This window comes from Eucalyptus grandis, unplaced genomic scaffold (genome assembly GCF_016545825.1).
Source record: "Eucalyptus grandis isolate ANBG69807.140 unplaced genomic scaffold, ASM1654582v1 tig00094415, whole genome shotgun sequence".
Classification (NCBI taxonomy): domain Eukaryota; kingdom Viridiplantae; phylum Streptophyta; class Magnoliopsida; order Myrtales; family Myrtaceae; genus Eucalyptus; species Eucalyptus grandis.
In genome coordinates this window covers 232,317-295,243 of record NW_024096454.1, presented here as the reverse complement: position 1 = coordinate 295,243, position 62,927 = coordinate 232,317, and the positions used below count along the sequence as shown (strand labels likewise).

At 39.1% G+C, this 62,927-nt stretch overlaps 1 protein-coding gene across 1 annotated transcript; it reads right to left on the bottom strand.

The window, feature by feature from the left end:
* Positions 1-7,855: 7,855 nt before the first annotated feature.
* Positions 7,856-11,527, bottom strand: LOC104416768 (methylesterase 2). The gene is made up of 3 exons (XM_039305812.1): positions 11,291-11,527; positions 11,155-11,200; positions 7,856-8,145 (listed from the first exon to the last, which is right to left on the bottom strand). Exons 1-3 carry the CDS (start codon positions 11,525-11,527, stop codon positions 7,856-7,858), a joined length of 573 nt encoding a protein of 190 aa, XP_039161746.1.
* Positions 11,528-62,927: the final 51,400 nt, after the last annotated feature.

The following is a 62,927-nucleotide window of genomic DNA, read 5'->3' as shown; positions in this document are numbered from 1 at the left end:
GGTTATTTGCTGTAGCAATCTTTTTAACAATAACATTATCCTTAACTAAGACATCTCAAATGAAGTGGTACCTGATATTGATATACTTCGTTCGCTCGTGATAAACTGGATTATACGTCAAATATATCGTACATCGGTTATTATAGTGTATATCCACACTTTTCTATTCTAACCCAAAGTCCTAGAACAAACTTGTAACCATATCGTCTCCTTCCCTACAAAGGTTAGTGTCATGTATTCTAGCTCAGTCAAAGACAATGAAATGTGATCTTGTAAGGACGCTTTTCAACAACTGCACCACCTGCTAGTGTAAATACGTACCCTACTAAAGACCTGCAATCATTCAAGTCACCGACGTGATCCAAATCCACAAAATTAGTGGTCTCACTGCCATTGTTATCCCTTCGATATACTATACCCACATATGTTATCCCCTTCAAATATATGAGGATCCACTTCACAGCTTCCCAATAGGTTTTACCAAAACGCTTCATATAACGACTAACCACGTTCACAGCTTGTGAAATATCAGGCTTAGTGCACACTATAGCATACATAATACTACCCACGACACTAGAGTAAGGAACACGGGATATATGCACCTCTTCCTCCTCAGTCTGCGGTGATAATTTATCTAAAAGTTTAAAGTGCTTCGCTAAAGGTGTACTTACAGATTTTGTCGACTGCATATTAAAACGTGACACAATATTCTCAATATATTTCTTTTAAGATAGACGTAAAACTCTTGCAGTCCTATCATGCAAAATCTCCATACCCAAAATTTTATTTGTAGCACCTAAATCTTTCATCTCAAATTCAGCATTTACCTGCATCTTCTATACATCAATATTAGACATATTCTTAACTGCTATCAGCATATCATCAACATATAAGAGTAGATAAATCAAAGAACCATTCTCCAATCTCCTATAGTAAACGTAGCTATCCGTCTGACTTTTAGAATAGTTTTGACTAGTCATGAAAGCATCAAAACGTTTATACCACTGCCTAGAAGACTGTTTCAGCTCATATTAAGATTTCTTTAACAAGCAAACATGATCTTCCTTACCCAGAATAGCAAATCCCTCTGGTTGCATCATGTAAATCTGCTCCTCCAACTCACCGTGAAGAAACGCAGTTTTTACATCTAGTTGCTCTAACTCGAGATCCTGCGAAGCAATTAAGACAAGTAAAACACGAATAGAAGTATGTCTTACCACATGAGAGAACACCTCATTATTGTCAATGCCCTCACGCTGTGTATACCCCTTCGCCACAAGTCTTGTCTTATACCTCGCTGCCTTAACACCGGGAATGCCCTCTTTCCGTTTGAAGACCCATTTACTTCCGACAATCTTTTGACTCTTTGGTACTTTGACTAGCTCCCATGTCTGATTTTGATGGAGTGATTCCATCTCTTCACTCATAACCCCTAGCCACTGCAACAACTCCGAACTAGCCATCGTCTCAAAATAAGACGAAGGCTCACCTGTCTCCACCTCATCACCTACAGTCAATGCATAAGCAATATCTATATAACCATAATGTACCGGTGATTTATTGTGCCTTTTCTATCTATCTACGGCTATAGTGTGCTGCGGCTTTGCTGGTTGTTCACTATCACTGGCCTCATGAATTGCGGTTTCATTTGCAGTCTCAACCTCTGTTACCTTCGAGGTCTCTAGAGTCTCCACCTAAAGCTCCACCTCACTAATGACACATTGATTTGTCTTCTCTGCTGATTGTGTCTCAGAATTCCTCCGTTGAAGCATTGTAGTCTCGTTGAAGATCACATCTCTGCTGATTAGGAAATCGGGTGATCTAGGATCGGTGCACCATAGCCGATAGCCTTTCACCCCATGTACATAACCCAGAAATATGCACTTCTTTGCCTTTGGCTCAAGCTTACCATCACTTGCATGAGCATACGCAGGACATTCGAATATACGTAATCCGAAGTAATCAACAGATTTCTCCGACCATACTTCCTCAGGAGTTTTCCACTCGATAGCAAATGATGGAGATCGATTAACCAGGTAACATGCCATGTTCATTGCTTCGGCCCAAAATTCTTTGTCAAGTTCTACATGTGAAAATATGCATCGAGCTCGTTCAAGCAAAGTTCTGTTCTTCCGTTCTACCACGTCATTCTGCTGTGGTGTCCCAGGTACTGTGTGGTGTCTTACAATACCTTCTTTCTCGCAGATTTCGATAAAAGCTTTACCACAGAATTCCATGATATTATCGGTTCTTAGGCAACTTGATCTGTTTATCTGACTACTTCTCAATCAATGTCTTAAATTTCTTGAATCGATCAAACATTTCATATTTGTGCTTCAGAAAGTAAACCCATACATTTTTCGAATAATCGTCGATAAATGTCAGCATATATCGGGCACCTCCTTTCGAAGGAACCGAAGATGAGCCCCGGACGTCTGAATGAATATATTCAACTGGTCGTTTGGTCGAATGAATAGCTGTAGTAAACTTAACTTGGTGCTGCTTCCCATAGATGCAGTGCTCACATAAGTCCCGCTTCCCCGTCTTCTGACCATTCAACAACCCTTTTTCACTCAGCATTATCATGCATGCCTCACTCATGTGTCCTAAACGCATATGTCATAATAGAGTCAAGTTAGAGTCTGACTCACCTGATGAAACTGTAGCGGTTTCGGTCACGGTCTCTCCCAGTAGATGATAGAGAGTATTCACTTTCTTCCCCTTCACCACTGTCATGACACCTTGAAAGATCTTCAGTACTCCACCTTCGGCGGTGTACCTACACCTGATGTCATTGAGTGTCCCCAAAGAAATAAAGTTCTTCTTGAACTCAGGTACATGCCTCACGTTTGTCAGTGTACGCACCACCCCATCGTGCATCCGAATCCGAATTGTCCCTATCCCCACAGCCTTATAGACTGCATTATTCCCCAAAAGAACTCTACCACCATCTATAGCCTGGTAAGTGGTAAACCAGTTCTTATGATGCGTCATATGATAAGAACACCCTGAATCTAGCACCCATTCGTCTCCTGACGAAGTAGCAGTTACACATAAAATAGCTTCTACATCATCATTGCTCCCCTTGGCAACATTTGCCACACTGCTTGTGGCATTCTGCTTATCAACTTTATTTCTCCACTTTGGACAATCTCTCCTTATGTGTCCCTCCTCATGACACTCAAAGCACTTCACGCGTCCCTTGGACTTTATATGGTGTGATTTTGATCAGCTTTTACCTCTGCCGCTACTAGGCCCTTGTTTTTGTTCTCTACCCCGAATCGTTAGTGCTTGTGCTGCTCTTTGTGCCTGACTGTCATCACGCAACTTTCTCTACCACTCCTTAGAAAATAAGGCGGACTTTACCTCTTCTGAAGTAATTGTTGTATGCCCTTGCAACAGTGTATCGGTAAAGTGCTCCCATGACTTTGGTAAAGAGGCTAACAATATCATGCCCTGCTCTTCATCATCAAGTATCTTATCGACGTTCTTCAGATCCAACATGAGTTTATTAAATTCATCTAGGTGGATTCTGATAGACGTACCTTCAGTATATCTAAATTGAAATATCTTCTTCAACATGTACAAGCGATTGTTCAAACATTTCTTCACATAGAATGCTTGAAGTTTTGCCCATAATGCAGCGGCATCCTTCTCCTTAGCAACCTCTATTAAGACCTCATCCGATAAATTTAACAGGATTATACTCTTTGTTTTTTCCATTAGCTCTACCATCTTAGAGGCTTTCATTATATTCAACAACTTATCTTCACCTTCCAATGCCTTGGCCAAACCTTGTATTGTCAATAAAGCCTACATCTTTATGCTCCATAATATAAAGTTGTTGCTTTAGTTAAACTTCTCAATTTCAGATTTCCTCTTAGATATAATTGCAATAACATAATTTTCAAATAATAATCAGACAAGCAAAAGCTCCAAATCACAATCAATAAATCTAACCCCAAGCTCTGATACCTATTGTTGGGATATAATACGCGAAAACGACATGATCTTGCAATTTACGTCAATGCAAAATCGCTAGAGAAATAAACGAGAAATAATAAGGACACTAGAAATTTACATGGTTCGGTCTGAGTATCGGTACCTACATCCACGGGGAGAGCTAGTAGTAAATAATCCACTATAATTGGAGAATCGGAGTTTACAATTGCTCAAACACTCAAGTGTTTCCTACACCTATATTTAATCCAAACCCAAAGTATTTATAAATAAACAACTCACTTGGTATAAATTCACGACACAAAATTATCGCGTGTTCAAGCTCGAAATACAACGCTCTACATATGCCTGGTTCGCATACGTACGAATTTGTGTTCTTCTTTCTTGATCGCACTTCAGCTCGACGACGTGCGGCTCCTTCTTTTTTCTCGTAGGGTTTCAGCCGCAACTTCTCTTACGAAAAGAAGGAAAGAAAGACCTGCAAAAAAAAAAAAACTTTCTGTTTTATACCTTGCCTGTGTCAAAGTTTGAACTGGGCCCACCATCACTTTAGCCTTCGTGGGAGGCTTAGGGTCGCATGGATTTGTTTCTGTTTCTTTTTTGTTCCTGGGAACATAAACAAAAAAAAGTATTTCTGTTCCGGGAACAGTTTTTGAACAAAGAACACGTTTGGTAACGTTTGGTCCGGGAATAAAAATGAACGAAACACGTTTGGTAAATTTTATTATTTTTTTCTTTTAATTTTTTAAACATTTTTTTTATTTTTTTATTTTTCCTTTCTTTTTATTTTTCTTTTCTTCGGCCGGTCACCGGCCTCCGGCGACCGGCCGACGGGACGGCGGCCTCGCCCGCCCACGCGAGGCTCTCGCCCACGGCGAGGCCGAGCCTAGCCGTGGTTGGGCGAGGCTCGGCCTCGCCTTGGGCTGGGCGAGCTCGGGCTCACCCAGATCCGGCGAGGCCGAGCGTTGCCGGCCCCCGCGAGGCTCGGGCTCGCCGGATCTGGCGAGCTCGAGCTCGCCCAGCCATGGCGAGGCTCGCCTCGCCGGATCTGGGCGAGCCCGAGCTCGCCCGGCCAAGCGAGGCTCGGCGTCGCCGCGCGGCGGCCGAGCCTCGGCCTGGGGCGGCGACGCTCGGCCTCGCCGGGATCGGGCGAGGCCGAGCCTCGACGGCCGGTCGCCGGCCATGGCCGAGGCCGCGACCGAGCCAAAATGAAAAAGAAGAAAAAAAAAGAAGAAAAGAAGAAGAGAAGAAGAAGAGAGAGAATAGTGATTTTTGTTCTTTTGTTCCTTCCAAGAAGTGTTTCTTTCGGGAGAAACAACTTTTTTGTTTTTTTTTTGTTTCTATTTCGTTCCAAAACAAAAAAACAAAAAAGAACAAACGCAACCAAACGCGTTTACGTTCCTTTTTTGTTCCCGAACACTTTCCGTACAGAGTGTGCCGGAAACACTTTTTTGGAGTGTTTCCATGCACGCCCTTACTTTCCGTTTCTTTAGCGGGTAAGAAAAGAAACTCACGCATGAAGTACGTGTCTGTGTGTGCGTGTTCTCAGAGTCAAAGTGTTGACTCTGGCCCCCATGAACATATTCTCTTATTTGGCCTCCTCGTGCAGACGCGTGAAGAAAACTTTGCTGCCCCTTTTTATTTTATTTATCCAAGCGAATCACGTTTGTCTTGAATTGACTATATTCCGTGGAACTTTCTCCATCGTACTTAAACCGGAGGTCCAGAGCTTATTGTAGCCGAACGCCTTCCTTGACCACTTCATTATTGTTCGATTTTGTCGTTGCTGAGCGTCACCTATTGAGATTGCAAGGCTGGAGATATAAAATTAGGAAAAATTATCAAGAAAGTTCTAAACCTATTGCAATTGTGCCAATTTAGTCTTTTTTTGGCAAATTCAATCCTAATCTTTTTGCAATTGTGCCAATTTAGTCTATCCGATCAATTTTGGCCGACTGGCTCTGACATGGATGACGGCTAGTGCCCGCCATCCGAATAATATTTAATAAAATTATTATTATTATTATTATTATTTGATTTTGATTTTGATTTTGATTTTGATTTTGATTTTTTTCTCTTCTCCCTGATTTTGCTTCTTTGCCTATAATGGTTAGCAAGGTGGCTTTGCCTAGATCTTGGCAAGGCCAACCTTGCCATGGCCTCACTAGCCATAGGCGAGGTCGCCTTCACCTAAAGTTGGCAAGGCTATGGCGAGGCTGGCCTTGCCCAAATCTTAGCAAAGCCATCTCGTATGTGGCCCTCGGGCCTCGCCTTGATCTGGGCAAGGCCGAGTGAGGGTGGCAACCCTTGCCAATCATTGCGGGCAAAGAAGAAAAAAAAAAAGAAAAAAGAAGAGGAAATAAAAAAATTCGAAACAAAGTAAAATATTATTAAAACTAGTCCACATCAGTGTCAATCGGTCAAAATTGACCGAATAGACTTAATTGATAAAAATAAAAGTTTAGGATTGAATTGAATATACTTAATTGATAAAAAAAGTTTATGATTAAATTGGTACAATTGTAATAAATTTATTACTTTTTTGATAATTTTCCATGTGAAATTGGAGTCCACACGGTGGACGATGGACTGAAGCTTTCAAGGATTAATGAGGATCGGGCGAAAGTGATTTGCTTGAGCAGCAACAAAGGAAGAAGAAATCTGAGGAAGAACCAGAAAACGTGCAGAAATTGAAAAGGAAGGATCTAATCAATTTAATTTGGTGGTTTTCTTTGTTTTTCATTCAATTATAAATTTTGGATAAAATTGCGCATCTTCTAGTTCCTGGAAAATGTCCGCCGATGAAAATTTGGTTGCCTGACGAACTTAGACCATATTTCAAACAAAGTCTATCTCGAACCCCTTTTTTGAGATAATGATCCATTCTCGAGTCTGTATTTGGAATTTTCCACATATTTTACTTCAAGAAAAGGTAACTTATGTATCTGTGCATGTAAATGTCAATAATTTCCACAATAAAATCAAATGAAGGGAAATTTGATGAGTCGGTTTGCTAAACGGTATGTTTTTGTGTTCAATTTAATTTATTTCGTGACCATGTACCGTTAAGAAAAGGTTTATTATGGCACTAATTGATTATCTACTTAAAGAATTATGTATCTCATAAAAGTCTTTTTCTTTAATCAGTATTAGATTAGACAACTCAAGTGTCCACGTGACGTTATCCTAGATTTAGGTCCCTTTTTTTTTTTTTTTTAGTTCTACTATATTCTACTCTACACTCACTCGCAGACTTGTGCCCCCGCCGCACAGGCGTGGGAGTCGCAACCCACTCTCAAACTTACGCGTCCCTACTCCCATCCCCCGAGAAGGTGGGGATTTGAACCCCACCTCCCCCTTCCATGTTGGAAGGGTGGCCACCGGGCGAACCCCAGTGGTTAGGTCCCCTCTTGGACCTGCCCTTAGCAGTATAGGTGTCACGTGATGAAGCTAATTCGAGTTGAATCTTCAATAAAAAATACTACAAATGCGATGGTGATCGATGTTGGCTCAACACCCCTATTTCGCGCAGCGCAAGGGCCATGCACTTCATATAGAAACGAAATCCGGTGCATGAAGAGATAACAGATTCTCGATTATGTCATGACTGAAGCTTTTTTCCACGCCTTGCTCAAATGACAAGTGATTTCATGCTCACTCGCAATAACATTGAGTAATTTCCAACAAATTATTACCGTATCTTTGAACTTACTTTGATCATCGATTCTTGCAATTTTGAAAACTTATGTGATCACCAATTCAAAAGCATATGTATAAGTTCAAACTCAAATAATCTTATAATATGTTGCATGGAAATACGATGATTCAAACCATGCCTTAAACCAATCCAACTTTATTTTCATGGTGATAGAGAGAACTCGCATGGCCGCAGATCTCAAGGGCAATAACGTTCAGCAATCTCTTTAAGAGCATCATGAAGCTCCAGTGGCTTAGAGAACATGACCATGTGATCGGCCCCAGAGATCACTTTCACTTCATCTGGCGGGTTCATCTCCGCCATCCATCTCTGCAAGCCTTCCGTTATGATGAGGTCCTGGTCGCACACGATGTACACCCGGCGGACGATGCCGTATTTGCCCTTCGTCACAGCTACTTCCTCCATCATCTTCGCTTGATTAGGAACAGACGAGATGGCCTCACCAAGTAGGATGCCAAAGTCAAATCCTGTGACATTTGCACATTATTCATCAGGAGCGAATCAAAGTACATGCGTTAAATTTCAAACTAAATGATGTCGTATATTACTTTTACCTTAACCACTGATAACTCCTATGAGAATCACAATCCGATTTTATCATTCCGATCACATAATAATTAAATTGAGACAAACATACACCTAGATAAATCTAGGATTTGTAGCGTAGTTCTCTAGTCTAATATATAATTATTGTACTCATAAAAATCATGTAGAGTGTGATTCGTGACTCCTCTATTTGATTACTTTGTAGTTGACACATTGCCCTGAAGTTGTAATCTCGAAGGAAATAAAACTACAAAACGTACTATTATCTTCCTATGATAAAGGGGGTTATTCTGATCGATTCCTCGAAACAAACCGCAACCTTAGTTTATGAACCAACCGCATACGACTTGGCCCAACAAATTCGTGCCTTTTTTTTTTGGGTCTAACCCAACAAATTCGAGTTAAAAAGTGCATTATTGGCCCATTTTGTCACTACTATGCCCAGTTCCTTACCTCGACCCATAGCAAACCACAATCTAGGCAACATTGTCTTATCATGCTATATAGACTCGCAGGGGTAATACAGTTAAAAGAGTCGTTCAATAATGTCGTGCAAAAGCACTTTCGATACAATCGGCGTTGCATAGGTCTTTTTCCACTAGAAAGGAAAATGAAAAAAGGAAAAAAAAATAGAATAATGAAAGGAGAATGCGTATCAGCCACTGAAGACTCAATAAGTTTATTGTCATCTTCTAAGGAGATAATCAACGACAACGTTCTAAATTTAATTAGTCTAATTTGTGCAATTATATAACTTGACATCAAATGGACATTAAGCCGAAATCAGAAACACATTGAACTGACTACTTGTTTCATACATAGATAATCTATTAATTAGTCTTTGTCCTAGGTCTCTCCTAAGAAACTATATACCTACCATTTGATGATAGTGCTCATTCTATTCGTCTTTCTAAGTATCTAAAACCCATTCCTCTTGTATTTAAGTTTATAATCCCTTGATCTTGATCTTGAGACATTTCAGTAGATATATGCGAAGACTCCTTTACAAATCGATAAGTGGATAATGATGAATTCGTGAATAATTAGATTTAAATAGGTGGTCCTATTCAAGCAGTCAATATGAACCTATCTACATCATTTTAATAATATTGCATTCAACCTATCATTTTTTTTTAATCTAACGTTGTTCTTGGCATGACAATAGTCACCTCTTAATGAAAGGCATAAGTATTGAACAGCTAGCAACACTAAGTGCAATTTTCTATGGCTGCGTTTACCAGTCAAGATAAAAAATTTAAAATTTTGATTTATGTATATTGATACGTTGTTTATACTAAATAATGTAGATGATATGATGTGAATATATTTAACTTTATTACTACAATCACTAGACAGTGAATATGATATGGTAAAAAATTTGGATTTCATATCCTATCTTATCCAATCATATTCTACTTAGAAATCTAAACAACCAAATGTAGTCAATGGGTATAAAGAGCTTGTGCTCACAACAGATCATCTACAATGCAAATATCCCAAAGGCTAATGTGGACAATATCCCTAGAGATTGTATTCAGGATCACCATATTTACATTTATTAGTAGCTATTCTTTTTCTCTATTTTGATGAAAATACAAGTAGAGATTCTGTTGGGGAGTGGTTCCTACTCCAAGAAAAGTGTTAGAAAAGTCTTAAACCAATTACATTGTATCAATTTAATTCTAAATCTTTTATTGATTCCAATTTTGTGCTAAACATTGACCTAGTGCCAATTCAATCATTTTGACTAATTTTGGTTAGATATTGCTGACATGAATACTAGCCGACCTATGTAGTACAGTCGGTGCTAATATGGACAACTTTTAATAATATTTTAATATTTTTTGATTTATTTATATATCTCTTTTTCCCATTTCCTTCCTTCTTCCAATTGATTACTAGACCTTGGTGACTGGTCAAAGGCAAGAGTCGGCAAGGTTGACCTCACTGGGCTTTGGCGAGTCTCGGTAGCCATTGGTGAGGTTCCCCAACCTTGGCAGCCTTCACCTCTGGTCCGTTGATGAGGTCTAGTGATTGGTTGGAGGAAGAAGAAAAGGAACAAAAAACAACTGGAAAAAAAGAAGAAATATTAAATAAATATTAAAATATTATTAAATGTTGTTCATGTTAGCGTCAACCATACTACATAGGCCGATCGATGTCCAAATAAACGTTGTCCGGCCAAAATTAGCCAATGGTTGAATTGGCACCAAGCAACAGGTTTAGGATCAAGTTGACGCCATAAAAAGGTTTGGGACTAATTTGGCACAAAAGTAATATTCTTAAAACTTTTTTGACACTTTTCCCTTCATACTCTTCATTGATAGAATGTCAAGAGGGTCTCGCAATGGTGATTCTATTGGGTTATATATAATATTTTTCTCTTGTAATCGAAGGATGTGACAAAGAGGTGTGAGGTGCTTATTATAGAGAAATTCTCTTTTGGATGTAGTCCTAATTTAATGGTGAATCAGGATAAAATCTTGTATATTGAATTATCTTTTTTGCTTCTCTCTATTTTCTTGTGATTGTATGTCGAATCCTAACATATTTATCCTCATGCATCCATGATGACATCGGTGATGTCTCTTTAAAAAATTATTTCATGCCCCCAAAAAGAATTTGGACCATTTATCCGTTAGTCCACATCAAAGTTTCGCATGAATCTAGTAGACTCAATGTTTCACATTATTTTTTGGTACATACATCCGGTCCATTTAATAATCTTGCCCTCGTGTTCATTTTCCACGGCCTCTTGTCTATTGTTGGACATTTTCAAGAACCTTTCCCTAACCGCCAGCTAACTCTAGAGCGAGTCTGTATTGCCGTATGTCTCATTGTATAGCACACGAGAAATAGACTTGCTGAGAGAGAGAGAGAGAGAGAGAGAGAGAGAGAGAGAGAGAGAGAGAGAGAGGACAACAACATACCTCTTGAATGGAGTGAAAACGAGCTCGGGACCAGGCATGAAAGCAGCTGCAAAAACAGCAACATCTACTTTCTCGGGAATCTCTCCATGGCCATTGAAAGGACGAGCCCTCCCATGATATGCCCTACCAAAATCACCTTCTCTTCTTCAGGAAGGCCCTCCAAGAATTCGAAGAGAGGCTCAACATATTCCACCATCGAATTCAAGTCTTGAGCTTGCTTTGGATGGATCCTCGAAGCGTCCATATCCAAGGCAGTGACCTTGTGGCCTGAGGACTTGAGGTGAGTGGCCACTCTGTACCAGCACCAAGCTCCATGACAAGCCCCATGGACCAGCACAAAGTGTTTCTCTCTCTGAGTTTCCTTGTTATCCATGTCTAGAAATGAGTCTTTTGCTTTCACTGCTGGAGTTTCCAAATATAGGGTCATGTTTTGTCCAGGTAATGCTGATCTTGTCTCAATTTTTTTTTTTTTTAAATGAGGGATTTTGGATCTATCTCATAGATGTTTCCCTTGTGTTGCGACCTTCCCGGAGGCGAATCACCAAGAGGAAGACTAATAGATTACTAAACCAAAAAACTTAGCACAGACTCAATCAAGCCCCATACCTACTGCAACTTTCAGGTTTTAATTTAATCAACTTAAAACACGCAACTAATTTATTTAAGGGTTGCCACTAATCTATTATAAGTCGATTAGAAACCTTTTGGGTACCTTTTATCTTATTTTAACAATGTTAATTTTAATCCTAAACCACTAACAAGTGATGGGCATTCATGTGGGTGTGTACTAAAAACTATAACCCTCAATAATCACAAATGTTGGAGAAATCTTCTTGAAGTATTTTGAAGCTGACAAAACGTTTCCATCAGTCTAGTCTGAAGGCTTGCAGACTCTGCTATTTAAAGTCTGAAGACCTCCGAACAGCCAGACTCAAGACTCAAACTCTATCCTCATTGACGAGTCTCTAATCCGTTGAAGAAAGGTTATCCAGAATGGATGTTTCGTTAAGGATTTAACCTTATCAACTGGAGAAGATCTCGTGGCTGGAAAAGACATAACGGAGTCCTTTGATTGATCGAAGATTGACTCGATAATTGAAGATCCGGTGATTGCCTAAATATTATTGGAAGGTTCTACTTATGGAAACCGAGATCCTGATTGTATGGGCGAACAAGATTGATGGGCTATCGACACATTCCTTTAATAGCTCGGATAATCTTCCTAATTGATTCCGTCCAACGGGTAGATTGGAGGAATTCTTTTGGTAAGTGCCAACGGGTATGATGGCATAAAAGAGTATATAAGGAAGACGTTCTAAGTTGTTGAGGTGTGCGCGATAGAAGAATTCCAAAGTCTGAAGCTCCTTTTTGTTTAGACAATTCCTTTGAGCGAATACTTGTATACAAAAGAGAGTCTATATTTGTGAGAAATCTTGAGGAGGTGTGGTAGAACATCCACATTGTGGAATCAAGGCAAAGGTGTGCTGTAACTTCTCTTTTGTTCATAAGTGAAATCCAGCCGGTGGGCTGTCAATGCGGAAGAGTGGACGTAGGCTTGGAATAAGCCGAACCACTATAAACCCCTGTGTTCAATTTTCTCTTCCTTGCTCTCTTTACCTTGATCGTATTTCATTTTGTTAATCAAGAAAGAATTTCCTTTCTATCGTTTGCCAAGAATCGCTTCCATATCTCGATAAATTGTTTGTGCACTTATTCACCCCCCTCTAGGTGCTTATACTAGCTATCTCAATTGGTATCAGAGCCTGTGTACTCACTTTGTTTGAAGTATTTTACTTCAGAGTTAAAGATCCATGACTAGTATGTTGGCTCTAGGGCTGGTAGAAGGGCAAAGCAACACCAGACCACCTTATTTTGATGGAAATGACTACAACATATGGAAAAACAAGATGAAGGCATTCTTAAGATCAAAGGATCCTCTGGAATGGGACATTGTAGAAAAAGGAATCGTTCCCAAAGCTGCTCTTGTCTCAGAAAGAGGAAAAGACACTGTTGAGTCTAGTGAAATGACTCAGGAAGAGATAATCAAGAGACAAGCTCTTGATGCAAAAGCAATTTATTCTTTATATTATGCTTTATCACCTACTGAATATAACAGAATATCTTCTTGTGATACAGCCAAAGAAGTCTGGGATAGATTACACATTACCTATGAAGGAACCGATCGAGTGAAAGAGACAAGAATCAACATTCTTCTCGGTCAATACGAAGCCTTCAGAATGAAACCAGGAGAATCTATAACTGACATGTTTAGTCGCTTTACAGATATCGTGAATGGTCTTGAAAATCAAGTCAACCAATTTCTGATCCCATGAAAGTAAACAAGTTACTGCGTGGACTCTCCAAGGATTGGAATCACATAAAGACCTCAATCAGAGAGACCCAAAGAATCATGCCACTGTTTGTCGATGAGTTGGTTGGGACTCTTTAATCTTATGAAGTGGAACGAATCAATGAAGACGAAGATCCTAAAGGTAAGAAATCTATTGCATTAAAATCTAATGATGATTCTGATGTAACAGATTCTGAAGACGACATCGATGATGAAGAACTTGCTCTTATGATAAGAAGATTCAGAAAGCTGAACAGAAAAGGAAGAAGATTCAATGCAAAGAAACAAAGTTTTCAAAAGCAACGAGACCAAGTCTCTTTGAAGATGAAGAATCAAACAAAGATGTAGTCTGCTTTGAATGTAAGAAAAAGGGACACATCAGACCCAACTGTCCTCTTCTAAGGAAGAAGAAAGGAAAAACTGAAAGATATCGAAAAGCTCTCAAAGCTGAAACCTGGAGTGATACAGAGTGTGAAGAAAGTGATAATGAATATGCCAATCTATGTCTGATGACACAATCAGACTCAAACTCTGGATCAGACTCAGACAGTGAATTTGAGGCAAGTAATTTTAAAATTCCTGTCAAAGTTTCTAAATACATTGATAAGACTTCTCTCAAAAGAATTTCCGAACTAAAAAAAGAAAACTCAGCTCTAAAACAAAAGGAAAACGTTTTAGAAGAAAGAGTTAAAAGTCTAGACTTGACTGTTTCCACTCTTAAAGAAAATGAAGATAATCTTTTAAAATAAAATGCTCTTTTAAAAACTGACTTATCAAATATTTCAAAGAAATTTTCAATAGGGTCTGAAAACTTGAAAAAATTCTTTCAGCTCAAAGACCTTACTTCAATAAGTCTGGTCTAGGTATGACAGTAGAAACAATTCCCTTGATTGATTTTCCTAAAGTAAAAGAAAGAATTAAGAAAAGACTCTCGAGAGAAGCTTACAAAAATCATTTCAAGAAAGTTTTTGTAAAATCTGTAGGTAGAAATGCTCTCAGATGTTCAAAGTGCAACTGTCACGCCCCGAACCTTGAGCGCCAACATCCCACCATGGTCATGCAAATGCGACATTCCTGTGTAGTGTCGCCGACCCCATTCATTTATTAATGCGCAAGCGGAACGTACTATAAAACCCCGACAATAAAATACGGAATAGAAAAGGGAAACAATTTCACAACCGATCACTTACACAAACCAACAGAGTTACAGACGAAGGCCTATAGCCAAAAGTCTACAAAAGACCGACTCTTAAAAATGAACTGCCCTAAGACCTACAAGTCGGACACGTTCTCCAATCTTATGACTTCACATCTGCAACTCCTCAAGGCCAACCAAAGCTATCTGCGCTCCGACCACTAGGGACCTGAAATTTTAATCCCACAACCGGGATGAGACGATGTCTCGGCAAGTTCAACCCCTAAACCCCTATTAGAAAGAAAATACGCCCCCGCAGTGGTCTAGCCACACAGCACAAAAGACTTACCTCGCCTTATTGCCTTCCCCGCAGTTAGTACAATTCATATCACTCAAGCACCAGTCATGATAAGAATGTAAGCCATCGGAACACAATCCATTTCACTTAATTTCACAATCACAGCAAGCATTCCATGTCATCATTATCCACTGCCACACAAGAGTACAACCTATTCGCAGGTCGGCTATCTACTAACATTACAGCATTTCTAGAAGAATAAAGGTCCAGTCGGTCTCGCCACTACTGCGACCAAGCCACGTCGTTCTATCGACAGCATTTCTAGAAAAATAAAGGTCCAGTCAGTCTCGCCACTACTGCGACCATGCCACGTCGTTCTATCGACATCATTTCTAGAAGAATAAAGGTCCAGGTCGGTCTCGCCACTCTGCGACCAAGCCACGTCGTTCTATCGACAGCATTTCTAGAAGAATAAAGGTCCAGTCGGTCTCGCCACTACTTTGCGACCAAGCCACGTCGTTCTATCGACAGCATTTCTAGAAGAATAAAGGTCCAGTCCGTCTCGCCACTACTTTGACCATGCCACGTCGTTCTATCGACAGCGGTCTCGCCACTACTGCGACCATGCCACGTCGTTCTATCGACAGCATTTCTAGAAAAATAAAGGTCCAGTCGGTCTCGCCACTACTGCGACCATGCCACGTCGTTCTATCGACAGCATTTCTAGAAAAATAAAGGTCCAGTCGGTCTCGCCACTACTGCGACCAAGCCTTTCAACCAGCACACGACAATTCAAAATCGACCCCTGTACACTTTACATGTCACTCACATACTCCAATTTCAATATTAACCCTTCCAAATTCGATTTCGGTGTCAAACCCGACACGTGGGAATTTCTGAATAAAATTTCTATTTTTCACAACCAACATTTAATTTGCAATATTTACTCATCAAATTCAAATTCTAAACACACAAATAGCGATCGACACGAAATTCTGAGCAAATAGGATCAAACATAAATTTTCGAGTTTTTATTTATTTTAAATAATAATATTTTAATAATTTCGGAATATAATATAATATTATAAATTCCAGAATTCGAAATCATTAAATAATTCAAAAGTAAAACCCTATTATGTCACATCAAGGCTTTATATTAAAATAAACATACTTAACTTTAAACTAAACACACTTCAACTTAATTAAGCATCTTAATATAATCCTTAACCAAATAAACTAATCTAACCACCTAAACTTACTTAACTTAGGCTAAGCACACTTAGGGCATCATTAACCCTCTAATCAAGATTTAGTGAGTTAAACTCACCGGATTAGCGAGCCGAGCGGACCAAAACGACGAGGACGACGCGAGGGTCGACTTTCCTCAAAGCGGGCCGAGCATCCGGGCTCGGGAAGGCGGCCAAAACGAGCCAAACGTCCGCTGCATACCCATTTTCCAACTCTCTGCTCGCTGCTGGTTGGGGCCGAAAATGAGCAGATCCGGGGCTGGTTGGGGTCGGGAATGGGCGGAGGAGCTGAACCGGACCTAGGCGGGGCTTCACGGTGGTCGGAGGTGGCTGAATCGCGGCCTGAGCTGGCCGAACAGCCCCGAGACGCACGAGCGAGGGGCCACGGAGACGGGCCAGGCGAGGCGTCGGCCAAGCGCGGGCGAGCGCGGGCGGACGGGCGGCGACGGCGAGCTCCGGCGACGAGCGTGCGGCGTCAAGCTCGACTGGTCCCGGTCGGCTGCGCACGAGATCTCGATCTGGGCTGGGAGGAGCGGCGAAGCCCGAGCCGGCAGCCGGCGGCGGGCGAAGGAGAACCGGCGACGAGCTGGCAAGGCGGTTCCGGCGACGGGTGACGAGCGGCGAAGGAGGCGGACGGCGAGGGGCTGCTTCGGCTTCTTCCTCTGCAATTTTTCTGGTCTTTCGCACAAAGAAGATGGAGGAGAAGCCAACGGAAGGGAGAGAGGAAGGAGAGAGAAGGAGGAGAGAGAGAGATGGGACCATTTTTCTTTTCTTTTCTTTTCTTTAATCCCACCAAATGGCCCACCATGACCTAGGATGACATCACACTCCACTATCTCCCACAACCTCTTCCAATGGGTTCACTTGCAATTTCCGCCGGGGTCCAATTCTTGTACATCAAATTCTTCAATTATAATCAATCCACTTCCAATTGAGTCCAAATTGAAGTCCATACAATTAATCCAATGTCACCACACTTCAATTCACATCTTCACTTGTCCATAGAACCAACTTAAGTCCTAAAAGCGCGACCAAGGACGAGCCTACTAATTTCTCGGGCCAAAATAGTCATTCTCTGATTTAATTGCTGAAAAACTCTGATCGCATGAAAAATCTTCCAAAGATGATTCAATGATCTTAAAATGATTTGTGACACACCCAGACTTCCAATTTCCGAATTCGATCTCAATTCCACGGTTAATTTCACTTTGGCACGATACTAGCGCGGCCTAACCTACCGGGTAGCCTTTAGAAATTTTCATGCATTTGACCTGTGGTTGATCATCTCAAGCCACAATGTACATCTCTGAAACATTGGCGACTTTCGGTTGTCGGGGAAATCTCAAGGTTTCAAATACGAACACAGGGTACCCAATCGATAGAAAAGTCGGTCCAGTGTCGATCGACAAGGATTATGCGATCCGGTGGAATCACCCACACTCGATCACATGCCTTTGTCGAGTCGACCTATCTCCGGTCTCTAATCGATTTTTATTTGTGCCGTAATGACCCTTGCAGATTAGCTCGGTCGAAAAGTCGCTTCCTGGTCAAATTCTCGAGTCTGATGCATTAGAAACTCTTAACAGCTTTACCCGATAGACTAGTTTCCACATGAGTGGCCAACTCAAGGAAAAGAACTATATGCGTGCCAACGAAATGCCCGTCTCAATTTATTGAAAATAGAATTGGAAAATCGGGATGTCACAGCAACAGTCCGGATCACTTTGAAAAAGAGTGTCCTATGGTTTGGAAACCTGTTAAGAAAATATGGGCTAATACTACTTATCTTACTAACACCAAAGGACCCAAGAAAGTTGGGGTACCAAAGAAAGCTTGAGACTTTATTTTAAATGCAGGTCTCCGTCAAGAGAAAGGTAAAGTGGTATCTTGACAGTGGATGCTCAAGACACATGACGGGAGACTCAAATTGTTTTATAAAGCTTGCTCAAGTAAATGGTGGAAAAGTTTCATTTGGAGGAAACAACAAAGGAAGTATTGTGGGATTTGGAACTGTGAAAATTGGAAATCTCACAATAAGTAATGTTTCCTTAGTGGAAAGACTCAATTATAATCTTCTCAAAGATTAGTCAATTGTGTGATACTTGGTTTCAAGATCTTCTTTCAAGAAGGAATATGTTTTGGAATCGTAAAGACTCTACTCGATCTTTCATGGGTCGAAGACATGGAAACATCTATCTTCGGATGTGAAACCAAATGAATCGCAATGTCTTATCTCAATTCAAGACGAAGCAAGTTTATGGCACAGAAAGCTTGGTCATGTCAACATGAAGCAATTAGCCAAAATCTCATCAAAACAGCTTGTTCGAGGTCTACCCAAATTACCTTATCAAAAGACTGATCCATGCACTCCATGTATTCGGAAAAGCAGTAAGAAACTCATTTAAGCCAATAAATCATGTCTCTACTAATCATGTACTGCAGTTGCTGCATATGGATCTCTTCGGACCAATCGAACACGAGTATTGGAGGTAAGAAATATTGCCTAGTAATTGTGGACGATTACTCCGTTTTACTTGGGTATATTTCCTTGCAAGTAAGTCCGAAACCTTCTCGTATTTTGAAAAATTTGCTAAAAATGTTCAAAATGAAAAATGATGTGTTATCTCAAGTATAAGAACAGATCATTGAGGTGAATTTGAAAATCAAGATTTTACAAAATTTTGTGATGAATCTGGCTTCAAGCATGTGTTCTCCTCTCCATATACTCCTTAGCAAAATGGAGTTGTGGAAAGAAAGAGCAGATCTCTTCAAGAAATGGCTAGAACTCTTTTAATTGAAAGTAAGATTTCTTCAGATTTTAGGCTGAAGTCATTTCAACAGCATGCTATATCATCAATAGAGTCTTCTTAAGACCTATTCTAGAGAAAACCCCTTATGAGTTATTCAAAGATAAGAAGCCTATTGTTTCATACTTTCATGTATTTGGTTGCAAATGTTTTATATTGAAAAATGCAAAAGATCGAGTTGGTAAGTCTCGAAGAAAGATCGGATGAAGGTATCTTCCTTGGATATTCTACATCAAGCAAAGCCTACGAGTCTCTAACAAGAAGAGCCGAGTGTGGAGGAGTCAATGAATGTCAAATTTCAAGACTCAACGCAAGATGAATCAAGTCGACTCATCAAGAAGAGTCCAACCTACCCAGACCTTCCAAACCTTACAACTCAAGAAGCATCTCGACTGGAAGACCAAAGATCGGGTTGTTCGTGAAGATCCAAACAAAGAGAGAGATCATCAACCGAGACAAATCAACAAGTAACCGGAAGCATAAGTCCAGTCATCCCAAAGATCTTATTATCGGCGAAATTAATAAAGGAATTCGCACCAGATCCAAAAGGCGAGAAGAGTCTAGTGATGTGGCTCTCGTTTCTGAAATTGAACCAAAAAGCATAGAAGAAGCTTTATCTGATGAAAGCTGGATTGAAGCTATGCAAGAAGAGCTTAGACAGTTCAACATTAATGATGTCTGGGAATTAACTCCAAAACCGAAAGGTAAAACAGTTGTTGGAGCTAAATGGGTCTTTAGAAACAAGATGGACGAGAAAGGTAAAGTCATAAGGAACAAAGCAAGACTCGTGGCCAAGGGATACACACAAGAAGAAGGGATCGACTATGACGAGACTTATGCACCTAGCAAGGTTAGAAGCAATTCGTTTATTACTTGCATTTGCTTGTCATAAAAATTTCAGGTTATTTCAAATGGACGTCAAAAGTGCTTTCCTAAATGGATTCATCCATGAGGAAGTCTATGTGGAACAACCACTAGGGTTTGAAGACCCAAAGAAGCCAGACTCAGTCTTCAGACTGAAAAAGGTTTTGTATGGTTTAAAGCAAGCACCTCGAGCTTGGTACGACAGACTAAGTAAGTTCTTAATACAAAATGGTTTTGTCAAAGGTAAAGTAGATACAACTTTATTTATCAAAAAGGAAAACAAAAGTTTTCTGCTTGTTCAAATATATGTCGATGATATTATCTTTGGATCCTCTAATGAAAGTCTGTGCAAGAAATTTTCTAAGACTATGCAGGATGAATTTGAAATGAGCATGATGGGTGAGTTAACCTTCTTTCTTGGACTTCAAATAAAACAATTAGAGGAAGGAACTTTTATTCATCAAGAAAAGTATGCAAATGATCTTGTCAAAAAGTTCGGTCTGGACAATTGCAAAAAGGCTGACATACCAATGTCAAGTGCCTTGAAGATAGACAAAGATGAAGAAGGGAAGAAAGTCGATCAAAAGCTGTACAGAGTATCATCGGATCTCTTATTTATCTTACTGCTTCTAGACCTGACATTTTGTTTAGTGTTTGCATTTGTGCCAGATTTCAATCAGACCCAAAAGAATCTCATTTGAATGCTGCGAAGCGTATTATTAAATATGTTTCATCAACTTCAAGCATCGGTCTTTGGTATCCTAAGAAGGGAGACTTTAATCTTATGGGATATTTAGACGCAGATCTGGCTGGTTGCAGAGTTGATAGAAAGAGCACTTCGGAACTTGCCGCTTGCTTGGAAGCGGGATAGTGTCTTGGTTTTCAAGGAAACAAAGCACTGTGGCTCTTTCAACAACAGAAGCAGAGTATGTAGCTCTTGGAAATTGCTGTTCGCAAATTCTATGGATAAAACAACAGCTAAGAGACTTTGGAATTGAAGACTCATGCACAGAGATTAATTGCGACAACACCAGCGCTATCAATCTCACCAAAATCCAATTCTCCACTCAAGAGCAAAGCATATAGAGATTCGACATCACTTTATTAGAGACCATGTTCAAAATGGAGATGTTTCAATTCAATTTGTTGACTCAAAGAACCAACTAGCGGATATATTCACAAAGCCTTTGGAGAAAAATCAATTTGAATCAATCCGTTCCCGGACTCAACATTTTGAGGTATGAGGATATCAAAGTCTAAAGACTTTCGAGACTCGGACATACAAGACTTTATCTCGTAAGATAGTCTTGGTACGATCATCGTATGTAAGTCTTTCTCTCTCTAACCTTATCTTGAAGAGGTACGATCGTCGACCGTATTTAAATTGTTGCTATATTTAATCGACGAAAATATTGTATCGTTTCATTTTCAAAAAGGAAATTATTTTTGAAATGGCTATTTTTATGGAAAAGACAGTTATTTTGAAAAGGCATCTTTTTATTTCATTTGTGACAGTTCGTTTATCTCTCTTTTTAACCGATCGTGCACTGTTGATTCCTCTTCACTTTCCTCTCAAAACCCTAGAAAGCATCGATCATCCATTCCCGTTTGCCTTCTTTGTTTAATCTTCAAAAGTTGTCATCTTTCTTGGGAAAGTCAAGCAAGGAATTTTCCAAAAACTGAGAAAGATGTCATCTTCAAGAAAGTCTTCGAGAATCGCAAGCAGGGACCACGGCGAATGAGTGAGGGGCCTACGCACTTCGATCTTCGAAGAAGAAGTGTCTCCGGAACAGCAACCGAGCCCACAACATTCTCGGCAGCGTCATTCTCCTCCATCTAGTCCTCAAGGCGTTGATCATCAACAACAGGAAGAAATCATCGAGGATGTAGACCCTGTAAGAGTTCAAAAGCCCGCTTATATTTACCAGCTATATCGTGCCTTAAAAGGAATTCGTACTCTTTTGAACTATGTTGATGATTTTCTTAAAGACAAAGGACATGGGAACGAATATATCTTTCTCGAAAAAATGGAAAGTTTGGGATTGCTCGTAAAGGGGTGGCTGAGGAAACCCTTGCGAATATCCCAAGTGATCCTCGTGACTGGGGGCCGAATCCTGTAGATGGGAATGATGATGACAAATTGTACAGTCAATTTCAACCGAAAATGGGTGTTGCGGTTGAAAATCAAGGAAAAAGGGGAGATTTGTTCAGATCGAAGGAACAAAAGGATCTGTACTCGAAATTGCTTTGAAGCGTGGGGTAATAAACCCTAGGAGTGTGGATTTTGATTTTCTGGATGCGTGAATGTGAACTTGAGGGAAAAGTTCAGTTATCTTCAACTTGAAAAGTTCCGCTCCGACACTACAGGGCCTATCTTTGGATTAACTGCATATTTCTATTCAAATCTTAACTTTTGGATGCGAATAGATTCTCTTTCGGTGTTAAAGACCAAGACTATGTTGTGGATATGAATATGCTTTGGCAGATGTGTTAGGAGTTGAAAGAGGAAGATATCAACCAATCAAAGTTTCCATTGCTCGGGCCACACTGAACCGGTGAAGGACAGGAGAACAGGATGAGAAGATCACCTACTTAAGGATATGTGCGTTCAACATCTTGCTTCACAAGATTGTGATTAATTGCCTCCGACCGAAATCAACTTCCAAGACTGATGTTTCAAGTTCAGAGGCAAAGCTGATGTATGCCATCCTCACTGGGAAAAGGTTTTCTCTCCCTCACACTGTTATGTTTCACATGCATAGAGCAATGATGAAGGACAGAGGTCAACTCCCTTACCCAAGTCTTGTTACGAAGTTATTTAGACATCGAATATTCAGCCTCCGCAAATCTTTTGTGTTCGACCATGCGATCATATGGTGGTAGGACTGAAAATGGTGACCAAAATGCGTCTGAAGGAACTGAGCAAGGAGTTGGAGAAATTCAAGGAGAAGACTCCTGCCAAAACTCATCAAATCTCTTCTGCAGCTAAAAGAAAAGGGAAGGAGCCCATGGTTGCTCCATCCAAGAGAAGAAGAGCTCTCCTCGTTGAGGATGAAGATGATGAGGAAGACATCACCATCTCTGCAATGGCTTTGAAGAATTTAAGTCGTCCTATTCCATAGAAAGAATCGGAACAAATGACGAAAGAAGCAGAGGAGAAGGAAGAAGAAGAAAGAGAAGCTGAAAAAGAAGCAGAGGAGGAAAGACCTGAAGAAGAAAGAAGAGAAGAAGGAGAACCTGAGGAACTCTCTTCTCCACCTGTAGGCATGGAAACAGGGGGAGATCAAGAGAAAGGAGGAAAGTCTTCATATCCTGATGCAAGTGAAGGAGTCAGTCGCTCACCTGCAGACCTAGAGGATGATTATGCCTCTCAGTTTCCAAAAGAAGGTCATGAAGTTTCATCGCCAAACCTGCGAGATTATGCTGATCTACCATCGTGCATTTACTCCATCGATCGAGCCGAAGCAAGTACTCGGGACCGATAATGCAGCAGATTTTCGTAGAATCATGGATATTCTCTTGGAGATGCGAGGTCAAATTTATGCCTTGGGATGCGAGGTTCAAAACTTGCAGAATGCGGGTCAAGTTTCTTCATGTTCATTGAATGATAAGATCTAAGCCCTCTCTGTTCAGATTCAGGCCAATGCCAAGGGTGAGGAGATTGCACAACTAAAGGAAGACTTGAAAAGGCTGGAAGGCATCGTTCAGTCTATGGAAGATTTCCAGCTTATCCGCGTTCCCAAACAATCTTAACTTCATCTCATCATTTTTAATGCTGACAAAAAGGGGGAGAGATGCAAGATTTGAACAAACTTTCAATTGTTAAACTTTTAACTGTTTGTTGGATTATTTTGTTGTTTGAACTCTGTTTGACTTTGTTTTGTGTCTGGATGAGAACTGAACTAGACTTGGACTTGACTGCTTCTATTAACTAGTATTGATATCTTATGGATGGCTTTATCGTATACTAGACTAACCTATTTTCTGTGATTGCAGATTCTAGCGTTATTCATTTAGCCATTTATCTCTATAAGATATGCATATGTGTTTGAGAAATGTTTTGCAGGTCAAAGTTATCCAAATCTGCAGGAAAGTTTTGTCACCATAAAAAAGGGGGAGATTGTTGGAGAAATCTTCTTGAAGTGTTTTGAAGCTAACAAAACGTTTCCATCAGTCTAATTTGAAGGCTTGCAAACTCTGCTATTTAAAGTCTGAAGACCTCCGGACAGCCAGACTCAAGACTCAAACTCTATCCTCATTGACAGTCTCTAATCCGTTGAAGAAAGGTTATCAAGAACTGGATGTTTCGTTAAGGATTTAACCTTATCAACCGGAGAAGATCTCGTGGCTGGAAAAGACATAACGGAGTCCTTTGATTGATCGAAGATTGACTCGATAATTGAAGATCCGGTGATTGCCTAAATATTATTGGAAGGTTCTACTTATGGAAACCGAGATCCTGATTGTATGGGCGAACGAGATTGATGGGCTATCGACACGTTCCTTTAATAGCTCGGATAATCTTCCTAATTGATTCCGTCCAACGGGTAGATTAGAGGAATTCTTTTGGTAAGTGCCAACGGGTATGATGGCATAAAAGAGTATATAAGGAAGACGTTCTAAGTTGTTGAGGTGTGCGCGATAGAAGAATTCCAAAGTCTGAAGCTCCTTTTTGTTTAGACAATTCATTTGAGCGAATACTTGTATACAAAAGAGAGTCTATATTTGTGAGAAATCTTGAGGAGGTGTGGTAGAACATCCACACAGTGGAATCAAGGCAAAGGTGTGCTGTAACTTCTCTTTTGTTCATAAGTGAAATCCAGCCGGTGGGCTGTCAATGCGGAAGAGTGGACGTAGGCTTGGAATAAGCCGAACCATTATAAACCCTGTGTTCAATTTTCTCTTCCTTGCTCTCTTTACCTTGATCGTATTTCATTTTGTTAATCAAGAAAGAATTTCCTTTCTATCGTTTGCCAAGAATCGCTTCCATATCTCGATAAATTGTTTGTGCACCTATTCACCCCCCTCTAGGTGCTTATACTAGCTATCTCAACAAATACATAAATAAATTGCTAGAAATATGGTTTAACCTCAATGCATTGAAAAGCAAAGCATAACCTTACCATGAGTAACTTAACAAATATCTGTAAAGTGATAATAAAAATATCATGCCTAGCGTGAACATCATTTCTAATGCAATGATAATGAATTCTTTTTGGATTTTCCATAAATAATTAGGCTATGTGCAATCCATGAAATACGATCTATTTCTAAAGTATGAGTGTGAGATCTAATTTTGATGACGAGTAAAATTAACATGAATTATCATAACATGATAAGTGTTTAACTTATGTACCCCTAAAAATGCAATTACTAAATGACATGGACATGATGACATTGCAATGACGATGCGGCAAATGATGACATGACAATAATGGTGACATGGCAATGACGACATGGCAAGTGTATAATAGATGCAACAAATTCTGTATGTTATATGCATGTTATTTTTGTGATTTTCTTTTAAAGTTAAAATAGGGAACTGCCTAAAGTATGAGCTTAGGAAATAATTTAAATTAAATACTATTTTAAATTAGGAAATTTCCTAAATTACTACATTGCTCCTAGAGATGCAATTCTAAAATAGGAAATAACTAATGAATGCGATTTATTCTAATATGAATGCAGTTTTTTTAGAATTCTCAAAATAAGAAAGTTCACTAAATTACTAACATGCAATATTTAAACCCACATACTCAATTATTCCATTCAACTTAAAATAGGAAACAAATTTAATCGATAGCCCGATCTTAATTCTTAAATATCGAATTTTCATGCACAACTCAAAACGGAAATTTCCTAACTTGGATTACGCATAAAATTCTCAAGCAAATCGAGAGAGATTTCAGTGATTGCAAATTAGGCAATGAATTATTGTAATTGGATTGGGTTCAGAAAGTTACGTAATTCGGAAGATGTGTTTCCAAAACGGGACCGGTGGGGAGGAGAATCACGGTGACCGGTGAGACACGAACTGGAACCAGTAAAAGGCCAGCTGCAAGCGAAACCGGCAATGGAGCGGTAACGGCGAGGGGCAGAAAGAGGCTCACCGCCACGACGAAGGAGGTGAGCTCTGTGAGGAGACGGCAATGGCGCTTGGCTATGCTGAGCTGGGACGCACGATAGTAGGCTTTCAGGATGCCGGGATTGCTGGAAAAACGTTAATAGGGGACTGAAGTGCTGTCCGAGGATGTTGATCCCAAAATTTACTCGCCGGAAAACCTACAGAAAATGTCAAGGACGCTGAAAGTTACCCAGGAAGTTCGCCGGTGGTGATGATATTTGAGTGAAACAGCGAGGCGTGGTTGGATGGCGTCGGAATTGGACAGGAGTCTTGGTGCACAGCGATGGGACTGGTCGCGACAAAGCAGCGGTGCCGCAACGTTAGGATGTTGCCGAACAGCAGCTGCCAGCAGTGCAGCGAAATTATTTATGTGGCATCGGACTGAGGTGTTGATCAAACATTCGTCGGAAAGACGAGCAACACGTGGAGTTTGTTGCATGCAGGTGGCTGCGGAGAGGAAAGAGTTCTTTTCCCTCTTTAAACGTGTATGGATCGTGTATATTGTGTCGTGCAGTCCTTTGGTGTTTTTTGTACGGTGTCTTCTTTCTTTAGCCTTCACAAAAGGATAATGACAAATGGTCCCTTGGGTTAACGTGTAACATGATTCATGAATTTTAAAATTTGTTCAAGGTGGTCCTTAAACTTTAGCCATATGTATAATGTCATCCTTAAACTTTTAATTTTTTCAATGTGATTCTTAGATTTTTGATAACTTTATTTAGTCCTTGGACTATATAAAAATGTTCAATATTATTTCTGAACTTAAATTAATAGAATGATTATACTGAACATTTTTATGCAATTTAAGGACTAAATTCAAATTTACCAGAAGTCAAAAGATCACATGAACAAATTAAAAGTTGTGAGATGACATTGGGTTAAAGTTGAGAATTCACATTGGATGAATTTAAAGTTCAACATATTGCACTTTGTGCCAAAGTTAAGGGACTATTTGTGCCCTTATAAGCCAATTCTTGAATAAGCAAATAATTTAAACTTTTCCAAGTGTGCATATTCCTTTTGCCGTTTAGGGAATTAATACACATGTATGGGAAAAAATATGGTTACTTTTCTTTCCATCTTGCCGTGAACATGGCCATAGACTGAACCCATAATATTTCTTATTGTCTTTTGGTGGCCGAAAATTTTACAATATATAACCTTTTGATTCCCAAGCTTGATCAAAGAATTAAATCGTCGCAAATTTTAGTAATCCACACGCTAATCTCTACCAACATAGGTTTTTAATAGGCTTGGCCAAATTTTGTGGTCTCGCCAGCTTAATTCAAAAATTAAATTAAGCTTAGAACTCCCTTGCTTAAGTCCTTTAACTCCAATGCGATATTATATTGCACCTAAAATTTTTATGTGATTTAACTAGTATTTTTGTCTATGGACTAAGGTTGATATCTAATTTTTAAGCAAAAGTCAACTAAATAGATAGTCAAAATTTATGTGTCAACACCTTGGTAATTCGATAAATCTCAATTGTTGATTAGTGAAAATGGGGTTTGGATGAATAATTGGTCGAGGTAAAGAACATTGTATGGGGTAGAGGATCTTTTATTAAAAATTAATAAATGATTGTTTTGATTTTTTTTTCTATATTTGGAGGGATGTTGCAAACCCTAGTTTATTTAAAGACCTCAAAGGCTCTCTTGAGGGTTGAATGAGTGTCATATCAATTTCATATCTTTGCTGGATTCCATGTGAACTCACTTACGATAGTGAGAATTGTTCTCGTTGCAGTCGTGTTGAGTCCACAAAAATCTCCGGTCCCTCTAGCATCAAGACGTGCTTATTCTTCTCCACGTATAATGACATTTTCGAACTGATCATGCTCGAATATTATAAATATAATGCATTATCAATTGTATCGAACACATATTTAGCTGCCATTTCTACATGTTTCTTATCGTTCTATGCATAATTACGAAAGATAGGGTCGGGGTACATTGAGGGACAAGCAAAAAACCACTACTTCGTACCACACCTAAAAGCTCTAGTAGCTTTATTATCCCGACTTGGATACTATAAATGTACCATGTCATCTACCTCCCACCCACAATATGTTCAAAATCTTGGTCCGGTCTTCCTAAAATACTACTGATATGAGAAATAATGACCAATCACAAGTGAGCACAAAACTTAGCAAGTAAACTACTAACCAGTCTATATCCCATGTGTCAATAATAGTACACGTGAGGAAGTTTAAATATAAAATATAGAAGACTGCTTTGAAGTCAACTTGCCTGAGAACCTTTCTCAAAATCAGGATAATAAATGGAAAAACGTTTCCTTTGAAAATAGTAACCCAACTAAAGTTGAATAAAATTTGAAATCGCAATTAATCATCTTTACTGTGAATTGACTATCACCATCTTCTGGGGACCCATTACCCTTTAGGCATCCTGCACCCATTCGGCATCACAAGGACATCTGGGGGAACTGTGTCATACCCCCGGCATTCGGAGGAACCCGATTACCCCTCCAAGCATCCCTTCTAACATTTGAGGCATTGTCGTCCCAAGGACTGATGGCATTCCCAAATCACATACTCATCCCATGGTGTAGCAATTCCATAATGCAATTGAAACATGTCGTCCAATGAGTTAAAACACAAAGACCCATTCAATTTCCCAATCATCAATCCGTTGTTCATTTGAAAACCAGAAAAAATGATGTAGGATAGTCGATTATTTAGTGTCCGCCAAAAGACAAGTGCAAAAGGGAAATTCCAAAGTCCTAAATTCAGTCAAAAGGGCAGTTCACCCATCCTTTGAAATCAGTGGCATTTACCTAGCAAATTTGTTTGAAAAATCATGAAACTTTAACTCAACGTGTATGAGATTCCGAGAAACGTTTTTCATGAAGGATTCCGGGTCCGGTTTAGCTTGTACAGGTTCCAATTATTTTCTGAAGTTTGGATCAGAATAGAGCACAAATCCAGATTGCAGTTGGGTAAGGAAATTGCATTTTGGACATCTAAATGAACTCCAAAAATCATGGAAAAATTTCACATTATAGTTTTAAGATGTGGTATAAATCTTTTATGAGGACACTAGTCCAAATTGTTTGTCAAAAATTCGGTAGAAAATGGAAACTAAACACAGGTCTGGAAAAGGCTTATAAAAACAATTTCAGACTCACATAGTTTTTGAAATATATTTTGCACATACAAAGTCTGATAAATCTAAATTTTAAGTATGTCATAGAACAAGTCAAAATGCACAACTTTCGTTAGAAAGTCCCATCAAGTTTGTATCACAAAAATCGATATAAAATTGGCAAAATCATCGTGCACAGTAAATTGAACCTTAAAGTAATCACATCCTGGATTCCATCCACAATTTGCGATATTCAAACTCAAATGCACTTAAATCTCCACGATCAGCATTTCAACAACATATTAACATACTCAAGGTACTAAATTATGAAAACTACTTACAACACAAATATCTCGAAAACTTGGATGAACATAATCAAGCACTAATTCAATCGAGGCAACTAAAACTCGATGAAATCAACCTCAATGTACGGAAATAACCTATGTAGTATAAATGGTAGTAATTCACTTGCTTCGGTCCTAAGTGGTGTCATGCCTTGGATAGTGGTTGGAGAGTCCCGAACTGAAATCTGTGCTTCGGTGGTCTATGTCACGTTGAAGTGACGGCACGAGACAGCGAGGATTGAGCTAAGGCATTCTTGCTGGTTGAGTTGGGCCTCTGAAACTAGGACGGTAATGGCGAAAACAAAGAAAGTGAAAGAGAAGCTTCGGTCGTGAAGGAGGAGATGCTGAGGTGGAGTTTTAAAGGGAGAATGAATGGAGGGAAGGGCTGATTTTAATTTTAAAATTTGGTCTCCTCCTTCTGCCGCTTGTGATGGTTGTTACCTACGAGGGGAGATGCACCAAATGGTGCGGTGCTGGTTGACTCAGCATCCAAGGCACTTGACATGTGGGCGGACGTGGCCATTAGCGACGCAAAGAAGACGGTGGAATGTGAGGTATTGTCGCATGAAGAGCGTAGGTGGCCGTGCGGTGGTTTGCTCGGAGGTGGCGGAAGCATTCGATGGCAATGTTGTGGCTAACGTGGCATTGAGTTGGCGTCGCGGAGATGTGGTCGCGTTGCGAGTGAGGCAAAAATGGCTCGTTAGTGACAGGTATGAGTTAAGGTGGCATGTCCTTGTTGTGATGCGATGAAGGCACAAATGGCGTGATCCGGTGACAAGTTCAATGATGTAGCGTGGATCGTCAAACATTCGAGGCTCGCTATTCTGTTAATGAGAATCTAGATGTCACAAATCTCCCCATTTTAGTTCCTTACTTTCTGATGGATTTATGAGATGGGCTTAAGGCCGGGCTGGTCGGGCCAGTTCGACCGGTCCGACGACTTGACCGTTGACCGACCGTTGACCGTTGACCATTGACCGACGACCGTTGACCCGAAAAAAAAAAGAAAAAAAGAAAAAAAGGAATTTGTTTCTTTTTCAATTATGTCTGTGTGGGTTGTAGGTAATCCATTTTTCATTCTGCATTTGTTGCATGAATCATGGAAAATTATGTATTTTCCATTTGTTTATTATGGATTATAAGTGATCCATTTTAGTTCTGCATTTGTTGCAGGAACTATGATGCGTTATGCACGGATACCTGCAATCCCAAGAACGGACGAAGGAAGAGCTAGACTAAAAAGGCTGATGAAAGAGTTAGCTGATTATCGGTGGCTTGATGGTGATTTAGTATCACACATGGTCAAGGTCAATAAGATGATACAGGAAATCATCTGGAATGGTTATCTTATGCCGGACTTTGAGAAGGTGCCGGCTTTGATGAACACTCTTTCACCTGAATGGCAAGCAGTGTTAGATCGGCTATGGGAGGTCAACGTGGTCCCGGATTACAGGGGGCTAGTGGAAGCTTTTGTAAGAGAATACTATAGGATTGAGTTGGCCAAAACTTCAACCCTTAGATTGAGCGCCACATGGCGCAGAGTGAATGCGCCTTGGTGGCGACAAGAGAGCTCTCCAAAAGTTTTTCCATGGTTGGCAAGTGTGCCTTCAGTTTTCTCAGATGTTTTGAAAATAAGATTAGAAGGGACTTTCTCTAATTATTTCTTAGATTAGTTTGAGATGTTTTTGAGTGTTGAATATCTCTTTCTATGTTGATATTTCTTTTTGGATATATTACTTAGTGTAATGAATTGTTGTATTAGTTGAAAGCATTATTATTTTATTGGATGTAAATTATCTGTTGCTTTCTGTTATTGCTGGTTGCTGTGGGTAATTAGTTGTGGGTAGTTTAGAAGTTTTTGTAGCTTCATAGAATTGATTTTGCATATGACAATCATATTAATGATAGTTTTAAGTTAGGATTTTTGGAGGATGATTGGAAACGTAGTGACCTTTTGATTCTGAAACCTTACTTGAAATTATTGATTGATATGATGGGTCTGTGCAAATAGGGATGCATAAATGATAGGCATTAATTATTCGTGCATGTATGTCTGATGTGTTTAGATCGATGTTTTTAGCAACTAAGAACGTAATTGCTGATGTAAATGGCAGCAATTGTGAAATATTGAATATGAAGATTCAATATGTGCTGAAAAAGCAAAAAGCACTAGAAGCTCTTGACCATGTTATGGAAGATCTTATAAATGATGTGTGCCACTTTGAGCTAGCCGAGGACCGACTAACAGCATTTGAGCAGAAAATAGATATTTGCAATGCTGGTTCTAGCTCGAAAGGGCTCATGTGCTCTAGCGCAAGCATATTGATTCGTTCAATATGTGGGAATGCAAAGGATCAAGTCTTTATTGCAAGAAATCAAGAGTTAACCAACACAAGAGAGGAAAATGTCCTCAAGTAAAGAAAATGTCAAGGGTGAGGTGTTACAATTGTGACAAGATAGGTCACTATACTCGCAACTGTTGTGAGCCAAAAAAAAAGAAAAGATAAACACCTCTTGCACATTTGAGAACTTTGCTTATGTGTCGAGTTCTGCATTATTGGCTGAATCCAATCCTTTGTGGACTGTAGAGATTCGGAACGACAGACCATGGAAGGAAGGATAGAGGATCCTTCGTGAAATTCCGACGATACCAACTGGAACTATGTGGATCTATGTGGGAAATAATTTCAGAGTTGAAGTTAAAGGGATTGGCACTTGCCAATTGAACATGCGTGGTGGACGCAACTTGTTCCTACATAATGCTCTATATGCTCCGGAGATTCGTCGAAATTTTGTGTCTGTTTTGGCGTTGGTTAAGCTTGGTTTTTAGTATGAACTTCCATAATAGATGTGTAGATTTGTATTTGGATACAAACTACTATGATTTTGGTCACTTTCTGGATGGTTTTATTGTACTAAATGTTGACTGTGGTGATGTCAATATGTTATTCCCTTGTTTCACGTCTTCTACTTTATATGATAATGATGTGAATATGGTGGCATGCTAGACTTGGTCATATGGGCCAACAACATACGAAAAGACTAGCCAAAGAGGGCTTGTTGGGCAATATTGAAAAAGTCGATTTGCTTATATGTAAGCATTGCCTAGAAGGGAAAACGACAAGGAAACCATTTGGAAAAGGTAAAAGAGCTGAATTTCTTCTGCATTTAATCCATTCTGATGTCTGTGGTCCAATGAATGTGAAAGGAAGGCATGGGGCTGTTTATTTCATCACTTTTATTGATGATTATACTCGATTCGGATATGTCTATTTGATTTCTCAAAATCTGAAGCAATAAGTTGTTTTAAAAGGTTTATGAACCTGGTAGAAAATCAATTAGACAAGAAAATAAAAGCATTAAGATCCGATCAAGGTCGAGAATATTTATCTAATGAGTTCAAAAAATTATGTGGTGAAAAGGAATAGAAATACAGTTGTCTATTCCATATACTCCTCAACAAAATGGTGTTGCAGAGAGAAGAAACAGAACCCTACTGGAAATGGTTAGGCCTATGATGGCGCATGCTAACTTACATATTACTTTTTGGAGTGATGCGTTGTTAACTGCTGCCTATATACTTAACCGGGTGCCTTCCAAATCAGTTAGTTCCACTCCATATGAGTCATGGATAGGTAGAAAACCGGACTTAAGTTTACTTAAGTCATGGGGTTATGCTGCCTATACTCATGAATCCTCTCACAAGTTTGGGAAATTGAGTCCCAGATAAAGGAAGAGTATTTTAATGAGATACTTCGAACACTCGAAAGGGTATGTGTTCGTAAGTGAGCAGGAAAGTGGGAGTATAACTGAATATGAATCACGGGATGTCACATTCTTAGTGGATGAATTTTCCTAAGAAGGGCGAAATAGGAGAAGATCACTCCCTATTTGAAACCTTGGATCAAGATAATGATATTAATGGAGTTCGTCAAGTGGGAGTAATATGAGAAGTGATGAATTGAATTCAACTCATTCCCAATTACAACCATATGATGAGACGATGTCATCATTATCTAATCCAAGTGGGAGCATAATTGTGAATGATGTGCTAAGTGTACAATCTCCCATACGGCAAAAAAGTTGCCAAAGTATTCCCCATCGACATCTTGACATTGAAGGGGAAACTTTTATAATTGCTCCGCAAGATTAGGATGAGCCAAGAAATATTAATGAGGCTCTTAAATGCCAAGAGGAGATGGAGTCAATGAAATCAAATCAAGTTTGGGAACTGGTTGATCTTCCAAAATGACACAAAGCTATTGGGAACAAGTGGGTTCTCAAAATAAAGCGAAAGGCTGATGGCTCGATAGAAAGGCATAAGGCTCACCTTGTGGCGAAGGGGTATAATCAACAGGAAGATAATGATTATGAAGATACATTTTCTCCTGTAGTGAGATTTACCTCGATTCGCATTATTCTGGAAATAGTGGCTAGTATGGATCTTGAGTTACATCAAATGGATGTAAAGACTGCTCTCCTCAATGGAGAATTAAAAGAAGGAACATATATGGAACAACCTGCTGGTTTCATAGTGAAAGGCTAAGAAGAAAAGGTATGTCGACTTTTGAGGTCGATATATGGCTTTAAGCAGTCGTCAAGACAATGATATATACGTTTTCATAATGCCATAATGGCATATGAGTTTACAATGATTGATGAGGATCATTGTGTATATATCAAAAGATCCAATGATCAATTTGTGATCATATCATTATATGTTGATGATATACTAATTGCCGGAAGTAATATGGAGTTTGTCAATACTGTCAAAAGTTGGTTGTCTTCCAATTTTGAATTGAAGGATATGTGATTGTAAACCCATAGACACTCCTATTGCAAAAGGTGAAGGATTGAGCCATAAGCTGTGTCTAAGAACTCCACAAGAGAAGGAACAAACGAAACATGTTCCTTATGCTAGTGCAGTTGGGAGCTTGATGTACACTATGATGTGTACAAGACCTGACATATGTTATGCAGTTGGAATGGTGAGTAGATACCAATCCAATCCAGGTCAAGCACGTTGGAAAGCCGTTAAAAGAATACTAAGGTATCTAAAGGGGACTGCTGATTATACGCTGAGTTATTATGGAAAGGATCTGCGACTCTAAGGCTATTCTGATGTTGATTGGGGAGGAGATTTAAATAAAAGGAAATCTATCTCTAGGTTTGTTCTCTTACCGAATAATGGTACCATGTGTTGGAGCAGTAAGAAACAAAAGTGTATAGCCTTGTCCACGATGGGAATTGAGTTCGTGGCATTATCGCGCAAGTATAAGAAGATGTTTGGCTTAAGAGATTTTTTGGATCATTTAGGTGTTATTGGAAGTGCTGCAAATTAATTGTTGTTTAATTATGATAGCCAAGCAGCAAAAGCGTACACCAAAGATCCAAAATATCATGGCAAGACCAAACATATAGATACTAAGTATAATTTTGTCATGGATATGATTGCACGAAAAGATGTGAACTTAGAGTACATACTACGCAAAGAATGGTAGCAGATCCTATGACAAAGCCAGTACCTAGAGATGTGTTTTGTGGCCATATGAAATCTCTAGGATTGCGTAGAGTCTGATGTCTTGGATTGTAATTTCCCGAAGTGTTCACATTTGATGAATTTGTGTTTTTCATCATTAATATCTATGAATCTTTGTTTGATCTTTATGCATCTTAATGCTCAGTGCATTATCTTAAGTTGAAGAAGTATGTCGGACAGATATAAGATTAGCCCACTCACACGGGTAATCGCCTCTATTTACTGTGTGATAAATAGAGATGAGATTGTTTTTAAGCTTATTATCTAGGTGATAATCGAGAGCTCAAGCTTAAAATACGTATGTCGCCTTAACTGGGTGTTAAGATGAGGACATAATACTTACTATGTCCGAAAGTAAAATACCCACATATTTTACTTTATCCGTCTATGATGCCGAGATGTGAGTTCTGATGAATTTTATGATTGAGTAGATAAGTGAACTCAAGTTAGACATTGGGTATGTCTGAACTATCATCTATACGGTATTGAAAGGGATAGACATACGCTCTATGGGAAAGGAGTTAATACCGTAATACGTGTTTCATACTACGTATGCATGAGACGACCAATAAGAGAGGCAAGAGTTTGATCTCAACTTTTATGTCGTGTGAGGCTCTTGAGGAAAAGAGTTCCTCAATTTTTAGTCCCCTCATGACTCTTACTTATCCTCAAGATTTCTATTTAGTGTTTGCTATCTTAGGATGTTGCCAATGGTCATGTGTTGATTCGATTTAATGGGGCATTTCTAGAAAAGCAAGCTGAACTGAAATTGAGAGTTTGAAGGAAAGAGGAAGATCGAATTTGGAGAATCACATTGTAGTTTTTGTATTCACCGGTTAACCAATTATGACTGTCTTTGCGATAATCATAATTGTGAATACAATATATATATATATATATATATATATATATATATATATATATATCATTGTTTAAAAGAGATCAAGAGAGATATAAATGTGATCGATCGATCTAGGGAACTGCATACTAAATCTACTCAGGATGTGATGCCCATTATGAGCTGCTATATATTCCTAACAGATGTATAGCAACGAGCTCTCAAAGTATGCTGGTCGCACGGATTATTCACCGGTATGAATGTTGAAGAGAGGAAAAGAGGATTTTGTTCGGCCCATCATGTTAAGTGAGAGTCTATGATGGATTTTTCTACGATGGGGCTGAGTAGGGCTGTCCGCCCATGTTGGTTTTGGACCACCATGTGAGAGTGGGAGATGATGGATTTATGAGATGGGCTTAAGGCTCGTCCGCCCATGCTGGGCCCAAAGGCCCGGCCCACGGGAATAGGGCCCGTGGAAGGGGAAGGTATAAAAGGGAGGAGAGAGAGAGAAGACACTTTGGTTGGAAAAACAGACGTACGTACGCTTTTCTCCCGCACGTGTTCTCTCTCTCAAAAGACAAAAAGAACAATAAGGCAAACGGCACTTGTTTTCCCTTCAATTGACATCATCGATCAGAATTTCTTCCTCTTCTTCAGCATCGGTGTCTAATCTGTGGCTAACAAGGTACGCTCGAATCCGTGGTGTGCTTTACGATCGGTGATACGTGTTTTCCCGGGCTTCGTCTTCCGCATTGATTTAGGGGTTCGATTTAGTGTCGAATCCGGTTTTCGGGGATCCGTTATTCCCGACACTTTCCATTGAAAATGTGGGGATATCGTTGCCTTATTTTGTCCTCGCTTTCCCATGTTGCTTCTTCCATGTCATGGTATCGCCACAAGATTTTGATGAATGGAATGAGTGGGATTACTTTTGTTCAAAGGACTTGCTCTTTCTAGTCCAATATTGCATTGGCTCTTCAACGCACTTTACTTTCTCATCCACTTCAATGGCCTCATGGTCCAAAAGTATATGAGTAGGGTTGAGCCAATATTTCCTCAACATTGATACATGGAAGACATTGTGTAGATTTGATAGCTTGGGAGGCAACGCCAATCAATAGGTCAAATCCCTTATTCTTTCGAGGATTTCGAAAGGTCCAATGAACCTTGGGTTTAACTTGTCTTTCTTTCCAAATCTTGATATGCCTTTCATTGGTGATACTTTTAAGAATATGTGACCTCCCAAGTTAAATTCCAAGGGTCTTCTATGCTTATTTGCATAGTTTTATTTATTTATTTGTTTCTCGACTTTGGGCCATCTTAAGCCGACTCCTAATGATCCCTGTTGCATCCGAGGTAACTTACTAATTTTGGCTGCATTAGTTTTCGCTCACCGACCTTACTCCAACATACAGGGGTCCTATAAGTCCTTTCATACGAGCATTAAAATGGCCCATACGAGCCTCAAATGGGGCCATTTTAATGATCGATGGAAACTATTATTGTATGTGAATTCTATCAAATGCAACTTCTCATCTCGATTACCTTTAAAATTAATCACGCAAGCCTTCAAGATGTTTTCCAGTACTTGGATCACTCTTTTGTCTGTCCATTTGTCTATAGATGAGAGGCGGTGTTAAACTGAAGTTTGATCCCTAGTGCAGTTTGAAGACTTTGCCAAAAATTGGATGTAAACCTTGAGTCTTGATCCGAAGTTATAATCACAAGGGCTCCATGTAAGCGCACAATTTGCCTTATATACATATATTTCTGCATATTTATCCAATGAGTAATCCATTTGTACAGCTAGGAAATGTGCAAATTTGGTCAGCCGATCTACTATTACCCAAATAGAATCGTGACCATTAGATGTCCTTGGTAATCTTTGCACAAAACCCATCGTTATGTACTCCTATTTCCATTCAAGAATGTCATTATGTACTCCTATTTCCATTCACGGATGTCCAATCTTCACCCCGTTCCACCTGATAATGTTGGTGAAGGTTTCAATATATCTTTGTACCTCTCAAATGAATACTATAATTACTTCTATGTGTCTCTGACAAAATTTCCTCCTTTAATTCCTCATTGTTAGGCATACATAAGTGTCCATGAAATCTTACTATTTCGTCATCCGTAACTTGAAAATCTAACTTCTTTCCTTATAATACCTTTTCGTGAATTTCTTTCACGATCTCAAGATCGAATTGTGATAATAACTTAATCTTTTGTGTAGTTTCAAGTTTTATCCTAAATGAAGTCATAACAAATACGAGCCTAACGATTCTACTTCTCGGCTCAACCGAACACACCATCTGGCCAAATCATCCCTACACTTTTGTTGCCACAAATTCAAGCTTGGAACCATTAAAATCAACACCATTAACAACTCATATGGTTCAGTTCAACCAAGACATTCACTATGCCTTTACTACAACAAAGATTCAAGCCTAAAATACAACACCATTCAATCGATAATCCGCCAAGACAAGAACTTGTCTAGTTTCCACTGAGTATTTCTCAAGTTCCCAACCTAAATGATCATCACTTAGAGTATCACTCATCAAATCCACAACTTAAGCTTTCACCATTTCACCTTGGAAAGAGTAGCCACAATTGATAATATCCACTAATTCCATAAAACCTTTTTAAACTAAAAGTATCACCTAAAATTAGAAGTTGCCACCATTGATTGAACCTATTATTCGACATATAAACCACAAGTAATTTCATGTCTCATATGACCACTCAAACTCATGACTTCCAAGATCGATCTTTACATATTAAATACTTCCATGTAATGTATCAAGGCTTCCAATGAGATCCTCGATAGAAAATCACGACCTAACTCCAAGCTGATCCCGGCATCGCGAGTCACTCCCTTCGGGCAGAAACCTCCGACAGGGCTTCCGGCCCCCCACATTCCGGGCATCCTGAAACTCCCAGGGAATCTCTGGAATTACACCACCAAGCCACCAGACAACATCCTCCGCCGCAACCCCTTACTCACATACCACTTCCACATTCACCTTCCTTTTAATCTTATTATTATTACATGGCATACGAATCACGCACATGCATCACAATTCATGATCATACATGCATCTATGTCATATAACAATGCATCATAAATTCAATGGAATACATGGCTAATAAAATAATCCATTATTATTTTTTTATTATTTTATTATATTATTATTATATTATTATATTATTAATTTATTATTATTTTTATAAATAAACATTTCATTTAATATTTATGATTTTCCCAAAATCATAATATTTAAACAATCACTAAAAAATTAGAATCACAATTTTATGCAAAATTCATGGCCGATTTGCATTTTTCATAATTTCTCAATTTTCCACAAAATAGCACTTAACATTTGGAAAATGGCCAGATTGCACAGTTTTCAAATTAATTCGATTAAAATACTCATATGGCCTCCAAAAATTACGAAATTTTACAGGGTGATAACCAACACATTTTCGTGCATTTTTCATGAAGAACCCTAAGCCAAATTCTTCATAGATTAATTGATACAACTCCACGAAGCTTCTGGAACCTCTACCGTTTCGTCCAGAGTACATATCACCGAAAAACTTAGGTTTGACCCATCTAATCCCTTTCGTTTCCTCTGAAATTAGAGTATGTTATGTATCAATGTGTCCTTTACAAGTTTCATGAAGAGATCTAGGTTAAATAACCAAAGTATGATCCTCTTTTAAGTCCTTAAAGTCTCGGGTGTCTCAGTATACTTCAACAGAACCAACCGTCTCAAAGATCTAGCCGATTCACTCGGCTATACTCATTTGTTTCTCTTCAAATTTGAGTATGTTGTATTTTAGGATGTTACCAACAACTTTCATGAAGACAACAAGGTGAGATCTCCAACAAAAATCAACATGCAACCAAGAAGTCAACAAAAGATCAGTGAAGATTTCGCAGATCTGAGGTCTCCGTATAACAGAGCTTTTGACCCCTCATATCACCATCGTTTTCCATGAAATTAGAGTATGTCATACTACAAGATGTTAGCTTCAACTTTCATGAAGACACCGAAGCCAAAATCGCACTCTAAACACACATGCAAGCTCGAATAAGGTACTGACTACCACAAACCAAACGAAAACAGTCCCATAGCTTGAACACATTCAACCCTTACCTCGGTTCTTCGCCCAAACCACACCTAAAATCTAACATGCAACCAACAAAACAGACATGCAAGAGAAGTTAAGGACCCCACTTGCCTCCAAGATGAACAAGCAACAACACACGGCGGCGTACGGTGGTCGGACGGCGGGCGAACGGCGAGCACACGGCGGTGACGGCAACCCTTCCTTCCTCTCGGTCTCTCCCTCACTCGCGATTTCTCTCTCTCTCTCTCAACCTCTCTCTTTTCTCGGCCAAATGAAGCAAAGGAGCCGGCCACTTCTCTCTCCTCTCTCCTTTTATTCCCCCAAAAGCCCATCATATGCAATGATTACTTGCCTAATGACCCTCCAATGCATGCTCTCCTTTGTGCCACTTGTAATTTTTATTTTTGAATTTGATTGGGCTTGGCTTAGGCCCAACCAGCCACTCTTCCTTGGGCTGGTCGACAGCCACCTCTTGGGCCCAATGGGCTGACTAGCTTGGCCCACCAAGCTTTAGGCTAATGGGTCCAAGGCCCATTCGAATTTTAACCCTTTTTCTCTTTTTTTTTTTTTTTTGAATTCTTTTCTATAAATATTTCTAAATTCAAATTTCATCTTGGCCAAAGTCTTGGGATATTTTAATTATTGAAATTTAAATCATATGGCCAAGCATTTAAATTTAAATCTCCACAATACAAGCAAAATTCATCAAATTAAAAGACAAATTGGCTAAAGCATAAGCCATAAAATTCTATCACCTAATTAAAGACATTTATCACACCTTAAGGCTTGGCTTTGAATTTCCGGGATGCCACAATAGCGCAGTGGCACGACGGCAGCCGAAACTCAGGCCTACGACGACGCCAATGAGAGTTCGGGAGGGGCTGAAAAAGGCCACGTAGTCCACGATTGGGCTACTCAGTTCTGGTTCTGGACTAAGGAAGCTGCTGGTTTGTCTGGATGGGCTGGTCTCGGCTCAGTTTGGAGCTGAACTACGGACGAAGGAGAGAGAGATGACGTGGGCTGCTTCGGCGGGTGATGGACTGTTCAATGAGTGGAGATGAGCTGCGTGGCTGGGTTGCAGGTGTGCGACGAGGAGTCAACTTCGGGGAGGGGTTTTGTTGGTTTGACTGGGGGAAGCGTGGTCGAATTGAGAAGTCGCTGGTGGGGGAATCGGTGAAGCAGTGGATGAGTGGCAGCAGAAAGTGGTGAAGGGAACTTCGAAGGAAAAGAAAAAAGGAAGAAGGCAGAAGTAGCTATGGGCTTCGGCTGAGGTGGGTCTTCGCATGAAGAAGAAGGGGAAAGAGAGACGCTCAAAGGAGAGAGAGAGAAAGAACAGATGAGGGAGAGAGGCGTGTGAGAAAGAGAGACCGAAGGAATGGGAAGGGAAAAGTCAAATATAAATATCTAATTCAACATTAGATTGTCCAAGAAGTCTTCAAGCTTATCCTATGGTCCCCCGTAATACTTTCTAGCACTTAATTTCCCACAATTAATTCACTTTGGTGCCAATTGTTGCACCCCATATCAAGCCTACGAATTTCCACTAATAGAACTTCAATTTCTTCACAAATTCTCCAATTTGATGTCCAATTTTGTTGAAGAAGAATCCCACACAATTTTCACACTTTCCCTTCACCAATTAGCTTGGTTTGTAAGCCAAAAATGCCTTCAATTTGGCCTATCTGAATTTCCTTTCTTTTCCCAATCATCCAAATTGATTTTCCGTAAAAATTCCAAACTCGATGAAATTTCTCCGAAAGACGAGATGACGTCCTATAAATGAATCGTGACACATTCCAACGTCCGATTCCCAAAACCGAATTCAATTTCGTGGTTAAAATCGACCGGACGCGATTTTAGCCCGACCCAATCTATCGAGTAGCTTTTATAAATTTTTAGTGCATTTGACCGATGGTCGATTATTTTTGAGCCATAACGTACATCTTCGATACATTGGCTACTCTCGATTGTCGTGAAAATCTCGAGATTTCAAATACGAACACAAGGTACAAAAAAGACAGAAAAATCAGTCTAGTGCTATTCAACAGAAATTTTGCAATCAGGTGAAATCACCTACACACTAATCACATGCCTTTGTCGAATTGACCTATCTCTTGTCTTTGATCGATTTTGATTGTGCCGTAATGACCCTTGCAAATTAGCACGGTCGAAAAGTTGATTTCGAGTCGAATTCTCAAGTCTACTGTGTTTATATCCCTTAACGGCTTCACCTGATAAATCAGTTAACTTGAGAGTGATCAGCTCCAAGAAAAAGAATCATAGGCGCATCAACGAAATGCCAATTTCATATATTCGGGACGGGGTCGAAATTCAGGATGTCACAAAATTAGATGAAAAAGCTCTTTTTTTGTTGGACTCCTTATAGCTGCATAAAGGAGGAAATAAAATAAAATAGAATAAAAAAAGGAGCAAAAGTTTCTTTTTTTCTCTGGATGAGCCGAACCCTTGAAGGTTATCCATGGTGGGGCCGAAAGTCAAAGTCTTGACTTTGGGCACACAATATAAAAGTGCGAGGGTTTCTTTTAGCCAAAAGGAAAGAGAGAGAGAGAGAGAGAGAGAGAGAGAGAGAGAGAAACCCTCTGCACGTCTAAAAAGAGTGCCGCTTGAGAGAAGCCACTAAAGCCAAGTAGAGCCGCACACCTAGCAAGTCCATAAGCCAACGAAAAGTAGCAACTCACCGTACATGAAAGAAACAAATTCAAGAATGTTGCACAGTCCTAATCTTTGATCGTACAAAAAGAGTATTGCTTGGGCTTGAACACACAGTTATTTTTCGTGCTGCGAGTTTACATTATTTATTTGTAAATACTTTGGGTTTGAGATTAAATCTAGGTGTGGGAAACACTCGAGCATATGTGCGATTGTAAACTCTAGTTCTTCGATTATAGTGGATTATTTGCTACTGGCTCTCCCCGTGGACGTAGGTACCGATACTCTGATCGAATCACGTAAATTTATGATGTCTTTATTATTTCTTATTTATTTCTCTGGTGATTTTGCGTTGATATAAATTGCAAGATCTTGTCGATTTCGCATATTATATTCCAACAATTGGTATCGAGCTTAGGTTTAGATTTATTTATTGTGATTTGGAGCTTTTACTTGTTTGATTATTACTTGGAAATTATGCTATTGCAATTATGTCTGAGAGGAAATCTGAAATTGAGAAGTTTAATGGGAGGAACAACTTTGAGTTATGGAGCATCAAGATGCAGGCATTATTGACAACCCAAGGTTTGGCCAAGACACTAGATGGTGAAGATGAGTTACCAATTATAATGAAAGCCTTTAAGAGGGTAGAGCTAATGGAAAGAGCAAAGAGCACAATCATGTCAAACTTGTCGGATGAGGTTTTAATAAAGGCTGCTGAGGAGAAGGATGTCGCAGTATTATGGGCAAAACTTCAAGCACTCGATGTCAAAAAAGGTTTGACCAATCGCCTAGACATGTTGAAGAGAATGTTTCAATTTAGATATACTGAAGGTACGTCTATCAGATTCCACCTAGATGAATTTAATAAACTCATGATGGATTTGAATAACGTCGGTAAGATACTTGATAATGAAGAACAGGGCATGATGTTGTTAGCTTCTTTACCAAAGTCATAGGAACACTTTATTGATTCACTATTGCAGGGGTGTACTACAATTACCTTAGAAGAGATAAAGTCCACCTTATTCTCTAAAGAGTGGTAGAGAAAGTTACAAGATGACAGTTTGGCGCAAAGAGTAGTGCAAGCATTGACTATTTGAGGAAGAGAACAACATCAAGGGCCTAATAGCAGTAGAGATAAAAGCATATCAAAATCACACCATAGAAAGTCCAAGAGATGCGTGGAGTGCTTTGAGTGTCACAAGGAGGGTCATATCATGAGAGATTATCCAAAGTGGAAGAATAAAGGTGATATGTAGAATGTCACAAGTAGTGTGACAAACGTTGTTGAGGGGAGCATAGTGATGAGGAAGCTATTTTATGTGTGACTACTATTTCGTTAGGAGACAAATGGGTGCTAGATTCGGGGTGTTCTTATCATATGATGCCTCATAAGAACTGGTTTATTACTTACCAGATTGTAGATGGTGGTAGAGTTCTTTTAGGGAATAACGCAGTCTATAAGGCTATGGGGATAAGGACAATTCAGATTCTGATACACGATGGGGTGGGACGCACATTGACAGATATGAGGCATGTACTGGAGCTCAAGAAGAATCTTATCTCTCTAGGGACACTCGACGACATCAAGTGTAGGTACACCGCTGAAGGTGACGTACTAAGATCTCTCAAGGTGCCATTACAGTGATGAAGAGGAAGAAAGTAAATATTCTCTATCATCTACTGGGAGAGACCGTGATCAGAACCGCTGCAATTTTATTAGATTAGTCATATTCTAACTCAACTCAGTTATGGCATATGCGTTTAGGGCACATAAGCGATATAGGTATGACGATGCTGAGTAAAAGGGGGTTGTTGAAGGGTCAGAAAATAGGAAAGTTAGACATATGTGAGTATTGCATCTTTGGGAAGCAGCATCGAGTTAAGTTTACTATAGATGTTCATTCGACTAAACAACCAGTTGAATATATTCATTCAGACGTATAGGGCCCATCTTTGGTTCCTTTGAAAGGAGGTGCCCGATATATGCTCACATTTATCAACAATTATTCGAGGATGGTATGGGTATACTTTCTGAAGCACAAATATGATGTGTTTGATCGGTTCAAGAAATTTAAGGCATTAATTGAGAAGTAGTTAGATAAACAAATCAAGTGCCTAAGAATTGATAATGGCATGGAGTTCTATGATAAAGATTTTACCGAATTCTGTGAGAAAGAAGGTATTGTGAGACACCGCACGGTACTTGGGACATCGTAGCAGAATGGCATGGCAGAATGGAAGAACAGAACTTTGCTTGAGCGAGCTCGATGCATGCTTTCGCATGCAGGACTTGGCAAAGAATTTTAGGCAGAAGCAGTGAACATAGCATGTTACCTGATTAATCAATTTTCATCATCTGCTATCAAGTGGAAGACTCCTGAGGAAGTATGGTTGGGGAAACCTATTGATTGGTCCGAATTACGTATATTCGAATGTCCCGCATATGCTTATGCGAGTGATGGTAAGTTTGAGCCGAGGGCGAAGAAGTGCGTATTTCTGGGTTATGCATATGGGGTAAAAAGTTACTAGTTATGGTGCACTGATCCCAAATCACCCGATTTTCTAATCAGTAGAGATGTGATTTTCGACGAGACTACAATACTTCAATAGAAGAGCCTTCGTCTTACTCTAAGGCGATGACTAGTTCGGAGTTGTCGCAATGGCTAGGGGCTATGAGTGACGAGATGGAATCACTCTATTGAAATAAGATATGGAAGCTGGTCAAAGTACTCAAGAGCAAAAGATTGTTAGAAGTAAATGGGTCTTTAAACGGAAAGAGGGATTCCCGGTATCGAGACAGCAAGGTATAAAGCGAGACTTGTGGCAAAGGGATATACTTAGCATAAGGACATTGACTACAATGAAGTGTTCTTTCCTATGGTAAGACATACTTCAATTCGTGTTTTACTTGCCTTAGTTGCTTCGTAGGATCTCAAGTTAGAGTAGTTAGATGTGAAAACTGCATTTCTTCACGGTGAGTTAGAGGAGAAAATTTATATAAGGCAGCTAGAGATATTTGCTATTCCAGGTAAGGAAGATCATGTTTACTTCTTGAATAAATCTTTGTATGGGCTAAAATAGTCTCCTAGGCAATGGTATAAGCGTTTTGATGCTTTCATGGCTAGTCAATACTACTCGAAAAGTCAAATGGATAGTTGCGTTTAATTTAGGAGATTAAATGAGGTTATTTGATTTATCTACTTTTATATGTTGATGATATGCTGATAGTAGCCAAGAATATGTTTGATATTGATGTGTTGAAGAGACGGTTAAATGCTAAATTTGAAATGAAAGGTTTAGGTTTTGCATAGAAAATATTGGGTATAAAGATTTTGTGTAACAGAGTTATAGGAGTTTTACGTCTATCTTAGAAAAAAAATATATTAAAAAGATCGTAGCACATTTTAATATGCAATTGGCAAAATCTGTAAGTATATTTTTAGCGAAGCACTTTAAACTTTCAAATAAATTATCACCATAGACTGAGGAGGAGGAGGAGCATATGTCCCGTGTTCCTTATTCTAGTGTTGTGGATAGTATTATGTATGTTATGGTATGCACTAAGTCTGATATGTCACAAGCTGTGAGCGTGGTTAGTCGCTATATGAAGTGTCCTAGTAAAGCTCATGGGGAAGCTGTGAAGTTGATCATCAGATATTTGAAGGGAACAACAGACATGGGTATAGTGTATCGAAGGGATAGTAATGGTAGTGAAACCACTAGTTTTGTGGATTTGGATCACGCTGATGACTTGGATGATCACAGATCTTTAGCAAGGTAAGTTTTTATGCTAGCGGGTTATACAATTAGTTGGAAAGCGTCCTTACAAGATCACAGTGCGTTGTCTTCGACTGAGACAGAATACATGGCACTAGCCTTTGCAGCGAAGGAGGCATTATGGTTACGAAGTTTACTCTCGAACTTTGGGTTAGAATAGAAAAGTGTGGATATACACTGTGATAACCAAGGTGCAATATATTTGGCATATAATCCAGTTTATCACAAGCAAATGAAACATATCAACATCAGGTACCACTTCATTTGAGATGTTTTAGCTAAGGGTAATGTTATTGTCAAAAAGATTGCTATAGCAAATAATCCGGAAGACATGATGATTAAGTCTATTTATTTGGCAAAGCTCAAGCTTTGCTTGAGCTCTATTAGCATCTATGGAGAGTGAGCGCCCATCGGGGTGTTAGGAGAGCAGCATGGATGATGAGCACTATAACTTGGCTTCAAACATCGAGACAAGGTGGAGAATTATTAAATTGTTCCAAGTGTGGAGACTCAAAACATTTTGAAAATGAATGCCCTAAAGTCTAAAGACATGTTAAGAAGGATTTGGCAAAAACAATATTTAATACTAACTCTCCAAGACCCAAAAAAATTTGGTACCAAAGAAAGTTTGAGATTATTCCTTGATTGTAGATTGCTATAAAAATGAAGAGCAAATGGTACTTGGACAGCGAATGCTCAAGACATATGATAGGAGACTCAAGTAGTTTCATCGAACTTGAGAAACAAAAAGGAGGAAGTGTCTCCTTTGGAGGAAATAGCGAAGAAAGAATTGTTGGACAAAGAATAGTGAAGATAGGAAGCTTAATTATCAATAACGTGTCCTCGGATTTAGAATCAAATTTCAAGAAAATATATATTCTGGAGTTAGCCAAGACTTCTCACAATCGTTCACTGGTCGAAGGCATGGCAACATATATCTTCTTGACATAAATTCTTATAACATTCAATGCCATATTTCTATCCAAGACGAAGCAAGCTTATGGCATCGCAAGCTTGGACATATCAGCATGAAGCAAATTTTCAAATTGTCTTCTAAGAAGCTGGTTCATGGCCTTCCTAATATGAATTACTAGAAGACTTAACTTTTGCATTGCCTGCACTTTAGGAAAACATGTAAGAAGCTCATTTAAACCCTTAAACCATGTTTCTTCTAATCGTGCTTTACAACTTCTTCATATGAAAATGGGGGAGAATTTGAAAATCAAGATTTCTTGAATTTCTATGATGAAAATGGTTTTCAATATATTTTGTCCTCTCCCTACACTTTAGAACAAAATGAAATAGTAGAAAGGAAAAATCGGTCTTTACAGAAAATGGCCAGAACTCTGTTAATTGAAAGTAGAGTCTCTTCTCGATTTTGGGCAGAAGTAATCTCAACTGTCTGTTACATAATTAACAGAGTCTTTATGAGAACCATCCTGGAGAAAACCCCATATGACATTTACAAAGGAATAAAACAAAAATCTCTTATTTTCATATCTTTGGTTGCAAATGTTTCATTTTGAAAAATGCAAATGATCAGATTGGAAAGTTTGAAGAAAATTTAAACGAAGGAATACTTATCGAATGCTTTATTACAAGCAAGGCATACAGAGTCTTCAACAAAAACACTCGAACTATTGAAGGATCTATGAATGTCAAATTTCAAGAAGTTGATCAAACTCAACAAGATCATACTCAACTTGAAGAATCTAAGTTAGTCTTAGATTTAGTAAAGTCTGAGCTTCTCAAACAGAACCTGCCTCTTGACAAATAAGACTCTAGTAAAGAAAAGCAGGAAGAAATGACTCAGACTCATAAAATTCATGAAGAAGGGGGCAAATACAACAAAAATTGGAAACACAAATCAAGTCACTTTGAAGATCTCATTATTAGCGACATTGATGAAGGAATTCGAACCAGATCTAGAGATAAAAATCACATAAATGTTCTAGCACTTATTTCTAAAGTTGAGCTAAAGGGAGTTGAAGAAGCCTTGCCTGATGAAAGTTTGATAGAAGCAATGTAGGAAGAACTCCATCAATTCAAGATCAATGACGTATGGGAATCGGTGACCAAACTAAAAGGAAAGTATGTGATTGGAACTAAATGGGTATTCATAAACAACATGGATGAAAAGGAAATGTGACCAAAAACAAAGCAAGGCTCATGGCAAAAGGATACACTCAAGCAAAAGGAATAGAATATGATAAAACATATGCACTTGTGGCCAGGTTAGAAGTCATAAAGCTATTACTTGCTTATGCTTGTCTTCATAACTTTAAGCTATTTCAGATGGACATCAAAATTCTATGTAAAATAACCATCGGTTTCTAAAGATCCTTAAAAAAAAAAAAAATACTTTGTTTACGTACTAAAGAAAGTACCGTATGGCCTGAAGTAAGAACCTCGTGCCTAGTATGAGAGATTGAGTAAGTTTCTGATGAGTAATGGATTCAAGAAAGTTGTGGTCGATAATACGCTTTTTATTATGAAAGAAGGTAAAGACTTCTTACTTGTCCAGATTTATATAGATGATATAATATTCTACTCTTCTAATGAACTTTTATAAAAGAAATTCTCTAATTCTATGTATGAAGAATTCGAAATGAGTATAGTGGGCGAATTGACATTCTTTTTGGGTCTATAAGTCAAATAATCCAAAGAATTGACCTTCATTTGTCAAGAAAAATATGCCAAAGAAATCGTAAAGAAGTTTGGAATGGAAAATTTGTAAGAAGACTGAAACTCCTATGTCGAGTTCCTCCCAACTTGATAAGGATGAAGGTGGTAAGAAGGTTGACCAGATGATATACAGAAGCATGATCAATTCTCTACTTTATCTCACTACATCTGGTCCTCATATTTTATTTAGTGTGTGCATGTGTACCAGATTTCAAGCTAACCCAAGAGAATTTCATCTTACTGCAGTTAAGCATATTATCAAATATATTACCACCAACCCAAAAATAGGTATGTGGTATCCAAAAGGAGGAGATTTTACTCTACTTGGATATTTAAATGCTAATTTAGCTTATTGTAGAGTTGACAGGAAAAGCACATTGGAGATATGTCAATTTATAGGACAAATGTTGGTGTCCTAGTTCTTAAAGAAACAGAACCTTGTAGCTCTCTTAACTGTAGAAACATAATATGTTGCTCTTGGAAGTTGTTGTTATCAAATTCTATGGATTAGACAACAACTAAGAGATTTCGAAGAAGAAGAGTCTTGTACTGAAATCAAATGCAACAACACAAATGCAATTAACCTCACAAAGAATCATACTCTTCATTCAAGAGCAAAGCATATTAAGATTTAACATCACTTCACAAGAGATCATATGCAAAATGATGAAATAAATGTCAAATTTGTTGATTCAAATAATTAACTAGCAGACATTTTTACCAAACCTCTAGAAAAAGGTACGTTTGAATATATACGTGAAAGATTGCATAACACTTACCTATTTGTTTAAAACCTATGCAAATCAGGAATAAAGAAATAACTTTCTAGAAGGAACAATCTTCTAAAGGCACACTCAAAATATGGTACACGTGATCTCGCAATTCAAATTTTGGTGCATAAGTTTCACTCCTTTTATAATAATAGGTATGGAAATCAGATATCTATTCTATTTTTTTATTTTTCCTTTTATATATTCTGTCAATTCCTAGCTATTCCTATTGTTTCCCTTATTTTTCATTTATTGAATAAAAAATTCCCAATATCACAATTATTTTCAAGTTTTGATAGTGCCTGTTCATTTGCCTCAGTTCATTCCTTTTAAAACCCTAAAAGTCCATTCTTTTTACTCACGATCTCTTCATTCTAGTAACTACCAAAAATTTCTTTCTCTCTTGAACAATTTATTTCGCTCTCCCTTTCGATCGTTCCCAGAAACTTTCACCACAATGTCAATGAGATCCTCCAAGTCTGTTTTGATTTCCTCTCAACGGAAATCTTCTAGCATCACAAGCAAAGGGCCTCAATCCACTGCAAACAAGGAAACCCATTTCGATCTCACCAAAAACTCCAAGTGAAAAGTCCCGAGGAGTTCTACACGACTTCTGTGGAAGAGGAAGTTACTCAAGGGCCAAAACCCTTTGTTTTATGGTAAGAGACCCATATCTTGTTCTTAAGCATTATGAGTTTTTGAAGAAATGAGAGGCTTTGATTGATTTCATCATAAAATATTTGAAAGATAATGAGTATGTGATGGTTTTATTAGTGATGGGCTTATGGCTCGTCCGCCCATGTTGGGCCTAAAAGCCCGGCCCACGGAATTAGGGCCCATTGATAAGGGAACGTATAAAAGGGATGAGAGAGAGAGAGGACGCAACCTTTGGCCATTTTAACATACGTTCCTCACTCTCTCTTTTCTTCCAAATGCCTAAGGCGACGCCGTTTTCCCTTCAAGGCGAATTGACATTATCGGATTAGAATTTCTTCCTCGATCTTCAACATTGGTGTCTAATCTGTGGCTAACAAGGTACGCTCGAATCTGTGGTGTGCTTGACGATCGGTGATACGTGTTTTTCCGGGCTTCGTCTTCCGCATTGCTTTAGGGGTTCGATTTAGTGTCGAATCCGGTTTTTCGGGGATCCGTTATTCCCAACATTGGTATCAGAGCCCTAGTTCACGTTTTCCCGACCTGTTTGATGTATTTTTATTGATTTTTCACGAAAATTTTCGGCCGTACGGATCCGGGCGAGAAATCCCGACACCCGAGCATTGTTCCTCCATTTTTTCGAGTTTCGTGACTCGAAATCAATTTCGAAGGCATAGGGTGAAAGGGCTCGTCGAGGTGAGTTTAGCGAAATGTCGTGCGCCGCCGGGAGACGCCGCACGCGCCCGAAGGGCTGGCATCGGCCAGCGTGTGCGCCACACGCGCCAACACGCGCCGGTTGGCGAACCGGCACGTGCGCGACGCTGGCGGCGAACCGGCATGCGCCGATCGGCGGACCGACGCATGCTGACGACAACATGACGTCATCCAATGGTCGGTAACTGCTGGGATGACGTCATAGATGACGTCAGCGCCGATGACGGTTGGCCGGGCGGTCACCGGCCGGCGACCCGGCTAGCGATCCGACCCGACCCGACCCGCGAACGCTTGGCACACGCGCGGCACGTGCCGGCTGACGTCTGCGTGACGTCAGCCCGCCCCAACCGGTCCAACCGGTCCGACGACCGGTGACCGTTGACCGTTGACCCATTGACCGACGACCGTTGACCGTTGACCATTGACCGACGACCGTTGACCGTTGACTTTGACCGTTGACCGAACAAAAAAAAAAGGAATTTGTTTCTTTTTTCGATTATGTCTGTGTGGGTTAGAGGTAATCCATTTTTTTCTACATTTGTTGCATGAATCATGGAAAATTATGTATTTTCCATTTTGTTTATTGTGGATTATAAGTGATCCATTTTTGGTTCTCCGCATTTGTTGCGGAACTATGATGCGTTATGCATGGATACCGCAATCCAGAGAACGGACGAAGGAAGAGCTAGACTGAAAAGGCTGATGAAAGAATTAGGCGATTATCGGTGGCTTGATAGTGATTTAGTATCACACATGATCAAGGTCAATCAGATGATACAGGAAATCATCTGGAATGGTTATCTTATGCCGGATTTTGAGAAGGTGCCGACTTTGATAAACACTCTTCCACCTGAATGGCAAGCAGTATTAGATCGGCTATGGGAGGTCAACATGGTCCCGTGTTATAGAAAGCTAGTGGAAGCTTTTGTAAGAGAGTACTATAGGATTGAGTTGGCCAAAACTTCAACCCTTAGATTGACCGCCACATGGCGTAGAGTAAATGCGCCTTGGTGGCGACATGAAAGCTCTCCAAAAGTTTTTCCATAGTTGGCAAATGTGCTTTCAGTTTTCTCATATGTTTTGACTGATAGATTATAAGGGACTTTCCCTATTTATTTCTTAGATTAGTTTGAGATGTTTTTTAAGTGTGAATATCTCTTTCTATGTTGATATTTTTCTTTGTATATATTACTTAGTGTAATAGATTGTTGTATTAGTTGAAAGCATTATTATTTTATTGGATGTCAATTATCTGTTGCTTTCTGTTATTGCTGATTGCTGTGGGTAGTTCATAGAAGTTTTTGTAACTTCGTAAAATTTATTTTGCATAAGACAATTATATTAATAATAGTTTTAAGTTAGGATTTTTGGAGGATGATTGGAAACGTACTAACCTTTTGATTCTGAAACCTTACTTGAAATTATTCATTGATATGATGGGTCTGTGCAAAGTGGATGCATAAATGATAGACATTAATTATTCGTACATATATATTTGATGTGTTCAGATTGATGGGTTCAGCAACTAAGAACGTGATTGCTGATATGAATGGCAACAATTGTGAAATATTGAATATGAAGATTCAATATGTGCTGGAAAAGCAAGAAGCACTAGAAGCTCTTGACCATGTTATGGAAGATCTTGAGAATGCTGTGCGCCACCTTGAGCTGGTAGAGGACCTCTTGACGGCATGTGAGCTGAAAATAGATATTTGCAATGCTGGTTCTAGCTCAGAAAGGGCTTTGAGCTCTAAGCGCAAGTGTATTGATTCGTTCAATATGTGGGAATGCAAAGGATCAAGTCCTTATTGCAAGAGATCAAGAGTTAACCAACACAAGAGAGGAAAACGTCCTCAAGTGAAGAAAATGTCAAGGGTGAGGTGTTACAATTATGACAAGAAGGGTCACTATGCTCGCAATTGTTGTGAGCCGAAAAAGGTAAACACCTCTTGTACATTTGAGAACTTTGCTTATGTGTCAAGTTCTGCATTATTGGCTGAATCCAATCCTTAGTGGACTGTAAATTCAGGATCGACAGGCCATGTAGCGAAGGATAGAGAATCCTTCGTGGAATTCCGATGAGTACCAACTGGAACTAAGTGGATCTATGTAGGAAATAACTCCAGAGATGAAGTTAAAGGGATTGGCATCTGCCAATTGAACATGCGTGGTGGACGCAACTTGTTCCTACATGATGTTCTATATGCTCCAGAGATTCGTCAAAATTTTGTGTCTGTTTTGGTGTTGGTTAAGCTTGTTTTTAGTGTAAACTTCCGTAATAGCGATATAGATTTGTATTTTGGATACAAACTACTATGATTGTGGTCACTTTCTGGATGGTTTTATTGTACTAAATGTTGACTGTGGTGATGTCAATATTTGTTATTCCCTTGTTTCACGTCTTCTACTTTATATGATAATGATGTGATTATGTGACATGCTAGACTTGGACATATTGGCCAACATCGTATTAATAGACTAGCCAAAGAGGGCTTGTCGGGCCACATTGAAAATGTCAATTTGCCCATATGTGAGCATTGCCTAGTAGGGAAAACGACAAGGAAACCATTTGGAAAAGATAAAAGAGCTTAATTTCCTCTGCATTTAATCCATTTTGACGTCTGTGGTGCAATGAATGTGAGAGGAAGGCATAGGGCTGTTTATTTCATCACTTTTATAGATGATTATACTCGATTCGGATATGTCTATTTGATTTCTCATAAATCTAAAGCAATAAGTTGTTTCAAAATGTTTAATGAACTTGGTAGAAAATCAATTAGACAAGAAAATAAAAGCATTAAGATCCGATCGAGGTCGAAAATATTTAATCTGATGAGTTCAGAAAATAATGTGATGAAAAGGAATAGAAATACAGTTGTCTATTCCATATACTCCTCAACAAAATGGTGTTGCAAAGAGAAGAAACAGAACCCTACTGGAAATGGTTAGGTCCATGATGGCGCATGCTAACTTACATATCACTTTTTGGAGTGATGCGTTGTTAACTGCTGCCTATATACTTAACCGGGTGCCTTCCAAATCAGTTAGTTCCACTCCATATGAGTTATGGACAAGTAGAAAACCGGACTTAAGTTTTCTTAAGCCATGGGGTTATGCTACCTATACTCATAAGTCCTCTCACAAGTTTGGGAAATTGGGTCCTAAAGGAAAGTAGAGTATTTTAATGAGATACTCCGAACACTCGAAAGGGTATGTGTTCATATGTGAGCAGGAAAGTGGGAGTATAACTGAATTTAAATCACAGGATGTCACATTTTTAGAGGATGAATTTCCTAAGAATGGCGAAATAGGGGAAGATTAGTCCCTATTTAAAACATTAGATCAAGATAATGATATTAGTGGAGTTCGTCCAAGTGGGAGTAATATGAGAAGTGATGAATTCAATTCAACTCATTCTCAATTACAACCACATGATGAGATGATATCGTCATTATCTAATTCGAGTGGGAGCATGATGGGAAATGATGTGCTAAGTGTACAATCTCCCATATAGCGAACAAGTCGCCAAAGTATTCCCTGTCAACGTTTTGACATTGAAGGGGAAACTTTTATAATTGTTCCACGAGATAAGGATGAGCCAAGAAATATTAATGAGGCTCTAAATTGCCCTAGTAAGGGAAAATGGATTCATGCAATGAAAGAGGAAATGGAGTCAATGAAGTCAAACCAAGTTTGGAACTGGTTGATCTTCCAATAGGACGCAAAGCTATTGGGAACAAGTGGGTTCTCAAAATAAAGCGAATGCCTGATGGCTCGATAGAAAGGCATAAGGGGTATAATCAACAGGAATGAATTGATTATGAAGATACGTTTTCTCCTGTAGTGAGATTTATCTCGATTCGCATTATTCGGCAATAGTGGCTAGTATGGATCTTGAGTTACATCAAATGGATGTAAAGACTGCTTTCCTCAATGGAGAATTAGAGGAAGAAATATATATGGAACAACCTGCTGTTTTCATAGTGAAAGGCCAAGAAGAAAAGGTATGTCAACTTTAGGGGTCGATATATGGCCTTAAGCAGTCGTCAAGACAACGGTATATACGTTTTCATAATGCCATAATAGCATATGACTTTACAATGATAGATGAGGATCATTGTATATATATCAAAAGATCCAAGGATCAATTTGTGATCATATCATTATATGTTGATGATATACTAATTGCCGGAAGCAATATGGAGCTTGTCAATACTGTCAAAAGCTGGTTGTCTTCCAATTTTGAATTGAATGATATGGGACTGTAAACCCATAGACACTCATATTGCAAAAGGTGAAGGATTGAGCCATAGACTATGTCCAAGGACTCCACAAGAGAAGGAACAAATGAAATATGTTCCTTATGCTAGTGCTGTTAGGAGCTTGATGTACACTATGATGTGTACAAGACCTGACATATGTTTTGCAGTTGGAATGGTGAGCAGATACCAATCCAATCCAGGTCAAGTACATTAGAAAGCCGTTAAATGAATACTAAGGTATCTAAAGGGGACTGCTGATTATACGTTGAGTTATTATGGAAAGGATCTCGCAACTCAAAGGCTATTCGATGCTTTGATTGGAGAGGAGATTTAGATGAAAAAAAAAATCTACCTCTGGGTTTGTTTTCTTACCAAATAATGGCACCATATGTTGGAGCAGTAAGAAATAAAAGTGTATAGCCTTGTCCATGATGGAAATTGAGTTCGTGACATTATCAGCAGCAATATAAGAAGATGTTTGGCTTAAGAGATTATTGGATCATTTAGGTGTTATTTGAAGTGCTGCAGATTCATTGTTGGTTAACTATGATAGCCAAGCAGCAAAAGCATACACCAGAGATCCAAAATATCATGGCAAGACCAAATATATAGATACCAAGTATAATTTTGTCAAGAATATGATTGCATGAAAAGATGTGAACTTAGAGTACATACTACGCATAGAATGGTAGCAGATCCTATGACAAAGCCAATACCTAGAGATGTGTTTTGAGGCCATATGAAATCTCTAGGATTGCGTAGAGTCTGATGTACTGGATTGTAATTTCCCTAAGGCGTTCACATTTGATGAATTTGTGTTTTTCATCATTAATGCCTATGAATCTTTGTTTGATCTTTATGCATCTTAATGCTCAGTGCATTATTTTAAGTTGAGGAAGTATGTCGGACAGATATAAGATTAGTCCACTCACACGGGCAATCGCCTCTATTTACTGTGTGATAAATAGAGATGAGACTGTTTTTAAGCTTATTATCTAGGTGATAATCGAGAGCTCAAGCTTAAAATATGTATGTCGCCTTAACTGGGTGTTAAGATGAGGACATAAGACTTACTATGTCCGAAAGTAAAATGCCCCACATATTTTACTTTATCTGTCTATGATGCCAGATGTAAGTTCTGATGAATTTTGTGAATGAGTAAATACGTGAACTCAAGTTAGACATTGGGTATGTCTAAACTATCATCTGTACGGTATTGAAAGGTGTAGACATACGCTCCATGGGAAAGGAGTTAATACCGTAATACGTATTTCATACTACGTATGCATGAAACGACCAATAAGAGTGGCAAAAGTTTGATCTCAACTTTTATGTCATGTGAGACTCTTTAGGAAAAGAGTTCCTCAATTTTTTAGTCCCCTCATGACTCTTACTTATTCTCAAGATTTCTATTTAGTGTTTGCTATCTTAGGATGTTGCCAATGGTCATGAGTTGATTCGATCTAACGGGGCATTTCTAGAAAAGCAAGCTGAACTGAAATTGAGAGTTTGAAGGGAAGAGGAAGATCAAATTTGGAGAATCACATTGTAGTTTTTATATTCACCGGTTAACCAATTATGACTGTCTTTGTGATAATCATAATTGTGAATACAATATATATATATATATAGATATATATATATATATATCATTGTTTAAAAGAGATCAAGAAAGATGTAAATGTGATCGATCGATCTAGGGTACTGCATACTAAATCTACTGTGACACCCCTCGACGGCCCCCGATCCAATTTGGGTCGCCACAGTTTGCTTATCATTTACTTTCCTAATAACATGTCACTCTAATACCATTTCAATTGCAGCGGGTCCATACAACCATGGGGGTTTACACATTTTTTTTATAGGTCCCTTGTGCAATTCATATACGGAAGCACATCTAGCAATCTCCCTTCCATATATTTAGAAAACGATGCACACCTACTAAACATTTTATATAAGTTAAAACCGAGCACATTTATTTACATAGAACAGATGGACATCTTTAGTCGATACATCAAAATGCCGTAGTTTTCTATACTCGGCTACACTTCAAAAGATGACCGACATCTCCTCCCACAATCGTATGCTTAAGGTCCATCAACCAGTGTCGGCGTCCAAAGGTTCCCTCATTTGCTATCCTTCTCCTCGCGGTCACATCCAACCGCTCAAACCATTTACTAATCTGAAATGTTATTCCCCAAAAGGGGTGAGTACAACCACTCAGCAGATAGGGAAATCCAATAACAACTCAATGCATCAGGCAGATCATACATGCATTGCAGGCGTTACTTACCTTGAAGCCATACGCATACTATCATGCATCATCATATCAATTTATAACACATACATGTATATCATCATCGTATCATACATGTCATCATCGTCATGACATCATTACATCATACGTGTCATCATCGTCATGGCATCATTACATCATACATGTCATCATCATCATGGCATCATTACATCATACATGTCATCATCATCATGACATCATCACAATACACACGCCATATCATATATCATCATCATCATCATCATCATCATCATCATCATCATGCATATCATATCATGGGTGATCATCATATCACATCACATATCATCATGCATATCATTATGCATATCATCATGCATATCATATCATGGGTGATCATCATATCGCATCACATATCATCATCATCATCATTATGCATATCATCATGCATATCATATCATGGGTTAATTTCCATCTTTTATCTTTAAATTTGATCACCACATCACCCATTTATCATATCATCAATTTCATCATCCCTTCAGGCAAAGACCTCCGACGGGGTTCCCGATTCCACCATCCCATGGCCACGCGGGCTTCCGGCCCCCACATTCCAGGCATCTCGCATCCCAACTAGCATCACGAGGCATTCCCTTCGGGCAGAAGCCTCCGACAGGGCTTCCGGCCTTTACCCTTCTAGCCAGGCATCTCGCATCCCAATCCTGGCATCGCGAGGCATTCCTTTCGGGCAAAGACCTCTGACAAGGCTTCCGGAATTATGTACCGACATACCACCAGGCCTCCCCTGGAATTACGTACCGTATACCACCGGGCATCCCGACACTCCCGGGGAATCTCCGGAATTACGCCACTAGGCTACCGAGGATCATCATCCACCACAATCACTTCCTCACTTATCATTATCCACATTTACCATTATTTTGATCTCAATTTAACATGGCATATGGCATGACATCAAACAAGTCATACTTGGCACACATGCATCACAATTCAATGTCATACATACACCAATATCTCATCATACATGCAATAGTGCATAATTATTTATTAATAAATTCAATGGAATTTATGGCCAATAAAATAATCCATTTTATTTATTTATTTATTTATTTATTTTTAATAAATAAATATTAAATTCAATATCCATAAATTCCCATAATTATAAAAATTACAGCAAATATTAAACAAGCCAATAGGATGATAATTTCATACAAAATACATGGCCAAATAGCATTTCACACAATTTCCCAATTTTCACAAAACAGCACATAATATTCGGATAAATCCAGAATGCACATTTTCCAAAGAAACTCGATTAAAATATCCATACGGTCTCCAAAAATTACGAAATTTTACAGAGTGATAGCCAAGACATTTTCGCACAACTTTCGTGAATAACTCCAAGCAGATTCTTTTTAGATTATTTTATACAACCTCACGAAGATTCTGGAACCACTACCGCATCGTCCAGAATACACATCTCCGAAATATTAATATTTCACCCATCTATTCTCTCTCGTTTCCTCTGAAATTTGGATATGTTATACATCAAGGTATACTCTACAATTTTCATGAAGAGATCCGAGTCAAATAACCAAAGTATGGTCACCATTTAAGTCCATGAAGTCTCGGGTGTCTCGGAACACATCACCAGAATCATCATCTCAAAGATCTAGCCGATTTACTAGGTTATACTTGTTCATTTCTCTTCAAATTTTATTATGTTGTAGTTTAAGATGTTACCTATAACTTTCATGAAGACATCGAAGTCAGATTTTCATCACAAACCAACATGCAACCAAGAATCCAACAAGAGGTCAGTGAAAACTTCACAGATCTGAGGTCTCCGTATAACAAGGCTTTAACCCCTCAAATCTCCATCATTTTTCAAGAAATTTCAGTATGTTATATTACAAGATGTTAGCTACAACTTTCATGAAGACATCGAAGCCAAAATCGGACTCCAAACACACATGCAAGCTCAAACAAGTTTCGGACTCACACAACCCGAGCAAGAACAGTCACACGGCTTAAGAACAAGCCAACCTTACCTCGGTTTTTCTCACTTAAAACACCCAAAATCTAACAAACAAACAATATACAAGCATGCAAGAGAAGTTAGAGGACTCCACTTGCCTCTAAGACTGAGCAAACACGACCACACGGACGGCACACCGGCGACGGACGAACGGCGTGCGGGCGGCGACGGTTCCTTCTCCTCCTCTCTCGGCCTCCCCTCTCTCTCGCATCTCACTCTCTCGGCTCACTCTCTTGGCCGAACAAGCCACTCTCTCTCTCTCTCTCTCCCTCTCTCTCTCTCTCTTTTTGGTTGTATATATTTGCATGCACTCTAGGTTTGCATGAGGGACAAGTGTAATTGTGGAGGAAGACAAGTGTCCACCATGCTTCACCTCCTCCATGCCACTTGTCCTATTGCATGCATCATGGGCCTTGGAGTTGGGCTTGGGCCTCCCCTCCTTGGGCCGGTGACTACTCCTCTTCTTGGGCCACTATTGGGCTGGCCAACTTGGCCCATTAAAAGCTTAGGCCAATGGGCCTAACGCCCATCCTAAAAATTGACATTTTCCTCTCTCTTTTTTTAAATTTCTTTTATAAATATTTTAAACTTTAAATTTTCCACATGGCCAAAGTCTTTCGACATTTCATTTATTGAAATTTAATTTATAAAGTGCATGGCCAAGCATAGATTATTAATTTATCCTATAGTCCTAAATTCAAAATTCATAAACACAAGCACAATAACACCTAGCCTTAAGAAAACTAATGGCTAACACATAAACCATAGGTAATTTCATTACCTAATTATAGGCTTTAATTTCTCTAGAGGATGACTTGAATTTTGGGATGCCACATCTACTCAGGATGTGATGCCCATTATAAGCTACTGTATATTCCTAACAGATGTATAGCAACGAGCTCTCAAAGTATGCTGGTCGCACGGATTATTCACCAGTATGAATGTTGAAGAGAGGTAAAGAAAATCATGTTCAGCCCACCATGTGCGAGTGGGAGATGATGGTTTTATTAGTGATGGGCTTATGGCCCATCCGCCCATGTTGGGCCTAAAAGCCCGGCCCACGGAATTAGGGCCTGTTGATAAGGGAACGTATAAAAGGGATGAGAGAGAGAGGGACGCAACCTTTGGCCATTTTAACATACGTTCCTCACTCTCTCTTTTCTTCCAAACGCTTAAGGTGACGCCGTTTTCCCTTCAAGGCAAATTGACATCATCGGATTAGAATTTCTTCCTCGATCTTCAGCATTGGTGTCTAATCTGTGGCTAACAAGGTACGCTCGAATCCGTGGTGTGCTTTACGATCGGTGATACGTGTTTTTCTGGGCTTCGTCTTCCGCATTGCTTTAGGGGTTCGATTTAGTGTCGAATCCGGTTTTTCGGGGATCCGTTATTCCCAACAGTATGGAAATGAGATGAAACTCATGCAAGGGCTAGAGGCCAAGAATAAGGCAAATCCTTCAAAGGGGAAGGAAATTGTAGAATATGTGGGTCAAACCCCTGATCTCAAAAGTAGTACGAAAAGCCAATGGGAAGGAAAAAGGAAAGATGATGAAAGGTTGTTCAAGAGTTTTCCACCAAAAATAGGAGTCGTGGCAGTTGTGGACAAACTAAAAAGGAAGTTATTTCGTTCTAAGGAACATAGGAAATGTTATGCCTCAATGCTGAACGGGGTGCAATGAACTATAAGACTGGACTTTGAATTTCTGGATGGTATCAAAATATCACTTAGGGAGAAGTTTGCCAAGTTACAAATGGAAAACTTCTGTATGCAATCATCCGAAGTCTACCCAGAATTAACAGCCTACTTTTATTCGAATATCTCAGTGCTATCTCCTACACACATTCATTTTACTATGCATAATGATGTATTTGATGTGGATGTGAATCTTTTGGCTGATATTATAAATGTGGAAAGGAGTGAGTTTAAGCCAATTGATGTATCTGCTGAAAATGTGTGTAAGTTCCTTACAAAGGATAAGACTTCTAGGGGAAGTATATCCTATTCAAACATGCTCACGACCAACGTTCTGGTTCACAAAATTGTGTTCAACATAGAAAAAAATAAAAGGAGTAGCTCGGGTTAATAAACAATATGAAGAGGCCTTATCATTTGAAACAATTTAAAAAATTTCTTCGACTCAACATTACTTTAAATCGACTCCCGTCAAACCCCACAGCTCAACAACGCCTTAATCCATGGTTTCCATGAAATTTCACAAATTAACAACTCCGATTAGAAGCACAAAGGACTTGAATCATTATCGAGCATTACAAAACTAAGCAAATCTGGCTTGGCGAGGTGCCATGACGTGTATACACAAAGCCCTCTTTCCCTTTTTTTTTTCTTTCCTTTTGTCTTTCTTTTCTTTCTCCTTTTTTTCTTTCCTTTCTTTTTCGTTTTGTGTGCTTTCTATGTCCTCTCCTTTTCCCTTTATAACATTTATTTTCCTCTTTTATATAAGGCCCCTTTTTGGCCAAGTCAAGATGAAAGGACAATTATTAATTATATATAGCTCACTAGTAGAGCGTCAGCCTTATTCCAACGCTTTAAAGAAATGAGTGAACAACATAGAAAATAATATAAGGACTAACTAGGGTTAATAAATAAATGTGAAGAGACCTTATCATTTTGTGTAATTTAAAATTTAGCCTCTACTAAACATTACTTCAAATAGACTCCCGTCAAATCCCACGGCTTCCCAATGCTTTAATCCATGATTTTCATGATATTTTATAACTTAACAACTCATAATCGGGCTCCCAATTCAAATTTCACATAATTTTGAATTTGTTCCCTAATCCCAAAAACAACTCCCATTAGAAACACGAAGAGCTTGAATCCTTACCGAGTGTTATGAAACTCGATAAATCTAGCTTAGCAAGATGCCATAACGTGTATACACAAAGCCCTCTTTCCCTTCCCCCCTTTCCTTTTCCTTTCTTTCTTTTTGCTTTTTTACTTTCCTTCCATTTTTGTTCTTTGCGTACTTTCTACGTGCTCTCCTTTTCCCTTTATAACATTTCTTTTTCTTTATTCTATGAAGCCCACTGTTGACCAAGTCAAAAAGAAGGGTCAGATATTAAATATATATAGCCCATTGATAGAGCCTCATCCTTTTTCCAATGCTCTAA

What these genes read in the sequence shown, in the direction of transcription:
- LOC104416768 (XM_039305812.1), bottom strand. Translation starts at nt 11,527, where the DNA reads ATGGATAACAAGGAAACTCAGAGAGAGAAACACTTTGTGCTGGTCCAT. An exon ending in GCCTTCCTGAAGAAGAGAAG is followed by an intron (nt 11,201 to 11,290) that starts GTGATTTTGGTA and finishes CTGTTTTTGCAG; the next exon opens with CTGCTTTCATGCCTGGTCCC. An exon ending in GTTTTCACTCCATTCAAGAG is followed by an intron (nt 8,146 to 11,154) that starts GTATGTTGTTGT and finishes CAAATGTCACAG; the next exon opens with GATTTGACTTTGGCATCCTA.